This window comes from Nicotiana tomentosiformis, chromosome 4 (genome assembly GCF_000390325.3).
Source record: "Nicotiana tomentosiformis chromosome 4, ASM39032v3, whole genome shotgun sequence".
NCBI classification, from domain to species: domain Eukaryota; kingdom Viridiplantae; phylum Streptophyta; class Magnoliopsida; order Solanales; family Solanaceae; genus Nicotiana; species Nicotiana tomentosiformis.
Window position 1 is genome coordinate 15,954,833 of NC_090815.1, and position 72,089 is coordinate 16,026,921.

At 38.4% G+C, this 72,089-nt stretch overlaps 2 protein-coding genes across 2 annotated transcripts; both read right to left on the reverse strand.

Annotated features, from left to right (window-relative positions):
• Positions 1–452: 452 nt before the first annotated feature.
• On the reverse strand, positions 453–7,892 carry LOC104109393 (eukaryotic initiation factor 4A-3). Its single transcript, XM_009618679.4, has 8 exons — positions 7,483–7,892; positions 5,081–5,321; positions 4,881–4,961; positions 4,113–4,220; positions 3,851–3,970; positions 2,853–3,020; positions 1,935–2,021; positions 453–915 (listed from the first exon to the last, which is right to left on the reverse strand). The coding sequence occupies exons 1-8, from the start codon at positions 7,791–7,793 to the stop codon at positions 802–804; spliced, it is 1,230 nt and encodes a 409-aa protein (XP_009616974.1). The 5' UTR covers positions 7,794–7,892; the 3' UTR covers positions 453–801.
• A 1,691-nt stretch (positions 7,893–9,583) lies between these two features.
• Positions 9,584–30,754, reverse strand: LOC104109402 (MAP3K epsilon protein kinase 1-like). Its single transcript, XM_009618692.4, has 24 exons — positions 30,335–30,754; positions 29,127–29,261; positions 26,982–27,002; positions 26,754–26,827; positions 26,577–26,667; positions 26,412–26,495; positions 25,761–25,862; positions 24,400–24,531; positions 24,150–24,221; positions 23,512–23,615; positions 23,079–23,169; positions 22,615–23,004; positions 21,501–21,827; positions 21,352–21,396; positions 18,854–19,033; positions 18,658–18,741; positions 18,064–18,155; positions 17,899–17,982; positions 13,805–14,601; positions 13,237–13,625; positions 12,979–13,113; positions 11,435–11,841; positions 10,512–10,626; positions 9,584–10,041 (listed from the first exon to the last, which is right to left on the reverse strand). The coding sequence occupies exons 1-24, from the start codon at positions 30,392–30,394 to the stop codon at positions 9,865–9,867; spliced, it is 4,188 nt and encodes a 1,395-aa protein (XP_009616987.1). The 5' UTR covers positions 30,395–30,754; the 3' UTR covers positions 9,584–9,864.
• Between the last annotated feature and the right edge of the window lie 41,335 nt (positions 30,755–72,089).

Below are 72,089 nucleotides of genomic sequence, written 5' to 3' on the forward strand. Positions count from 1 at the left end.
ATAGTACACAAAAACTTGAAAATCGTGTTAAATTCTTTTTTTATGGCCCTAAAACGCCAAAAAAACAACCAACAATCATGACAAAGCAATAGACTATTGTTGTAGGTGAGGGGTGCTGACCATCTGAGCAACTTCTCTTATCAATCCTCATCACATCAGTAGAGGGAAATGTCTCTTCGAAAAGAAGTCACTGTAGTGACATTAATCTCGACAGATCATCCATAAATTGCGAGATGTTGATAAACAGGCAAAAGTTAACGCTTTAAAATTGCCAATAACATAGCTCGAACAAACAGATGAAAAGTTTTCAGCAGTATTGTTTTCGGAAAAAAAATGCTGCAGACTCCAGCTGCCCCTGCCCCACGAGTGCTAATTTTACCAAGTGCCTGATTGCTCCACTAATACAAGGGCAGCCTGAAACTTTGATATTAAGTTACCTGGATCGACAAAAATCTAGCAACTTTTCAACCCATAGTTTGAAATAGAACGGAAAAATATACACATCATGAGTTTCAGACAATTGTACATCTTAACAGACGAAACTAACACAAAACATGCAATTCAGAACGTCGGAACAAAATTATCAAGCCTATGTTAAAAGAGATCATCCAGTCATCCAGAACTACACTATGCAACAAAATATGACGCACAAGAAAGCCAAAGTGTCGCACAATACCAATAAATAGAACATCCACCAATTTCTCGCCATCAAAAACATGAATCCTTGGTACAAACCACTCATAAGGCAAACGAATGCAGCCACACCAGAACCATATTCAGAAGATTGGAAGCTCCAGTGTTTCATATCAAATCAGCCACGTTCATGGGCATTTCATCAATCTGGGTACTATAGTATTGCTCTATGTCTCTCAGAATTTTAATGTCATCACTCTTCACAAAATTTATGGCAACACCCTGCACCCCATGAAGGAAAAATTCATAAGTCATATCACATGAATGAGTATAAAAGTAGTTCTTTTCAGAGAAATTTGTGAAAAAGGAGGGAAATGTCTAAAAGGTTCCCAAGCAAATAAATGATTTCGTAGTTCTCTAACGTTTGGGACAATGGGAACGCTGCAATGAAGCAACATTCTCGACGGTATATTAAAATTTAAAGCAAGTATGATAAGTTTGGACAAGAGTGGGTTGCTCTAGTGGTGAGCACCCTCCACTTCCAACCAAGAGGTTGTGAGTCCAAGTCACCCCAAGAGCAAGGTGGGGAGTTCTTAGAGGAAGGAGCCGAGGGTCTATCGGAAACGGCCTCTCTACCCAAGGGTAGGGGTAAGATCTGCGTACACACTACCCTCCCCAGACCCCACTAGTGGGATTATACTGGTTTGTTGTTTGTAAGTATGATAAGTTAGCTATTGTAAAATAAGTATCTGTTTCTGCACTACTGAGTCGTGATCAATAGCTGAGCAAATGAAGCAGTTGTCAAGAGTGCTATGGAATTTCTTTAGATTAAACTTCCTTCAGCAAAGGGCACTGCAAGAGATAGCTTGGAATATGAGGCCTTTGTTACACCACTTTTCAGTAAGTGGTCTTGGTCCGTAAAACAAAAACATCCAAGGAGATGTCCTCTTTTAGCTCTGTGGAACCAGTTGTCAGAGCGCTCTGTTGAAGTTCTAAAGGGCACTGCAAGGGATTGTTTGGAGTATGAGGCATTTGGCATACCACTCCCGTAAGTAGGTCTTTGGCTGTAAAACAAATATATCTATGGAGACGTCCTTGTTTAGTTGTAATCTTGTATTGAATAGTTATATTCATCTGCTAAATGCTACACATTGTACTAGAAATTTCTACAAGCTTTTTGTAATCGTATGATGAGCTTAAGTTGCAGCACATGGGCACAATTATCAGGCATAGCGAGCAAGAACAACAGAAGACAACGAATAAAAAAAAAGATTAATTTACGAGGAAGACAAGAAATGTACCTTTCGACCAAAACGACCAGAGCGACCAATGCGATGAATGTACAGCTCTCTATTGTTTGGAAGGTCATAATTAATCACCAGAGACACCTGAAATAGAAATAGTAAGCAAAGCAAGAAGAATAATACAGCAACATCTAAGAAGAATAATACAGCAACATCTTTATAAACAAAGATGGTATAGCAGAAAGATTCTCCTAGATGTGGCAGTCTAAAGAGGTGAACAGACAAGGATGCTCAGACAAGAATGTGTTTGCCACTGTAGGTCCGAATATCAAGTATGAACTAAGTCAACATTCTAGCTATTGTTGCATTTGTAAATCATTTGTCACTCCATTCTTATCCTAGATAGGGATACCATCAGGTATGTCGAAATGCATTTTCTGTAGGAAAACAACTTCTTGATTGTACACAAGCCTACCAAAAATCACAAAATGTATTTGCACACAAGTAACAAATGACGTTTTCTCATCTATATTAATTGACTTTTGCCGCAAGGTAAGAAATGAAATTATACATTCCAAATGAACCAAGTAATATTAACTGAAATGTTTACAAAGGAAAAACCTAGAAAACTTCAAAAAATGCAAGCACCAGATCAGTCCCTGTAATAGTCTATCGTTGTATCCTTAAGGTAGCAAACAATTTCCATCACTAAAAAGTCAGTATCTAGAGCTTTTGTACTTGATCAAAATGGACATGTTCCAACTTCCAGAACAAACTCTACCGGCAAAAACCACCTCATCTATACATAGATCTCAAGGACAAGTACAGTCTTGGGATTGCTTAGGTACACTTGGATTATCAAGACTGTCAAAACTAGTAATAGTAGCTTACAACCAATTAAAAATTTGATATCACAAATTAAAGAACTGAACTAGGGCATGGAGGCTGTGTAACAGAAAAGGACATAGAGCTTGCCTGTTGAACATCCAATCCCCTTGCCCAAACATCTGTGGTGATTAGAACACGAGTCGTGCCACCTCGGAACTCTGCCATAATAGCATCTCTCTCCTTCTGTGGCATATCTCCATGCATAGATGAGACTGTAAAATTATTTTCACGCATCTTGCTAGTCAGCCAATCAACCTGTCACATTAATCGCACTTCATTTAGAAAGGCATATTACAAAAACAAATGCATCTATTTGCGGAAAAAGAAAGGAGATTCTTGACATTCCCTCAAGCATGTTGGATTTTAAATAGTGTTTGCAAGTAAATAAAAAATGGGGAAAATGGCGATTCCCGTTCTTAATAACACAATTACAGGTAAACCTTAGCCATATTCACAATTTCCTAACATTGACATTCTTAAAACTCCCTCTCAAGTTGGAGTATACATGCTGTATGCTCCTAATTTGCCGCAAATATACTCGATTTGGAGCCACGGGTTGACTTTAAAAGTATCTGCTAGCTAATCATTCGAGTTGACAAAACCTGTCAAATGCACCCCGATTCAATCTTTTGTCGGATGAAATGGCACTCTAGTACTCTACTTCTATATGCTTTGTTTTTTCATGGAACATTAGATCTGAAGCAATGTGCATTACAGACTCATTGTCAAAGACTTATTGCATTAGTCCACCTCCAACATACATTAAAGTACAATAATTTCTTTTGGTTTCTCCACTGATTACTACAGAGAACACCATTCACCGAAATGGACGCTCAACATATATCGGAATGATTTCAAACGCTATCAAATTACTCACATACAAAACATAAATCTATCCTGAATGAGAACACCCACACCCACACCCCACCCCACCCCACAAAAAAAAACCAATCAAACCCCTAAAAGCTCACAATAATCCAGCATCTCTTAGTTAAGGCAATAGTCCACTATAATTCACTTGACTTGTCAAAAAGGAAATCTAATGTGATTCACTTGAGAGCAAAATAAACAGGTGACAATGTTACCTTTCGTTTTGTGTTGCAGAAAATAACAGCCTGGGTGATGGTGAGTGTATCATAAAGATCACAAAGTGTATCAAATTTCCACTCTTCTTTCTCAACCGCGACAAAGAACTGTTTGATGCCCTGCAACAACACAAAACAAAAACCAACATGAGGAAAACATATTCAAGTTGAAAGTTAGTACGTCAGTATCATTGTGACAGTGCATCTGCATTTCCTGTGTGGGCATGTGTGTGAACATAGAAAAATTCAAATCATCACTTGCCTCTAGAGTCAACTCATCACGTTTTACAAGAATCCGAACAGGATCTGTCATAAATTTGCTTGTTATCTCCAGAATTTCATTTGGAAGAGTGGCAGAAATCAGTACAACCTGCAAAGTTAATATACATATGTCAAGTGTTAATATACTTATCCCCCAGTCCAAAAAGAAAAAAAAAGAGACGGATACACACACATGTAAGTACATAAAAGCACAGTTGGAGAATCTAATGAAAATTTTCAGTTCCATTTTTTAGTTGGTGAGAAGGGCACAGACCGTCTCTTCCTCTATACAACAAAGTATCATACATAACAAACAATAAAGAGGACTCTGCCAAGAAAGTGGAACACCCAGACAATTTTCATTCCCATTTCTTTCCCTCAAAGCAAGGAAAACATGCAAAGCAAACTGGATTCTTGATTTTCTAAACTACAGAATCACACAGTTGAAAACAGAAATAGCAAATCAAAATGTAAAGAATATAAAGTAAACCTCTAGACATCACGTAGACACCAACAGCATGCACGAGAATTGCATTCAAGAAACACTATCGACAGATAATGATCAATGACGGATCAATAAGGAGCTGCACAATCAATAGGATTCAGTGGTGGGCAGCCACATGCCTAAATTAACAGCGTACATACAGTTCTAGATGAAGATTTGTAATATGACTTGATCAACTTGAACAATAAACTTTTGTAAAAACAATCAAACCCAATAAGCAAGAACGAAAGTCTTTGTATGCGTTTAGAGAAACAGACAACTCACCTGAAGCTCCGGTGGAAGATATCTGTAAACATCATATATCTGATCCTTAAAACCACGGCTCAACATCTCATCAGATTCGTCCTATCAAACATCAGAAGCAGAGTAAGACCTAAATGATTTTAATGGAGTAAGTAATCAGACAAAAAAGAATTCAGCAAGCAAATTAAAATATGAAGGTAAGAAGAAAGCCATAAACTTACAAGAATCAATAATTTTATACCCCTAGTTCGTAAAGTTCTCCTTTTAATCATGTCACAGACTCTTCCAGGAGTTCCAGAGACTACTTGTACTCCATGCTCTAGTTTTCTGATATCTTCACCTACGCTTTTGCCTCCAATACATGCATGTGCCTGAACGTTAATGTAATCTCCAATAGCCAAAATCACCTTTTCTGTTTGAGCTGCAAGCTCCCGCGTAGGCGACAAAATTAATGCTTGTACCCTAAGGAAATACATGGCAGTTCACCCAAAATTCTTAGACTTCATTAAAGAGCAAACTGCATATAAATTCATAACTTTATAAGTGGCCAAAAGGAAATAACTACTTTTAATTCAATAGCCCCATTTCCTTATTATTTTTCCTTCACTTGATCAAATAATCTAGAAATCCAGGAGCAAAGGCAATCATGTTTAATCTAATTCTGAATTATACCAGAAAGCAAAATCACCTTACTGGTCATAAGTTGTTATAACTAAACATGTCAATCATATCTGCATTTCGATAAACTTAAAAGTCATAGGAATGAAAATATAAACATCTCACCATCACAAATCATAATTTCATTTATACAAATAGCATGTGGCTTCAGGATTTTAAGGAGGTGGGAAAGTACTCTTTTTGAAGCAACAAGTGTAAACCTAGATAATGAGTCTAATTTCAAAATTTTCAAATACACATACATATCATCTATATATGTAGACCTAAATCACGTGAGAGAGGTATCAAAAATATCTACAACTTCTCAAAATTCATGTGAACTACACAATGCAAGCGAAATATTCATATAAGCAACAATATCTAGTTGAGATAAGGATTTAACCATTAATTCTAGACTTACATTCTAAGTTGCTCCAGCAGTTTAGGTACCACACCCGTGTCGACACAACACTAGTATGGGTAAAATTTGAAGAAAATAACATACCTTATCTAGGAAATCAATCTTTTACTTATCTACAACTTGAGAATAAAAAATAAATTCACACTTTCCAAGCTATAAATAAGTATTCCACAAAATGCCTCAAAATTTTGAGATATTCTAGATTTTTATTTTTTCGAATTATTTTTAGCCGGATCCCCGCATCCGTATCCATATCAAGATCAGTATCCCCCAATCTTAGAATTTACTACTCGGAGGATCCGACCTCTAGATCCGCACCCATGTCCGAGCAACTTAGCTTACATTATGTCCGGGCTTGCTAGGAATTTTTTTGATTTAGTACCTAACTTGTTTGGGACAGAGGTGTAGATGCTTTGTGCACCGGGTTGCCCTTTAATCGTCGAACCCAACTTGTTTGGGACTGCGGCATAGTTGTTGTTTAGACACAGAATCTATAATTTTAAAGAAGCCCCAAAATGTCTTATAAGACAAATCATTTAAGTAATGGAGCAAAACAATCCCAAAATACAACGGTGTGATTAGTGAGGATTCATATAGCAAACTACAACTACTTTTGTATTGACTCATAGTTGTTGCATTGGAGCAAAACAATCCCAAAATAGAACTACATGATTCGTGAGGATTCATATAGCAAACTACAACAACTTTTAGATTGACACATAGTTGTTGTATTGGAGCAAAACAAGCCCAAACTTCATATTGCCAACTCCACATCTCCACCTAGTTCTAGAATGAGGCAATTGTAATTGTTGTAGATGGTTTAGTAATAATCTAAAATGTTTTTTTAATAACCGAGGGCCAACGGCGCACGGTTTGAAACTCAATGGGTAGCGGGCCAATCCCTCTACCATTAATCCATTATGCACATAAATATCAAGCTTTGTATGGGGAGTTTGAATCCTTGACGCGCGCCTAATCCACAAATCGAGTTGTGTTCTAACCACTAGACCAAAACCCTCGAGACCAATAGTCCACAATGCTCTTTGATATTAATCCTACAAAATAGGATAATTTCCCCTTTATTCGGGCACTGAGATAGGTAATCCAAAATATGTAGTTAGAATTTGAGTTTGATAGGGAGCCTAATGTTGCAGTCAAAATGGACTCATTATGAAGAAATTCCTTGCATATTTATGTGCAAACATTATCTTACCTTATAAAAAAAAGAACTATATTTATGTGCACAAAACTTTTTTTTTGGTTTCCCACCCAATGTCAATACCCTCATATTCCCATAGTCCCGCTTTTTGGAGGAACATGGTACCTACCAAAGGCAACTCCATTCTCACCACAACTCCGTTAAGGATGGACGGGTACTGACCACTCACCACAACTATCATCAACTACTACTAACCCTAAATCCCAAACTAGCTGAGGTATATCCATCTTACTACATGCTTCATTCAAATTGAACCATCCATTAAAAAAAATATTTTTCTAAACTATACCTTAGTGAGGAAAATGTAAGGGAATGAGAACACATACTCTGAAGATTTGGTATCCACAATTTGGCAAACGGTGAGTGCAATCATGGAGGTTTTTCCGGTACCGGATTGGGCCTGAGCGATGACGTCACGGCCCGATATAATAGGCAGCACGGCCCGTTGTTGGATGGCGGACGGCTTTTCAAACCCGTATTGATAAACCCCTCTAAGAAGGTCATCTTTAATTCCCATCTCAGCGAAACTAGCGATGGGTTCCACGCCCTTAGATGTCTCGAAGACTAATCTGTCTTCCTCCATCGGCGGCCGCCTCCTGTTCGCCGGAATAACAGAGCCAGTCGCCGCCGCATCCATGGTGTTTGATGAAATGCTTTAGAGAAAACAGAACGTGTATCGCTGTGTTGAAAAGTTTGTAGCTTTAAGGGGGAGAAATAGAGAGAGGGAGACGGAGAAGCCCTAATAAACGTATTTCGTGTGAATTTTATGTAAACGGGCTGAGAGAAGTAACTTGATTGTACTGTATGAAGAGATGTTTGTACAAGCCCGACCCGATTGAGAGCTTCTCTTTAATAATTTACACTAAGTATAATTAATTGACAACTAAGTCATAGCTTGGAGACTAAAGGATAAAGTGATTAGTAATCATTTGGTTTAAGTCGGTAACAGATTGTGCTATGCTTTTTTTGAATCATCTGATAATGAATAATATTATTATTATGTGAATAATAATGTAAGAAATTCTATAATAAATAAAATACACGTTTTATGTTTTAAAATCAAACTCTTACATATCTAATTTCTTATACTAAGAAAGTCCTACATAAATATTAGCTTGAATAATATGTTTATTTTACTAAGGTGTTAAATGTTTAATTTTAAAAAAAGAAATTATATATGTAAGTATACAATATAGATCTTATCTTTATCCTTGAGAAGATAGAGAATTTGTCCGCAGTAGACTCTCGACTCAAAGAAGTTATATTTGTAAGTATTTATATTAAAAATATAATTACTAAAAACAAATTAAAATTACAAGTAAAACATTGCTATGTATTTACTTTAACAAAATTTAAGAGTATAAATATGTTTGAACCAATTCTGGCAAACTTCATTTTACCCGTTGTTGCTACTCCTGCTTCATATATTTTCGATTCGGCGAAGGTCCAAATATACCCCTAGATTTTTTAAAATGGTCTAAGAATATCCCTTGTTATACTATTGGGTTATCTATACCCCTGCAGTCATATTTTGGGTTCAAATACACCCCTCATATAAACAGAAGGACACGTGTCATCGTTCTGTTGTTCAATTCTAAATATCTCCTAATTAATTAAAAAGACTCATTACCCATATCCAAAAAATAATTTTCTAAAGCAATTATTTTTTGTAAAAACTAGAAAAAAATGAATTTTTTACTAAAAACTGGAAAAAAAAAACGAAAATATTTTTTTTTCCAGTTTTTACAAAAACAAACTGCAAAAACTGAAAAATATTTTCTAAAACAATATTTTTGTAAAAACTGGAAAAAAAAACTGAAAAGCAATTTTCTAAAGCAATTAAAAACTGAAAAAAACTGGATTTTTTAAAACTAAAAACTGGAAAAAAAGAAAGAAAATATTTGTTTTTATAGTTTTTACAAAAATATTGCTTTAGAAAATTACTTTTCAGCTTTTGTTTTTTTAGTTTTTACAAAAAATATTGCTTTAAAATTATTTTTCAATTTTTTTAAAGCAATATTTTTCAAAAAACTGGAAAAAATATTTTCGATTTTTTCAGTTTTTTTCAAAAACATTGCTTTAGAAAATTGTTTTTCAGCTTTTTTTCAATTTTTACAAAAACATTATTTTAAAAAATATTTTTCAGTTTTTTTAAAGAAATTTTTTGTTAAAACTGGGAAAAAAAATATTTTCGTTTTTTTCAGTTTTTACAAAAAAATATTGTTTTAGAAAATTGCTTTCCGAGTATGGGTAATAGATCTTTTTAATTAATTAGGAGATATTTAGAATTGGCTGACAGGACGATAACACGTGTCCCTCCGTTTAAATAAGGGGTATATTTGAACCCTAAGTATGACTGCAAGGGTATAGATAACCCAATAGTATAACGAAGGGTATTCTTAAACCATTTTCAAAAGTACAGGAGTATATTTGGCACTTTGCCGTTAATAGTTATTAGAATAGAAAATAAAACTACTTGCACAAGTCAATAGCTCAGAAAAGAATCAGACTTGCTTACAAACTCGATATAGCCATCTCACTTTTTAGACACTCAGGATATAATTACATTGGAAAGAGAACTGAGGGCTTAAAAAACACCCGAAGCACACCGAATAATGCAAACTAAGAAAAAGGACTAATTACAGACATGAAACCAAGAAAATATACAGCTTGCAAGACAATTAGCAGAGAGGTAGCCATCTGGTAATTTACAAAACTGTATTTATGTGGAGTGCTTTAAGCAGAGAAGTCGCCATCTGTTTCACCAAAACTTGGCCACCGGAACTCTGTCCATCTCTGCGCTCTTCAATCAAATTCTGAAGTTTTTGAGGAAGATCATTCTCAACAATAAGTTGTTTTGGTCGGGGATGGTGCTCATACACAGCCTGGCACCAAAACAGTTTTGAGCAATTCATTAGCAAGTGCTTTACCTAACACTAAGTACCATTCAGGCAGTGACAGTAAACAGAAAGAGTATCAAATTAGCCCAGTGGTGATGCGACTTTTAAGTTACATAGAATAAACAGTAAACATGTGTGAGGTAAAATGGCTACGCAGGATTCAACACAGAATTTCTTGAAAATTGAATCTTGAGAGGACAATAGCATGTCATGTGAAGGAGGTTGCCCAGTCGCAGAGTGACTAGGTAGAAGGATGTTCATCAAGTATATCATATGTCACTTGTTGCTATTGCAACATAGAGCACCCTCTATAAAATAGAACTGGTCGCGAGAGGCAGAATCAGTGACCAGAAAGTTTCCAACCAGGAAACCAGCGGAGACCATTCAATCCACTGAGACACTCTAGAAAGTCGCAAATACCATAATAGAACCACTCAAAAGCAATAATTTCACACCTTTATCAACTTGAGCAAATTCAGTCGAGCTATAGCATCTCGGTGGTCAAGCCTAGAGACAAGCAATGGTGTTAATCCATTGACAGCGAGAGTTGTATTTATTCGAGACGATTTCCTGCATCAAAATTAACCAGAGATCAACATAAGAATAAACTCATAATTAAATTCCATGAAAAACTATTATTAAAAAAAAAAAAAAAAAAGGCCAACAACGCAAATTCAGCATGCAGGACTAGAGTGGACAACCTCTGTTATACTGTATGGGCTTATTAATTACTCATATCATATGAAAAAACACAATTAGGAATTCAAACTAGTGTTACAATGTTGAGAAAGGGCAAAAAGAGGCATTAAGAGTATTGCTCATCTAGTAGGATAGAATCCATTTAGAGACTAACTAATCAAAAACAGCCTCACAGCCAAATAAGCTATGAAATGATATTAGATGTATTAGCTCTATTACATAAGAGTTCATCTACCAGGATCTGGATAAATGTATCTAGGCAGCAGCACTATTTTCCTTCTCTTTTGATAGGTGCATCTTGCCAGCTAAACTACTGCCAAGCCAAAATGGTCAAACTTACCACTATTTTTGCCTTTGTTCCAAGCAACCATGTTTCCAGAAGTCATTCAATTGTAGGCAGATTCATTAACGCAAGTTTAAAAAAGACAAACACGCAACATATGCAGTGGCGGAGCCACTCATTGGCAAGGGGAGTCAATTGACACCCCTTCGTCGGGAAATTATACCGCGTAGATAGGTTAAATATTATATTTTTATGCATATATACTATGTGTTGACTCCCCTTCATTTTTTCATATGCTTATTTATATTTTGACTCCCCTTAGGGAAAATTCTGGCGGAGCCACTGAACATATGCAAGCAGCAAACAGGCAAAGTGAAAACTCGAAAAATGACATACGTGATAATTTTCAAGAAAGGTTCCAGTATGTGCAGAAAATGCTGTTCTGGACAGCATTCGAAGAACTTGACCATTTTCTGTATAGCATCCTTTTTGAGCAAAGCTTGTTCCACTTTCCTGCTTTCGTTGTCATGTGCCAAACAAACAGCAATGGAATCTAATGCTGTGACAGACCAGAGTTCATCTTCAAGTAAGCTCAGGTATACATCAAGTCCACCATGAGCACGAAGTTGCTCTCTTGAATTACGTGACGCATGAGCCATATCACATAGAAGAGGTAATGCATATTGTTTCAACGGAGAACTGGTCATGATAAAATGCATCAAGTGTGGAATAATTCCATTTTCCGCAGCTTGCTCCTGTCTTCTCTTATTGATCTTGCAGAGGTTGAACAATGCATGGAGAACCTGCAGCAAGGAAAAAAGCAAGAAAAAGTCCATGAGCATAGACTTAGATATCACAACTAGGAATATACGCTGAGCAGTTACCTTACAGTGAATGTGTAAGCTTTAATTAGTTATTAAAAAAGAAAAAAATACTAAGAATATACCTATATTATTGTCACTTGACCGCGGTGGGTTTGAGAGGGGTGGGGGTCAAGGCAAATAAAGAATCAAGGCACCGTCATATTCGATATTATACAAGAACCACCATTGGGGTAATTTACTTCTTGTTGTTACACTAACATTAGGTTCCCGTATGAATAAGTGGGAGATTTAGAGAAAATCTAGTTTTAGAGACATAATTTGCATTAAAAGACAGGTTACTTGCTAGCATTGAAATGTAAGGGGACCAAATAGAGTGGACTATACAGAGGTTTAATGTTGCTGACCCCAATTAGTTTGGGATTGGAGTCTTATTTTGTTGATAGATAGTTTATTATATTCCAAGGACTAAGGCAAGACACAATATCAAAACTAAAAAGTTGTAAAGAAAAGCAACTGCTAGTGCAAACTGCAGAAACTCTCAAAATCCTGCACTTCCACTAAATGATTTTGTTCTGTTATAAGAGATCAGAGCATTCGAAGTTCCATCAGAACAGCCATTTACAACTGACGAACAAGCGGACAATCTCCAACCAAATGATAACAAGAAGTGACAAGGCCAGGCGTATAACATGGTCCCTCTTCAAGAAAAAACCAAATAATAAAGTTCACACCCTCAATTGCAAACATAGACTAAACAGAGTGAAATTTATACAAATAAGCTTCTCAAATTGAATTATTCGCACTTCGTAACAAACCTTAATTACAGCAATAGGCATTTTATGGATCAAAGAGAATTTTCACAAAGATTATAGGAAAAAATATTGAGATAATACGGAGTTCTAGTTTTGTTGTTTATATTTCACTGAGTGAGCACAATATTTTGCTAAGGATCACAGAAGTAAAGAGCAGTGAACTGCGAAACAATAAACTTAGCACTCCAAATCCTAATTTATCATGTACATGAATGATGCATCCAATTCGTAATTTGGTTTCGTTGTAAAAACATATGCATCACCATGCTCTCTGGTTAACCGATGAATTAAATGCTTAAATTACCTCATGATGTATTTGGGACACAAGAGGTCCCTCTTTGAGATCAAGATTGGGTATCAAATACTTGATTGCATCTGCTCTCTGGAGATGTTCTAAGCAGTGTGGGTCTGTTGAAAGGTGATTAATGCATTTCAATAGCTGCAAAAAAAAAAAAAAAAAGATTTGGGGGGGGGGGGGGGAGGAACCGTCATGAGCATAGTTATGTCATAATAATTTTTAAAAAAAAGCATTGCTGGGCAGAAATTTTTACTAGAAAAGTACCTTAAGAAGAATAGGGGGCTCTATCTTATTAAACATCTGAAAAAGACGGCTGAGCAAACTTTGGCTGCACATGAAGGATTTTACAGTTGTGTCTGCTGCAGAAAACTCAAGCAGAAGGTCTGCTACCTTTTCCAAGTATTCCCTAGCAGCATCAGCATTCCAGGGCGACACCATGTGTGAAAGTATTCCAGATGATGCTGCACTTCCTGGTCTAGCATTTAACACTCCAGAGCCGGACAATACACCTGACGCAGTCTGTGATGCAAGTCCAGAAGTTGAAGCAATTCCATCAGTAGAAGCTGCCCCTCCAACTTTCTTAGTGGCAGCTTTATGTGGACTTCTAGGCAATGACTCCAGGTTAGTATTTTCCCTTCCACGTCCAGAAACCTCTGTTCAGCCATTTAGAGAAGATGAAAATAAGAGTGCTGGATGGTAATCAAAAGACAATGCCTTGTAAAAAAAGGAGTATTACAAACACTTCAATTCTTACCAAATTCCAATAGGAGGCAGGAAAGTTTGCAATTTAAAAAGCAAAGGCAACAAATGAAACAAGCAGCTGAATCATTACCTGCAAATTCAGCCATCAAAAAGTCCAAACCATTTGTTTTCTTTTCATTAGATGCATGCAGAAGAGGGAGTATGCTCTCATGCTTCTCCAGTCCAGGAAGATTGTGAACATATTCAAGCTGACCCGAAAAATGGCGAGATGGGGGTTCCTTCTCCAACAAACTAAGAAGGGGCCGTACATTCTCTTGCGGAGTAGCTGTTGAAGCAGGAAATCCATATGATGCCCTGTCAGTCGATATTCTACTTGTATTGCCACCTCTTTGCTGCCTAAGGTCAATCTCAGCTCGAGAGAGATCATTTTTGTATCTGTCTAGGCTTTCTCGATCTCTAGAAACAGATGTTCCATCTGGAAATCTTGATGGACCTGAAGCTTCCACTGTAGCATTACTTGACCGAGGCCTCTCAAAATCCTGTCGAAAAAATGGAGAATCTGGTGAATGTGAAGCTGAAGTACGTGAAGGTTCCTGCATTCCAGCTGGCAAAACACGCTCTCCATTCTTAATCTTAAGCATATCTGGCTGATCAGTTCCATAAGGGGGCATTTCAGTCTGCATAAATGAAGAATTGCCAGGGTCAAGTGGCCCGGACCGTGGTCGGGGTGCCAATCCATCAGGAGGGAACCCACCTCCACCAGATGCAGAAGCTAAACGAGCTGCTTCATTCAAGCTGTAGAGAGTGTTGATGAGCCTGAGAAGAATTCCATTTTTAGCAGCTATGCGGCAAAAATCATTTCTAGGAGTAGATCGCTGAAGCTTAAACACCTGCCACATGCCATCTATAGCCATGTGAACCATTTCCCTGCATGCATTTTGGGAGGGGAGACTTTAGCAAATATTATTTGCATAACAGTTAAATGAAGCTAGTTGATTTTAAGATGCTAATTAATCACGCCTAGTAATTTAGGTTTTCCTGTTTTCTATCTAAACTAAAGAAAAGCTAAAGAGAAAGAAAAAAGGCAAAGTGGAAAAGGAGAAGATAGGATGGGGTTCATAGAGATTATCCATTATTTATAGCATTCCCATCCTATCAGCATCTGGATGGCCAAATTCATAAAAGTTCTAGTGTCTTTGTAAGATATAAGATGTGAGGTTTAGGTAAAGCATAACTTGGGAATTTCTTTGAATGCAAGTTAGTTACTTCCCATTTGTGTATCAACATGCATAGTTACTCAAAATGGGAAGTAACTAGCTTTCAAAAAAAAATTCAAGTTTTGTTTTACATAAACCCCACATCTTTTATTTTAAACAAAGACACTAGAAATAGAGAGAATTCGGCAATCCAAATGTTTAAGCACAGCCATTTATTTTAAAGAAAAACAGTTACACCTAGCCCCAATATTATCTCTGGTAGAACCAAAATTCATTTAGGAAGCACTCAATGACCGAAAGAACCATAAAATGCAATGCAGGTTAAAGATGGCCTGATACTACAACTACTACAACTATGCCTCAATCCCAAGAAGTTGGAGTCAGCTATGAATCTGCACTGTGCATTCCACTCCATGTAAGCTCATAGCAGACCAATATTTATCAAAGCCAGCTTGATATGGAAACAAAAAAAATTGTAATGGCCCCTCTTAATCAATTCACTGAAAAAACAAGCCACTGTCAGATTTTACAAACACTCACGACTGAGAAAGACCCAAGTTAATCCCAGAAACTGAAACTTGGCACTAAACAAACCCTTTATAATATCCAAAAAAGTGTAGGAATGCTCCTGATTCCAAATATATCTTATATATTCTCCACCCGTCAGTTTGTGAATGTCAGCTGATTTTATGACTCGCATAATATAACCAAAGGTGCAAGCTAGGCCAGTTCCATACGGTCCCAGGTTAAAAATGCACGTAAAATGAATAAAGATTTTTCTTTTACCCCATAAGAGCTCTACTTGAAGATTGTTAGCATTCCTCTTTCAGAGCTTCTATCAGTCAAAAGCATGAACACACTTTGTCCAATTCTGAATAATATGTATCTGTTGACGAAAAGGAACAACAGGGGGAGGGGGTGAAACAGGAAAGGCAAAAGTCTCATTTAGTTGATTGATATTCTTCATGCTTTTGGACTGACTGACTCGGTTTCTTTTGCAGCCCTATCATCTGAGAGCATTGAGAACCTACGAGATGCTCCATCAAAGGAAATCGAAGGGCAACATCAGCAAGATATCCTTGATTTCTGGTGTCCAACATGAACCTGCAAACAATCTGATATTCTTTTGATTCTGAGGATAGTAGGATACGAAACCAGTGGTGAAGTTTCTTACTCTGGAGCATACCTTTTTCTTTTTTGTCTTTTTTTATAAGTAATTGGTAATACCAGTTACGTAATATGATGCTCTGAGTCAATGCTATAAAACTACGCGAACTGAAGTTACATTTTCAACTTTGCCAAAAAGTTTCATAAAGCTTCCTAAATCATTTCTTTCTAATTGATTGCAAAAGTTTTCTAAAACATTTGGCTTTCTGCTTGTGCATGGTCGACTTTCTCTCCTTTGAAACACCTCCAATTTCTTTCCTTCCAAATGTCCCAAAAATACATAAAATCATTCTATCTTACACTCCATACTGGTAGGAGCTCAAAGACAGAATGTTGTATCACCAATTCAACCCCGACTAGTAGCAGGAACATACTACAAGCATCTGTATTCCTTTTACAATGCACGATGAAATGGTCTACAGAATCAACTTCTTCCTCAGATAAGGTAACAGATGCTGCATAGTACTTTCCATATCTTCTGCAAACGGTCCATCGGGCAAACAGCCTCATGTGCTGCTGTCAAGCTAAGGACAGCAACTTTGAGAGGAGCTTTGCTTTCCACATATATCCACATAGATTGCAGATGCCTTCTTCTACTTTCATTACCAACGGGAATAGAAAGGTCTCGGTGTGAACTTTCCGTTATTTTCTCCCAGCCATAGTAAAGCATCGCATTATTGTCTTAGGTTTTCAAGACCTTGAGAAGGTAGTAGCTGCATTATTCATGAAACCTCCCATGCATGTCTAAATACTTTTCCACTTACACCAGAAAGGGTACATTAACAAAAAATAGGTAAAGATGTTACTAACCACAGTATTAACCACATGAAGTCAAACTGTTTGTCACTCGTTTGACAAACCTCCAAAAGACATTACTAACAGTACTTAAGCTATATTTTTAGTGGCGATTATTAGAAAAATGGGTTGTGCTGATAAAACCTCCAAAAGACAGATGTCTGTTCATGATGCCAATTGTTTCTCTATGTGTTTGAGCCACATCTCAAACTGACTTTTGTCTATATTTGCTTCAAATTGTAAAAAGTCCAGGGAGTGGTTGGTAGAAACCCAATCTCACACTCCAGTATGCTTGCCATACTAACTATTTTCTTGGTCCAACTCCCCCCCTCCCCCCCCCCCCCAAAATATAAATTTTACCCAAGTCTGTCTGGAGCCTAATATTGCCCCAAAAGTAGCAAGGTCACTCTCAGAGATAACACTGGTTATCGATATCTCATCAAACAATTGTATGATCTGCTCATACTTCAAGAACATTGCAAACGCTCTTACCCTGTTGAATCACATCCACCCATAGAAAAAATTGAAATAGGACTATTTATTGGAGTCACTATATTAAATGCCAACCACACTTAAATCAGGGTGACGCTGCTATCTGAACTCAGGTCTTTTTCAACTACCTACTATCTCGGTCCCTGATTGAAAATATCCAGGTCATGACACTTCTTAAAGAATTTCTTTCTTTTAAAAATAAATAGTTTTGTGTAGCCTCAAAAGCAATTTTGCAATTCTTGAAGGTGAATTACTAAAATCTCCAACACAATTATATCTGCAGTTAAATGCTTTAACACTTCGATTAACTCCAAACTCATTTGTAATTAACAAAATTCTCTTCCAACAATGAACAAAATCGAAATGTAGATTTCCACACTCCACAATAGGCAAAGTTCCAATATATGCATTAGATGGCACTCTTGCAGACCAAAATAATTGTACAAGAGAAACTACATTCATTTAAAGTCAAATATTTGAAGTGAAGAAAACATGAGCTACGACATCTCGTCCGTAAATGAAATGCTCTAATCAAAAGATATAGAAGACAAACCTATATTTGGCATAATCAGCTTCTAAAAAGCCCACAAGAACAGGTATTCCACGGTTAGCAATAAACATTTGCAACGTCAAGGAGCTGTAAACAAAGCAATCATCAGTTAAGGTGTGCAATTTTTCATGTCATCAACACAAAAACCCAGAGCCATAATCTCTATACCTCGACTGACAAAGCTGCTGAAAGAAGCAAGCTGCTTCCATACGAATTTCTCGAGGACGATCGGGGGCAGCAAAACTCATTACGACAGGGATCTACGAGACAATTAAACAATACAAGTTGAGAAAAGTTATGCCCCAGTATCAAGAAAACTATTGTTTGCAGCATTTACTTTCAGAATTACTAAACATTTATTTTATCAATATTTAAAGTAGAACCAGAAGTTTAACTGTAAGTAACACTTACAAGGCCAACAAGACGAGCATTTTATTGGGAATATGTGTTATCTTTAACATAAATACAAGTTGAGAAAAATGGTTTAGCCCCAGTATCAATAAAACCATTGTTTGCAGTCTTTACTTTTCAAAATTATTAAAATTTACTTACAAATTTCTTTTGTTTCTAGTTTCTTTTTGGTGTACCCATGAGTTTCCTATTAGTTTAGAAGATTGGGTTTATGTTGTAGAGAACCAAGTTTTGGTGTAGGTTCTCTATTTTTTGGTATATGGCTTGTATACACCCCCATTTCTTAACAAAAGACATTTATTTACAAATATTCAAAGTACAATCAGAAGAATAAATGCTAGTAACACTTACAAGGCCAACGAGACAAGCATTTTCTTGGGAATCCGTGTTATCTTGAATAATCAGGTTTAGTACTTGCAGCACTGAACAGATGACCTGAAAAATGAAAGCACATTAGTCCACGGATTAACCGGAAATAAATCTGCTACAGCTTGTTGAATGTGCATAGAGATTGAAGTACTAATGCGATCACACCATAAAGACATACACGAGTTTTGGGAACCTCAAGTAACTCCATTAGAGGAAGCAAACCGTGCTGGGTGACAAAGACAAGCTTCTGGTCTGGCCGTTGATGAAAGAATGCTATTAACTTCTGACAAGCTGATACAATAACATCTTCTGATTCATCTGTTCTTAAAGATGATACCAACTTGCTGAATTCTACAGCCTGCCAATATGATACGTTCCAAAATATCCGTGAGTCAGGTTTTTCATTTATCTTGTCTAGAAATTCATGTCACTTAACGGAGATAGAACTTACGTAACGGTCAGTGCAAATAAAGCATATAGAAAAGGTATATAAACTAGAGATTACAGGATTATACACAGGAAAATTATCTTATACTTCTCTGGCACAAGCTAAAAATCCCTATTACAGGCTATTGGCTGCACTCTCTTTTGAGTGTAAGCTCCCCATACCCCCTCCCTTCTCTTCCCCTGTTATCGTAGCTTTGGTTGCAAATAGTTAGTTACTAAGATCTGATTATGAGTTATTAAATGGTAAGATGAATAAAACTTCCAGATAAAACCTTCCAGCAACGTAAATATTCTTTTTTCAATTGGAAAGAAAGACAATCTCACAAGATGATTCATTCATTGCAAAAGAAGGAAATGAGACGAACTCTATACATTAGCAAATCAGAAAACATAATTTTCAAGAATGTGGAAGAAAAGTGTTATATGTATGCTCTAATGTAGATTGTGCCTGGTACTGGTTTGTCAAACCTAAAACTTTAGCAACCAAAGAAAACTTTATTTGCAATCATTGTGCATCTAACAAAGAGACCCCGGTGAGATGGAAAATAAAACAATTGGCACAGTGCTGCTAAAGAAAGGATATTTTGCTGTGTTGAAAATATACTTATAAACCTCCATTTTTAATAAAGAAAGAGATATTTTTTAAATTTTTTTTATAAACCTCCATAATCTTAACAGTTGATTTTCTTCGTCAAAGAAAAACATAGAAAAACGGTAGCAACCAAGGAATTTATCAAGCAGATGGGTTCTCAATTTTGCTTTCAGAAGAGATAAAAGGGAAGAGATTGTATAATTATTGCTTCAGAATCAGCTCATAAATAACATGCAGATTTTTATGGTATCAGTACTCCAGGATAAGATTTTATCAACTGTTTTACAATACAATGCTGTCAAAGAGTTTGAGGACAAAATATTACTTGAATGATGTAGAGACATAAAAACCATTTTTTAAATAGTGTTTTTGATTCTCTTCCTACATATGTGATGTCTCTTTGTTCTGTTTGCCTGTCAAGATTGAGAAAAGAATTGATAAGCTTGGGAGGAATTTCCTGTGGCAACGCAACAAGGAGAGGAGAACCTTCAACTTGGTGAAATGGAAGACTGTAACTAAAGACAAGAAAGAAGATGGTTTGGGCATTAAAGATCTCAGACAACAAAAAAGATGCTTGTAAATGAAGTAACTTTGGAGGTTTAATGAAGAGATGGACTCACTGTGGGTGAATGTAATTAAAAACAAGTATGGTGTTGACGGATAATGGCGGTCCAGTATGTTAGAACACCCTTTGAAGTTTCTGTTTGGATGGCCATCGGATCACTTTGGCCTTGCTTTACGGCCAAAATTGGATTTAAAGTTGGCAATGGTAGAAGCATTGCCATTTGGATAGATGATTGGGCTGGTAATGGCCCTTTGATGAACTTATTCTCTGATTTGTTTCCCTTAGCAGTAAACAAAACTTCATCACTACCTGATTACAGAATCAATGGGGTTTGGAGCATAAACTTCAGAAGGAATTTTAATGATTGGGAGGTAACGAGGACTGCTCAATTTATTAATCTGTTGAGCATGGTTCTGCAGCTATTAGAAACAAAAGATAGCATTACATGGAGGCCCAGTTGCAAAGGAGTGTTCTCTGTACAAGGATCCGATAAAGGTGGACTATTTAGCGAAGCCTTGGCTATGGAAAAAAATTTGGAGGTCCAAAGCTCCAATCAAGGTTTGCTTGCTTCACATGGATAGTGAGCAATGAAGCTCGTCTCACACATGCGAATCTGCAAAAGAGGGGGAGTCCTAACTAGGAAATGTGTTCTCTGTGGAAGTCAAGCAGAGAGTACCTGTCATTTGCTTTTGCATTGTCATGTTACTGCACAATTATGGCATTTGTATATGAATATGATTGGGCTGCAGTGGGCTATGCCAAGGACAACAGATGACCTTTTGAGGAGATGGACAGAAAGGGAGCTAGGAAGAGGAAGCTTCTTTGGTGGGATACTATACCTGCTTGCATATGGTGGACTATATGGAACTAGAGAAATAGAAGATGCTTTAAAGATAGTGTCAACTCCATTCACAAGATAACGGCAAACTGTACATTTTCTTTTTGCTTTTGCTGTAGACTGGAATATGTAAATGAGGCTGAAATAGTGCTACAGGTTTACCTTAACTTTTCAAAAAGACAAAGGTCAAGGCGTCCACACACAAATAAGTCAAGAAAACATGTCTACGAGTACCTGAAGGTGAAAAAGATTTTCTGTCGGCAATTTATCATCAAAGCCCTGAAAAAGCATCCAAAAAATAAAGAATTAAGATAATGAGAGGAGAAAGACAGTCAGGTATAAAGAATATGCATAAACCAAGCAAAAAGAATAAGCACACATACTAAACCATCCATGTCTATTACATCCTCCTTCAACACACCCATCATGATGCTGAGTAAATCACCACCATTTGCTGGTCCTGATTCACTCTCCATTTGTTTCTTAGCAATTGTGGCCCTCAACTTTGTTGCCAAATCATTCTTTCCAGTTTCGGAAACTGCATTGCTTTGAGCGATTTGTGAAGATGATGAAGAAAGAGAAACTTCAGCAGCGCGATTCTCCAGGTTTTTCTCCAATGGATGAAACAGATCATCCAAAGAAGCATCACCAGGGGGGTCACTAAATCTGCTCAGTTCATTTCCTCGCGGAACTACTGATGTCTTCACAGCCTTCACGAATTTTCAGATAAGAATAGATACGAATATGATTCAGCATAAAATAACAAGCAGTTAAATAGACGACACAAGAACATTGAGTAACGTTTGATGCAGCGCAAAAGACATAAAGGAGCAAAGAAACACAAGCAGGGTTGAGCTTCAAAATAGATCAGAGATGATCTTGGGAAAAAAAATCAATCCACTAATAGTAACAAGCGTGAGATGAACGTACATAACATGGATGAAATTATAGAAACAAAAACAAGTGAATACCCCGACACCAGAGATAAATATTCTTTTCTAAATTAGAACTCTGAGCTCAGGCAGGACATGTACTTACCGACCTCTTCCTATAAACTACTATTCATAAAAGTTAGTCACACCAACACAGTTCCACCAATTAGACTTGATAACTGACATCAAAATCATCCCATTTGCATAGATAACATACAACAAAAGAAAAGGTCATAATTGGATTAAACCTACAACACAAGAGGCTGTGTAAAAGTTATCATCTCCAGCTTATGACAGCTAAATACTAAAGACTTGTTTACTAATTTTCTAACATTGAAAAAGAAGGATCTTGTTCAGCAAGCAGCAAAAAGAAAATAGGAATTATAAGCATATCCTCTACATTTTTTCTCAAAGAAGTGAATTTATTGATATGCATTCAATAGATGCAAAAAAGAACACCTCATCAAAAGTACATTTCAAGCAAAAAACATTAGGAATCCTGTAGTGATTTCTTTGGCAATGACATTGAGAAATCAAAAATAAGAATTATAAGCATAAACTTTACCTTTCTAGGACTATGATCTGGGTTCTTTTGTCCAGAACTGGATGATGCAGAATAAGCATTAATGCCACGTCCTTTTTCTTCAACCTTCTTACCTACATTATTTCCACCCTTGGATTGACTAGATTCAAGCTCACCGTTTGCAAGAACTTTCTCAGGCTCAACCAAGTCTGTTGAACTTTGAAGCATTGATTCATTATTCACAGCCAATCCATCAGCACAGCTTTGAATAGGAAACTTCTCATGGATTGCTAAAGTTGGAACTTGATCTGACGTAAATTGATCTTCAATATTATCAGTTCTTCCTTCTAAGTGATTACTAGTTGAGCCATCAACCTCTTCTGACTTGCTAATCTCCGAGACTTCAGGTGATGCCAACACTGAACAAGATTCCTGGATTCGGAGAGTATCACTATATTGCTTAATTGATATTTTCATCATATTAAAGAAACTCCAAAGAAAAATACTTTTGCTTTGTCCGAAGAAGAGCTTCCAGCAGCACCCTTATCATCTTCATTCGATGCATCTGTATCAGCCGATCCATCTTCTTCTATATTTCTAAAAGATAATAAATGCAAGAAAAATATGGTGTGGATCAAAAAACTATACCGTCAAGAACGGATATTTAGGGGGAAACCCAGAGGAAAAGTACTAGACTAATGATGACTAGGAGTGTTTTACAATCCCCGGGGCTCGGTCTAGTGGCCCGATCGCAGCCCCCGATGTGTGGATTGAACGCAAGTCATGGGTTCTAACCCTAACACAGATAAGAACCTGGTGTTTAAGTGTAAAGAGTAGAGGGGCGGGCCCATTATCCACTGTGTCTCGAACTGTGTGCCACTGACCCTCGGAGATTTCTCAGTTATCAAAGAAAAACTAAGAGTACATTACAAAATCTACCTTATCGTCCCACTATGACGGAGTGAGGACTGCAAAGCACGCCTTGAGTTTTGTATCCATGGATGTGAAAGTAGTGTCTTAGCATCAGGCCTTTGTCTAGCATCCTGAAACACGCTAATCTATAGTTACCAAAATCTATTGGAGTAGTCAAGGGCTAAACTAGCGAGAAGACAAAATCATAAAAATTATCAATCTCCAAGGTATCTAAAGCTTCAAATTTCCATTTAACAAAATGTTTGGATGGATTTCTGCAACTACATTAATGTCAGAAAATGTAGTTGAAGATTCTCCTCATTACTTTACAACATCAACCATGCCTGCCAAAAAAGCCTCATATTGTTCATCCTGCCCGCCTCCAAATTTTGACAATATTATAGAACTCCATTACTTTAAAAATGCCAATTATATAGAGGCCGGTGAACTTGTAGTTCTATTAGATCCACGTCCAATATCAGACTATTTTCATCCTTTGAGCATTATAAATGTGAGAGTAAACAACTTAGGTCATGTCACCTGTAACTTCTCATATCTTCCCAATCCAAACGCACAGCAGTCTCCCTTTTGCCTCATTAAACCAATAAACTAGAAAATATCAAGTACCAAGACTTAATTGATGCAGGATTAATATATTCTATTACCTTCTTAAAACACTGGCGAAGAAAATCAGTGATAGCAGGAGAAAGGCTGTCTGGAATTGGGGGATTATCATCCTGGAAATAGATAAGGATCCATTAAATCGATGAAGATCGTAAAAGCAGCCCTTAACCACTCAGTAGCATTTTATTCGAGCTAGTGGAATAAGGAATATCACCACTACCTTAATTCAAAATATTATCCTCATCTTCCTCATACGTAAAGACAAAAAGACATAGCATAACTAAAACTCACCTGTACAATCCGAAAGAGAGCAGGCATGGGCTGAAGATCATAGTACGGAGGTACACAAGTAAGAAGTTCTATAACTGTACAGCCAACACTCCAGATGTCAGATGCAGCACATACTCCCGACATTTCAATCACCTGAAACACCAGAAAGCATTAAGGATAGATCTTCTAGGTGCAAGTTTCTGCTATCACTAATATAACCAGCAGAATATTTCAACAAATCCCATTCTCTTCCTTTTTCTAACCAGAAAACTGTCCATTCAAACTATTTGCTTTTTGGGTGGTTTAGCATTCTTTTCCAGAAGAAGAAAGTCTACTTTCAGATTTTTTAATTATTTTGGAACTCACTGGGAGTTAAATGGCCCATGTCAAACAACAATGCTGATTTATTGAAAAGCTGGATCAGGGCAGGTTCAGAGAGAAGAAAGATAACATGGTGGAACACTATACCAGCTTGAATCTGGTGGACTGTTTGGAAAGAGAGGAACTTGAGATGCTTTGAAGATGAGCACAATCACATCCGGAGGATAGAGGTCAGCGGCACTTTTTGTTTTACTGTTGGTGTAGAATGGAACTGGCAAATGAAGCTGAATCTATTCTACAGCTCCTAGAATCCCTATACATTTAGACAGGGCTATACTTTTGTCTTCTTACTTTTGGCACAACGTACATAATTCCAGCAGAGTCTTTTTTTTTAATAAGTGATCGAAGATTTATAAATACTTGCAGTAAGCCAGTGCTAAAAGACATAATTACAAAATGTGCAGTTCCACTATTGTATCTAGAAATCCAACTTCATCAAGTACAATAAGCAGGTTGAACCAAAAAGCTTGCAAACATATACATCTTTGTTTAAGGCTATGTATGTTTCTCCTGTTGCCTTCAAAAATTCTTCTATTTCTTTCAAGCCAAACAGTCCACCAAATGGCTTGAGGAATGGTATTCCAAGTCTTCTGCGATTTCTTGTGCAATCCCTCTTAGTACTGTTTATGAGTAAAAACTTACCATTTCAATTCCAGCACATTCTCAGTGATGCCTAAGAGTAAAACCTTACCATTTCAAAAGAAAAGTCTACTTTCAACACATCACATTGACATGCTGAATTATGCCTTTTAAAAGGTGGCTTCTTACAACGGTAAAATAAGTCAAGCTAAGATACTCAAAGCTTTTAGTTGTACTTGATTTCCTTCTAAGGAACAACATGTGCATGATAATATACAAGATAGAAATCTCAGCTAAGCAACAGCTAGTCGATAACTAATTCAAAGAAAGTTCTCTTCCCTTTCAGAGGTGAATAACAGGCAAGAAAGAAAAACAAAATGTCAATCCAAATATAGACACCACGCAAAATAAGTTTTCAACACCTCAGGTGCCATCCAATATGGTGTTCCAACAACTGAGTGTGTATTAACATCTGCCTCTGTCAATTTTGTTGCAACGCCAAAATCAGCAAGTTTCACTAAACCCTGCAAACAAAAATTATCAAGAAAAAAAATATTAGGAAAGGCAAACACACACATCAGCAAAAGTTTACTTGAGCTGAATTTATAATCTAAATGAGAATGGATGGTAACAATGAGATTGGAAATGCAAGTAATTAGCCATGCAGTTATAGAACTCATGAAACTTCTTTCTCCTAAACAAGGGACAAAAGAAATCAGATAATAGCACAATGAGAAAATAACTAGTTACTCCAGTCATCTCATTTTATGTGGTGGGGTTCGGAATACGAAGGTCAAACTACTTAATTTTCAGTCTGAATTCGGATATAGATTCTTTGAGTTTTTTAAGTAAAAAATTTCGAATTGTGGAACTACGTAAAAAGAACTACTAGTCCCTATAGTTAATAAATCGAAATATTTATTTAAAAAAATTAGAAAATTGTGGTCAAAGAAACAACAAAACCTTTCTCTGACGACCCAAATAGTAATAAAGCCACAAAAAATGGAACAAAGAGAGTAGGAATTTCCCTGCATGAATGTAGCAAAATCAGAAAAGGGGGTGCGATTAAAAACCTCTTTAGTTGTCAATATATTTGCACCCTTGATATCCCTATGAATTACACCTTGCTCATGTAGGTAAACCAACCCTTCCAATACCTACGACAGAACAGAGCCATCAAAAACTGAAACTTCGACATCTAATCTGAGAGACACCTAATTTGGCACTCAATATGAAACCTGAGAGATGTAAACAGCAACCAAAGATTCTGGAAAAGGCCCAAATTTGTTTGGCTTGACAATGTTGGCAAGTGAACCATTCTCTACATACCTTTAAAGAAGTATCAGAATTTCAATTAGTTAGTCTCTTTCAGAAATAAAGCAAAAAAATATGAAAATATGTTTCAGCTCACTCACTCAAGAATTATGAAAAGATGAGTCTTTGTCTTTAAGGATCCAAGATACTTCACAATGTTTTTGTGGTTCAAATTCTGGAGAACAAAAGAAAATATGATCACACAGGTTTAATTGTCCTTACTGAAAAGTATACCTTCAGGTGCATTCTATTTTCCTTTTGTTTCTTTCTCCCCCTTGGGAGGGTTAGGGAATGCTATGATCAGGACAAAAGAGGTAAGAGATCTTTACCTTAAGCAAATCAATCTCTTGCTGTGACATTAATGCATCCGACCAAGTATAGCATCCAAAGAAAAGAACAACTCGTAAGTCACATCAAGTCAAGAACATAATACAATTCATCAAATGACACAATGCACATATCAGTAATTATCATACATTAATTTAACACAACCAAATGTTACGGATGATTTGTCGGAAAAACATACTGGAGACAATAAGGAAGACCAACACTAATTGGGAGATCCTATTTTTGGCAAGTATTTTCATTATAGTAACTTCGTTTCTGGTAAGAAATTCTATTTTGGCAAGCATTTTCAGTATAGTAAGAGTCATTAACTTGTAATTTTGTTTCCAATAAGAGATTCCATTCTTCTAAGAGTCATTAACTAGCAATTTTGTTTCTAATAAGAGATTCTATTTTTCTAAGTATTTTCACTATGAAAGAAGATTTTAATTTTAATCCTTAACTGTAGCTTTCCTATTTTTCCCATGTGATATCTACTTAAGAGAATGTTCGGAGGAAATAAAAGTCAAGCATTATTTCTATCAAACAATACAAAGGTTTAATAGCCAGTTTGGCCAAACTACTGAAAATTTTAAAGTACTTATTTTTTCAAAAAAAAAAAAAGAATCTTTTTGGGTGGTTAAAGGTATTAATCATCTTAGAAAAATAATAAGCAATTCTACGTATTAGCACAGGCAGTTCTTCTAGTACAGGAAGAAGTAGAACTTTGTAATTTCTCCTTAAAAGTAAAAGGAAAAGTAGAAAAAGTAATTTTTTCAAGACAAAAATATATTTAGGAAACTTCATATTTACCAAATTACCTCTTATCAATTTAACCATTTGTTTCTCAAACTATATGTACCAAAAATTAAGAAGTTATATAAGATGTGGACTATTATTACTTCTGATGAAGAAATAAATGCTTTAACATAGGGCTCAACCGGGTTCGAACATGTCCACTACTATTACTTTGGTTTAACAATATTTATATTGATTAAAAATCCTGATGTACTTTGTGATTTTGTCTTCTACATTTAATTAAATAAAATTGAAAACTTAATTAGGATGATTCATAATAAATATTAAAATAATTTATCTATTTAAATAATATTATTGTAAAGTAAATGTGAGTTCCATTGCCATTCCTCAGTCTCTTCAAGAGGCAGAAGCCAGGAAGAATAAGGTTGGAGAACAGGAGAAGAAAATATCCCTGTGATTCGACCCCTAACCGGGAGACCTGACAACTTGGTCCCACAACCAATCACTATCGGCAATTCCAACACAAAGAGGAGTTTAGGGATCTGTTTCAGGAAGTGCCGGCATTAACAAAGCAAGAGTGGCATAATTTACATCCAGGAGGGAGAAGTGAATCACGCCAACTGAATCTGAATTAGGAAATCAGCAGCTGCAATTGTCACCACAACTGCAGGAAATCTTCTACGGGACCAATAGGAACCATAGCAAGGAATCAGATGTGGGAATTGGTAGCAATAACAACTACAAAAAATCATCAGAACCGAGTTGCCAATTGATTAGAACGGCCAACAGGTCTGGGGGCTGGGAGTGGTGCCAGAGCAAGGAAAAGGAAGCTCAACACTAACCAAGTCCATCTGCACTTGCAAGCAATCATTGTTCAGAAAAGAAAAGGTAGTCATCCTAACATCAATCCATCAATGACGGAAATACACAAGTACAATAGTTAAAGTACTGTCCAAGAGGATTAAATCTATTTCAAGGTTCGATTTTTTGCTTTAGATCAGCAACCACATAGCCATTGTTGTGTTTGTCTTAGTATAAACAACACATAATCTTCTTCCTAGCCAGCTGGATTTAGGAACAAATTTCCCAGATTGTGGGTGCGCGCTTGCAGTAACACGAAGAAAGACAGGAGCCCCAACAAAATAATTATAGTACTAACTACTAACAGTAACCCTGATTGTAAATATTTATGCAACTGGCTGTAATTCCAACTTTATATCAAAGGATATCAGTAGCAAAAGCTGGGTTATCAAGAAAACTGAGCAAATTGATTCCCATAGATGCATATTTGCAGACACAATGTACATGTGTTAACACACGAAGTTGAAAAAAATCAGGACTTCTATTTTTTTCCTCTTTAGTAAACAATTAGCTAAGAAGTGACGATGTACCATAATGATGTTGAGATCCTCCTGAGCAATATTCTCTAAAGAGACTTGCTTAATTGCAACAAAGTCTCCATTTTCCAAATCCAGACCTTTATAGACTCGACCATAAGCTCCCTTCCCAATCTCATCTCCAAGCATCTTCAATCCACAAAGACAATTATCAATCAGTCAATCGAACAGCTATGCCTCAATTCCGAAAAGAGCAACAAAATTTGCTTTGAACTCAAATATAGACAAACATAGAACACATATATTAAACTAAGATATATACTACTTTGTTTAGACCTTCACAATTTTTGAGCATTAATAGCTCAGCAGAAAAATTCCAAAACCCTGACATGCCCGAGACAAAAAGCAACAAAATTTTCCCCTAATAATCCATACCACCAAATATTTCAACCCATAATCTCATTTTTTGTTGTTTGATGACAGAGGCGTCCAACCAACTTGCACACACTTCGACTATTTCACCGAGTATCTGCTACTCCCACCAGCACAAGTATCGGGTAAACTCTCCCACTTTGGCTTAGACAGATGAGAAGAAATCACCGAGTGTTCTTTGCCTCCGCTGGTTGGGTGGCATAATCTCACTTAATTAGAAAATGCAAGGAAGCTTAAAAAGATTGAAACTTTAATTCTAGTTTGCATTTCTTCAGAGCATACTAGTACTCGAAATGAAGAGGAGCCTTGGAGCAACGGTAAAGTTATCTCTGTGTTAACTATAGGTTACGGTTTCGAGCCGTAGAAGTAGGCACTAATGCTTGCATTAGGGTAGGATGTCTACATCACACCTCTTGGGGTGCGGCCCTTTCCCGGACCCTGCATAAGTGCGGGATGCTTTGTGCACCGGGCTGCCCTTTATACAAGTACTCGAAATATAGCAACTAAATGAATAACAACAGCAACAACAACAATTATGATTTGGTCACAAACAAGTTGAGGCCGACTATATGGATCTTCACTGACCATGTCATTCTATTTAAACTCATCTCATGCCAACATACGCAATCTCATGCCAATATTATGCAAATACAAATGATAAACAGTATTAGATAAACAGTATTAGAAGTTCTCTGTATAAGAAAAACCTGAAAAATAGAGACAGAGGTAAACATATACATATGAACAAAAATTAAAATGTTTATGTATATAACAACTAACACTAAATTCTCAATATGTATGTCAAATACATAAGGTGAATAAATCATTACATATTTGTTATCGAGGGTTTTGGATTTGTGGAACGCAGCATTTGCCATTTGCCTAGACATTTCTGTTCGAATTTATCTCTTCTCCTTTCTTCCCCCACCCACCCCCCTCAAATGCGTTTTTTCAATGAATGAGGGAATGGGTTCTCGAAGTTCTATAATTGCTTCATGAAATCGAAGGAAACAGAAAGATAAGATCTCCGGCGGCGGTGAATCGATCGGAAGTTTGAGAATTGAAGAGCTCCGACGGGCCCTGCGTAAAGAAAGAGAGAAAGGGAAAAAGGTTTTGAGCCGGGCTGTGGAAGGCCCGAATGGGCCGAAAATGAATTGGTACGTTTGTTCAAATGACCGGCGATGACTGATAAAAAGTACAACTCGATAGACTATAAATATTAGTATTTGGATTTTGGAGGACAGTTATGTCTCGGTTGGAACTTTTGAATATTTCCCTTTATGGAATTTTCTTTTTTATCGGGGAAAATGATGTTTTGTCTTCGAGTTATGGCTTTATTCCAATTTTAGGTCCTCCGAGCCTTACGAGAAGCTCCAACTCCAAATAGCTATTTGATCAGTAATTTTTCACTTAGCATATTCAAGATCTATCATGTATTATTTTTTGTTAGCCTAAGTGATCTCTAGTTGATCGCTTATGAGTTATTTCTAGGATCGTTCTTTTATAAAGTTAGATATTCTAGCAAAATCATGGATCGCTTATATTTTACCTAGAATTTGTTCATATACTATTTATGATCGCCTAAGTGATATCCGGTTAATCGCTTAACAGCTTAACAGTTATTACCATGATCGTCTTTTACAAAGTGGGAGATCTCGGCAAAATCATATATCGCATATGTCACTGTTTACCCTAAAAACGGACAACAATTAAATTTATAAGTGGTTTTAAGGATACGTGGATTTATTCAATACAAACGGCAAAGATTGCTAGAATGAATAGATAAGAGATGTAATAAATTATCAAACCGCTTGAAAATAAAGGGGGGATGATTCTGGACTCGAGGGCAGCCTCAATAAGGTATCCATATTCGATCCTGGGCTTATAATAATGAAACATTGATCAACAAACGTAAGAGCTCTGAATAACAGAAAGATAATAGTACATTGCCTTGGTATGCGTGTTACAATGTCCTCAATGAATAATCAGACCCCTCCCCCCTTTATATAGTAGGGGAGTCCTACTTTAGGTACAATTTTATAAAAGGTAAAAAATCTTTTGTTTAACTAATCACCGGATTTCCGCCGGTACGGGTCGAGATCCACGCCGCGATATCCGGCTGGTCACGGATATCACGGCATCCTGTTAATCATGTTCGGTCGCTCGATAATGCTCTCTGAAGTCTTCTAAGATTTGGACCAATACCGGGGGCACGTCCCTGATATTCTCGAGGGTGGGCGTCGTGCCTCCGGAACCTGTATCGATGAGTCCCTTACCTCGACTCCGTCTCCTTGTCATCACGTCCCTTACTCAATTTATTTTATCGGAAACTGGATCGTCTCATGGGTCTAGTTTCACCTGTATACAGATAGTTCCCTCGTTTCTCGAAGAGTAAGTTTTACACACACGACGAGGAACGACATGAGTTCTTCGATCTCTTCTCCAACACGATGTGACATAAAATGACAAAGAAACTAAAACGTTCAGTCAGTCATGTCATAATGATCCCCAACGCGTGTCAGTCGTCGGCATGCCGCTTCTGGATGCGAAACGGCGTGAAGCCCCTATAAATACCCCTTATTTCGTTCATTTTCTACTTTTGACCAAGTTTCTACCTTCGATCCTTCAAGATATCACTACTTTCATTCATCCTTCAATATTCTTACCTTCGTTCTTCACATTGCAACCTTTCTTTTACCCATTACTTAAGCCAATGTGCTTGATTTTATTAGCCAGTTCTCACTCTTTATCTCCTCATTCTCCTTCATACTTTCAAACCTTCTTATCCAGATAAAATGGCAAAGACTTCCAAGGCCATTCCCCAGAAAGATGCTCCTTCTTCTTCGCAGCCGACCACTAAAGTCGAGGAGACCCCACCTGATGTGGTCGCTCTCGAGAGGTCCGCTCCGGGCGCGGCCACTAATGAACCTGCAGCCGAGCCCCCCTTGAAAATGTTCGTCCCTGGGAGGTGTTCGATTAACGATGACTTTAAGGTCGAAAAGCCCTATTTGGTTCAAGGTCAATGCGAGGCGATGTCACGGTATATCTGCTCCATTACTGAGGCCATTCTTCCTACAGTTCAAAAGGACTAAGGCTGGGCGGATAAGGATGTAGTGATTCCCGGGCCCGACGACTACATCACTGCCCATGTTGAGGGATATTTGAGTGTTTACACTTATCCCTTTACATTGAGCCCAGTGGACCTGGTCATCTTGAACTTTTGCAGGAGGTACGACGTATGCCTCGACCAAATCGACCCATCGATGTGGAGGATCGTGATCCTCTACCGATTCTTTGTGAACAAAATTGACTCACGTACACTCACCATCAATCATCTACTATGCTTGTACAATCTCCGAATTTTTTGGGGGAGGGTGGGCTAATAAAGCTTGTTCGTCGGGCCAGCAAAGCCCCATTTTCAAGTACCGACGAGAATCGAGATCGGGGTTGGCAAGGACGCTTTGTCCGAGTGAGGACCGCTGACCTGATACCTGCCGAGTGGAGGTCGTTCCCTGAGAAGTGGAACGTATTGCGTAAGTATAACTAATTTAAAATAATGATTTTATGTTTATCTTCTCTTTTCTCATCGGTGCTTGTTATGGTGCAGCCCTCGCTCGAGTCCCAAACGCCATTCCTCGGCTCAAGGAGTAGATAGGATGCATTTGTTCGTAGATTCCTTATGTCGAACACTCGTGGAGTGACCTCTCGAAGGGCCGATGGGAGGCCCGTTCTCACGGTAAAATTCCTCTCTCCGAGAATGTATCACTAGACTTTCTTTTTCAACACTATGTCCTCATTGCTTCTCTTCTTTTTTGCAGGTCGGTCTAAGACCATAGAGCTTTAGGCCCTTGGTAGGGGGCGAAGATCTGCCTGCTGGTCCTTCTGCTTTGGGGCATCCCGGAGCCGCAACAAGAGAGAAGTAAAGGAAGAGGGACGAGCCCGAGGAGAAGGTTTGCTCGTAAGCCAAATAAAAGCTACAGCTCCCGAGTGCTTGACTCGGAATTACTCTATCGGCTCAGGGATGAGCCGGAGGAGGAAGAACTTTTTGTGGCCTATTAGTCGTCTGTCCCCGAGGAACGAATGACAGCCGACTCAACCTCCCTGGAAAACTTCTCAGGGTTGGGTGACCTATAGGTGACGAAGAAGAGGTTGGTGGGCCAAGCTCGAGTCCGAGGTTGGTCAACCGGTTCCCCGCTCCGAGCATGGATCCTGGCTAGAAGCGATAAGTTGTTATCACCGTCTTGGAGGATGCACGGGTTCTTTCCTCTCCTATCGGGGTAGCTAGCTACCTCCGATGCCTGGTAACCAAAGAAGACCAGGCGAAAATGAACGAGGTGGATGTACCATGCTTGTTCAATGAAGCACAACAGGCGCTGAACTGGGTAAAGTGCTATTACACTCTTGTATCTTCGAATTTAGTTTTTCATGACTTCAATGCCTTTTCTTTTTCATCTTTTGCATGCCTCGGTGCTCCACCATGAAACCTTTATCCGATACCGGGATGAGCTTAGCCAACTCGAGGTCGAGGTCAAAGAACTTGTTGAGAAGAGGGACATGTATAAGTGTCTCAGCGAGCAACGCGAAGGAGAAGTCAAATATTGGACGCAGCTCAGAAAGAACATGCTGACCTGGTGGAACAAGTAAAAATCTTCGAAGGTAGTGATGATGAGTTATGCTTGGCGACTAACGGTCAAAACCCGCAGGTCCAACAGAATCTTGATCGGATCGACCAACTACGAGTCAAGATGGACGAGGTCAAGGCCATAGCCGAAGAGTAGAAGGGCAAAATAGACCGATTGGCTTCGGAAAAGGAGACTGCTCGGGCATTTAGCCTCGCTGGAGGTCCAACTTCGAGTGGCGAGGGAGAAAGTTAAGGCTCGATCCCAAAAAATCGAAGACCTCTAGTCTCAATTGGGCTCGGCCATTGCTGAACGGGATACCCTTAGCAAGGATCTTAAAATGGCTAAGTCAGCGACGGGAATAACCAGGGTCAATGCTGAAGAGATGGTGGCCCAGTACAGAGCCGACGCTGAGGGAGCCCAGGACCGCCTGAAAGACACTGTCGAATACGTGAAGTGGCAGTCTCGAAGAGAGGCTCTCGAGGAAGTTCATGCCCGGGGTTTTGACCTTTCGGCCGAGATCGAAAATGATAAGAGGCTCGAGTCTGAGGCTAAGAAGTTTGCAGATCCCGAGGACGAGGAAGGCTCCGAGGGTTCTGGTGAATCCGAGGTCAGAGAAGACCCTGATGGTCCCCGTGAAGAGGCGGGCTCCGACGAAGCCGTTTGGCCTTTGTAAAGATCTTTATATATATACAAGGCTTTTCGTTTTTCCTTTTGGCAATTTTCAAGTTTGTTTCTATTGGCTTTTTCTTTACAATTGCAAAGATTTCAAATGCCTTAACACGTAGTAATAGGGTCTTGTTCGGAGGTTCGAACAAGGCTTGTTCTCCATGTAATTTTGCTTAAAACTCGTGGGGGCTTTGTATGACCGGAAGCTTTCCCCAAAGTGCTTACTTAGAAATTTTCATATTATGATTTTGCCGAGGGTAGCCTTTGAACTGGTTTGGAATTTTTGAAGGCTTTATGTTTTGGTTACGGGTTTCGGACGTCTCCGAGCCGTTTCTAGGATGGACATAGCTTTATAAGTTCGGGTATTGACCAATAGGCTTATTACCCCGGGCTTCGATACCCGAGCTATCCGGTCTTGCCCAGGACGACAATCCCCGAGTGGGGGTGGCTATAGCCTTTAAAATTCGGACACTACCTAATAGGTTCTTGTGCCCCCGGGCTTTGACAGTCCGAGCCATCCGAGTTTACCATGGACGACAGTCCTCGAGTGGGGGTGTTCTCTTGGATCTGGATAGAGATGGCCCTTGGGCTCGATGTCTTTAAGGAACAAAATATAGTAGTTTTTAAGAGGGATCGGATTCGAGTCCAAGGGTGATGGCCCCCAGTATTCGAGTCCGATCGTAGAGAGGGATCGGATGCTGTTAATGTGACCCTCGACTTCGGTTCATTGCCGGTCTTAATTCTAAGTTAGCACAATTTACTGTTGGCTCGTTAAAAACCTTGCCGAAAAACCTATTTGGGACAAAACCGGTTCAAGGAAAAAAAGTGCAACGCGTGCTTTCAAGCCTAATGACTGCATCATTCTTTGGCCGTTGCCTGCAAGTGTTAGTTCAATTCGTAATATATGTAGAGAAAATAATGAATTGGGCCGTACCTTACTAGTAGTACCATCTTAAGTTGGTCACGTTCCAGTTGTTCAGTAATCGCTCATTGTTTCCTGCTTTGAGTTTGTATGATCATTTGCCGGGGATCGCGATAATTCGATACAGACCTTCCCAATTCGGTCCCAGCTTACCTTCGTTCGGGTTTCGGGTGTTTAGTGTCATTTTTATTAACATCAACTCCCCGATATTAAAGTATCGAAGGTTGGCTCTTCGGTTGTAATACCTTTCGATCCGTTGTTTTTGGGCGGCCAACCGGACGAGGGCGGCCTCGTGCCTCTCGTCCAACAATTCAAGGCTCGTGCTCATGGACTCACCGTTTGACTCTTTGGTCGCATATTAGAACCCGGTACTCAGTTATCCTACTTCGACCGGTATTACCGCTTCGACACCATAGACCAACGAGAATAGGGTGGCCCATGTACTAGATTTTGAGGTTGTACGATATGCCCACGGTACTTCGGGCAAAATTTCTTTCCATTTTCCTTTGGCGTTGGTCAATCTCTTCTTGAGATTTTGGAGAATGGTTTTGTTCGTAGATTTCGCCTGCCCTTTCCCCCTAGGGTGATAGGGTGTCTATAGGAACCTTTTGATCTTATGGTCCTCAAAAATATTACTCACTTTACTGCTGATGAACTGCTTCCCATTATCGCACACGATCTCGGCCGGCATTTTGAACCGGCATATTATGTGGTCCCAAATGAAATCAATAACTTCTTTCTGCCTGACTTTGTCAAATGCCTGGGATTCCACCCATTTAGAAAAATAGTCAGTCATAAATAATATAAATTGAGCCTTACAGGTGCCCGTGGCAGGGGACCAATGATGTCCATTCCCTATTTCATGAATGTCCAGGGTGACAGGACCGAATGTAGTAGCTCCCCGGGCTAATGAATCATCGGTGCATGCCTCTGACATCCGTTGCATTTTCGCACGAACTCTTTTGTGTCTTTCTCAATGTCGATCCAGTAGTAGCCAACTCTGATTATCTTACGTACCAATGTTTCGGCCCCCGAATGGTTCCTCAAAACATATTTGGTATCTTTCGGTCCCAAACATATAGCGAGCGGGCCATCGAACGTTCTCCTGAATAAGGTGTTGTCCTCAGACAAGCTGAACTTGGCCGCCTTTGTGCGTAGAGCTCTCGATTCTTTAGGATCTGAAGGCAGTTTTCATGTCTTCAGGTAATCTATATACTTGTTTCTCTAGTCCCATGTTAAGCTTGTTGAGTTAATCTCGACATGGCCTTCTTCCACTGCCGTTTTCATTAGTTGTACGACCGTTTCCGAGTTGAATTCATTGTCATCAACCGACGATCCTAAGTTAGCAAGAGCATCGGCTTTGCTGTTTTAATCCTGAGGTATATCTTGCAAAGTCCATTCTTTGAACCAATGTAACATCATATGTAGTTTATCCAGGTACCTTCGCATTCGTTCTTCTTTGACTTCGAACGTTCCATTGACTTAGTTCACCACAATGAGGGAATCACACTTAGCTTCAATTACCTCGCCCCCTGGCTTTTAGCCAGTTCAAGACCTACAATCATGGCCTCGTACTCGGCCTCGTTGTTAATCAATTTTACAGTTCTAATAGATTGCCTAACTATATTACCCGTCGGTGGCTTCAACACAATGCCAAGTCCGGACCCCTTTGCGTTCGAGGCACCATCCGTAAAGAGGGTCCAAATTACGTAGGAGGTCCCTGAGTTTAACAACAATTCCTTCTCAACCTCGGGTATTAGGGCCGGCGTGAAGTCGGCCACAAAGTACGCCAAAATTTGAGATTTGATGGCGGTTCAGGGTCGATATTTGATATCGTACCCGTTGATTTCCACAGCACATTTGGCCAATTGTCTCGAGGGCTCAGGCTTATGCATTATGTTCCTCAATGGGTAAGTAGTCATGACACATATGGGATGGCATTAAAAATACAGTTTTAACTTCCTAGAGGCGCTTAGCAAGGCGAGTGCCAATTTTTCCAGGTGAGGGTACCTTGTTTCGGCCTCGCCTAGAGTCCTGCTAACATAGTAGATAGGAAATTGTGTACCTCCCTTTTCCCGGATTAGGACTCCACTTACTGCTATCTCGGATACCGCTAAGTATAGTACAATTGTTCATTTTCCTTCGAAGTATGAAGAAAATATGGGCTCGAAAGGAACCGCTTGAGTCCTTCCAAGGCTTGTTGACACTTCGGGGTCCATGAGAAATTATTCTTCTTCTTCAATAACGAGAAGAACCGATGGCTCTTGTCGGGGGACCTTGAAATGAATCGGTCCAAAGCGACTATGCACTCGGTTAACCTTTGGACGGCCTTGACATTTTCCACCATGGTAATGTCCTTTATGGCCTTGATTTTATCGGGATTGATCTCGATTCCCCGACTAGACATCATGAATCCGAAAAATCTCCCGGACCCGACTCTGAATGCGCATTTCTTCGGGTTCAGTTTCATATTGTATTTCTTTAATATGCCGAAGGTTTCCTGCAAATGTTTCAAATGGTCCTCTGCTCACAAGAACTTAACTAACATACTGTCAATGTAAACCTCCATTGATTTTCCTATTTGCTCTTCTAACATCTGATTTTCTAGGCGTTAGTAAGTGGCACCGATATTTTTTTTAGTCAGAATGACATTACGTTATAACAATAGGTGTCGTACTTAGTGATGGAGGATGTTTATTCCTGGTCGCACGGGTTCATCCGAATTTGGTTGTGCCTGGAATAGGCATCGAGAAAACTGAGGATCTTGTGGCCGACTGTGGCATCGATCATGTGATCGATGTTGGGCAGAGGGAAAGAGTCCTTGGGACATGCCTTATTCAAGTCTTTGTATTCTACACACATTTTTAATTTATTCCCCTTTTTAGGGACCACCACTACGTTTGCTAACCAATCCGGGTATTTAATCTCCCGAATGGATCCTATTTTAAGGAGTTTCGATACCTCGTCTTTGATGAATGCATGCTTGACTTTGGATTGAGGCCTCCTTTTCTGTTTGACAGGGTGGAACTTCGGATCCAAGCTCAACTTGTGAGTAGTTATTTCCGGCGGGATCCCTGTCATATCAAGGTGGGACCAAGCGAAATAATCTATGTTAGCTATAAGGAACCTAATGAGTTTTTTCCTGAGCTTGGGACTTAACCTCGTGCCCAGGTATACCTTGCAATCGGGCAGGTGCTCGATCAATATGACTTTATCCAGTTCCTCGACCGTTGATTTGGTGGCGTCAAAATCGTCGGGGGCTATGAAATACATGGGAACTACGTAGTCGTCATCCTCACATGTCCCCTGTCTTTTTGGTTCGGTCGGGACCGACGTCGGTGATTGCTATTTGGTCTCTTCCTTGGTGACCGAATTCAGATCCTTTAGTGTTGAAAGTGCGGATATCAGGATCACCTCATCGACCGCGAACATTCGCGTCCGGTTGTTCTCCGTAAATTGTTTTAATTCCTCTTGGAATTGGTAATTTCAACACCTGGTGCAGTGTCGAGGGCACTTCCCTCATGTTGTGAATTCACGGCCTCCCAAACAGAGCATTATATCTCATATCTCTTTCGATCACATAGAAATTTACTTCCTGAATGGTTCTTGCGATATTCACCGGCAGTGTTATCTCTCCTTTAGTAGTCTCACATGCCATGTTGAATCCGTTTAGGACTCGAACTGCATACATAATTTGGTCTTGTAGACCCAACTGCTCTACGACTTTCGATTTGATAAAATTGGCCGAGCTACCTGAATTAATAAACACACGTTTAACTCGACATGTATTTATGAGTACAGATATTACCAGTGCATCGTTGTGTAGCTATACGATGCCTTCAACATCCTCATCTTTGAAAGATAAGGTTCCCTTCTAGCACATAATCTCGAGTCCATATTTCCCATGTTATGGAAACTTTGGTGCGCTTTAATATCGAACCCTAGGGGAAGTCGACTCCACCGATGATCATGTTAATGACGTGCTGAGGTTCTCCCTGCTCGATCTGCTTAGTAGAGTCCCTATTTTTGAAATGGTTTTTGGCTCGATCACTCAGGAATTCTTGGAGATGTCCGTTGTTGAATAGTCGAGCTATTTCCTCTCTCAATTGTCGGCAATCTTCAATTATATGGTCGCGTATGCCATGATATATACACATTATATTGGGTTCCCTTTGGGCTGGATCGGACTGTAAAGGCCGATGCCACTTGGTGTCTTTGATGCGTCCGATGGCAGATACGATGGCATCAGCATTGGCGTTGAAGTTGTACTCTGATAAATTCGGTTCTTCCTTAGGCCCGATGGGCCTATCAAAACCGTTTTTGCTCATGAGTCCCCGATTATTTTGACCTCGATCGCTTCCCCTTTCACTTCTCACAGGTTTTCACCCCGACCCATTACCTATTTGGTCTCTATTGTATGGTTGATATCGGTCCCTATTTGATCTTGGTTCATGATCAAAGTCTCTTTTGGATCTGTCAATAGATCTGACGGGATAAATGGACCCGCAAGGGGCTCCAAGCTAATCATCTTTGACCCTAATTTTTGATTGATATCGGTTATGTACGTCGGCCCAAGTTACAACCGGATATTCTATTAGATTTTGCTTCAACTGCTGTGAAGCGAACGAGCTTCGAGTATTAAGTCCTTGGGTGAAGGCCTGAACAGCCCAATCGCCCGCCATCGGAGGCAAGTCCATTCTTTCCATTTGGAAACTGGACACGAATTCCCTAAGCATCTCATTATCTCTCTATTTCACTTTGAAAAGGTTTGACTTCCTGGTTTCAACCTTGATGGCCCCGGCGTGTGCTTTCACGAAGGAGTCTACAAGCATAGCATATCATAGCTCCCTTTGACAAAGTTTCCCCAAACATTTTTAGCAGGACAGACTCGATCTCATCATCCTCCAAGTCGTTCCTTTTGATAGCGCACATGTAGGAGGTCACGTGCTCATTAGGTCAGTTGTTCCGTTGTACTTAGGAATCTCGGGCATGTGTAACTTCTTTGGGATTGGCTTTGGAGCTGCGCTCGGAGGAAAAGGTTTTTGAACAAACTTCTTGGAATCCAGGCCCTTCAATATCGGTGGTGCTCCTGGGATTTAGCCGACCCTGGAATTATAGGTTCCAGTTTTTTGTCATTGGCTTCGATTTTCTTTTCTCCCGATTCTACCCATTTTGTCAGTTCCTCGAGCATTTTATAATCTCGGAGTTAATCCCGGGTTCAGCTTCACTTGCCCTCTCCGTGACCAATTCAATTATGCGAGTGATTTTTCGGGACGGCTCGGGCTCAACTCTGTTGGGGGCGCGACTTTGGTTCTGCGGCTGGGCTATCACTGCATGTTGAGCCTATAACATATCGAAGATCACTCGCAAGTTAATACCATCTCCTTCACCATCGTGTGTATTTTGGGTTAGCGATCGGACTCCCCCGCAAATGTTGTTCTCAGGATCGGCAGGCAAAATTTGCATTGATGGCCACATGTGAGTTGGTGTCGATTAGGTCCGCGGTCGGAACTCCATTGGGATCGAAAGGGGGCACCTCGTTACTGGGTACCATATTGTTGTTCTCGCCATGGTGACCGGACTCAGCATCTACATTTAGAGGGGCATATTGGGAGTTTGACATTTTAAACTTTGACCTGAAATTAAAAACACTTCAAGAACAAGTGTAAAATAGGGTATGTTATGGAAATTTGTATCAAATTGCCACTATTATCCTTAGCCCCACTGTGGGCACCAAACTGTTTACCCTAAAAAATGGGTAACAATTAAATTTGTAAGTGGTTTTAAGGATACGTAGATTTATTCAATACAAACGGTAAAGATTGCTAGAATGAATAGATAAGAGATGTAATAAATTATCAAACCGCTTGAAAATAAATGGGGGGTGATTCTGGACTCGAGGGCAGCCTCGATGAGGTATATGTCTTTGATCCCGGGCTTATAATAATGAAACACTTATCAACAAACGTAAGAGCTCTGAATAACAGAAAGATAATAGTATATTGCCTTTGTATGCATGTTACAATGTACTCAATGAATAATGAGACCCCCATTTATATAGTAGGGGAGTCCTACTCTAGGTACAATTCTATAAAAGGTAAAAAATCTTCCGTTTAACTAATCACCGGATTCCGCTGGTACGTGTCGAGATCCACGCCGCGATATCTGGCCAGTCACGGATATCACGGCCTCTTGTTAATCATGTTCGGTTGCCCGATAATGCTCTTTGAAGTCTTCTAAGATTTGGACCGATACAGGGGTCACTCCCCTGATATTCTCGAGGGTGAGCGTCGTGCCCCCGGAACCTGTATCGATGAGTCCCTTACCTCGACTCTGGCTCCATGTCATCACGTCCCTTACTCAATTTATTTTATCGGAAACCGAGTCGTCTCATGGATCCGGTTTCACTCGTATATAGTCACGACCCCAATTAAGAATATGTCAACAATAAATGGGATAACAAAACTTCAATTAAGGCTAAGCAATTACGGAAGGAATAATAATAACTTCAATTAAGGTTAAGTGAAATAATAATAATAAATTCAATTAAGGTTAAGAAATTACAGAATAAATAATAATAACTTCAATTAAGGTTAAGCAATTACGGGAAAGAAAACAAGGCAATAAAGAAGCAACAACATCAATTAAGGTACATAAGAGTTTAATTGGCAACAAGGGTAGAACATGAATCAATTAATTCCAAATAAGACACGTAAGGGTGAATTTAGTAAATGAAGGATTTAACATGCTAAAACAACTTCACATCTAATGAACATAAGAACCTAAGAGCCCTAACTGGTCAAATTTTCGCAAATAAGCCCGAGAACGTACTCGTCACCTCACGTACACGACCTTCCATGGCACAATTAGCACAAATGACTCAAATCCTAAGGGGTAGTTTCCCCACACAAAGTTAGGCAAGATACTTACCTAAAAAAAGCTAGACCGTTACTCTAAAATTACCTTCTCGAGTGAAAAAACCTTCGGACTACTCAAATCTAGCCAAAATAACTTTGAATCATAAATAAAACTCATAGGAAACAATTTCGGATAATAAAGCTTCAATCTTTAAAAAACTAAAAAGTCAACCCCGGGCCCGTACCTCGAAATCCGAAAAAATTCACAAAATCCGGACACCAATTACGATACGAGTTCAACCATTCCAAAATTATCAATTTCCGACATCGAATCGCCATTCAAATCCTCATTTTACATTTTGAAAGATTTTTACAAAATTACCCATTTTCTTCTATTCAATTCACTAATTTAATGATATAAATAAGTATAAAATCATAATGTAATCAATTTTGGATATAGAACACTTACCCAAAGCGAACACGTGAAGAACCCCTGAAAAATCGCTCAAATCCGAGGTCTACAAATCAAAATAAGATAAAAATGGCAAACCCTTGAATATAACCTTTCTGCCCAGCATACTTCACATTTGCGGACAAAATGCCGCACCTGCGGCCTCGAATTTGCTATCCAAATGTCACATCTGTGACTATCACTCAAAGGACCGAAGACCGCATCTGCGGAGCATCTTCCGCATATGCGACTCCGCAGAAGCGCTTGCCCCCACCGCAGAAACGGACGCACAGTTCGCTCTCAGACTCGCAGAAGCGATCGAGTCCCCGCACGAGCGCTTGCACATCTGTGCACCTCCCTCCGCAGAAGCGGAACTTGCCACAACACCTCCTCTTTGTAGAAGCGAAGCATCCATCGCATAAGCGCATCCGCACCCGTGGCCAAATTTGTGCAGGTGCGAAGAACTAGCACTAGAACTGCCAACATGACCAAAAATGATCTGAACCACGTCCGAAACTCACCCGAGCCCCTCGGGACTCCTTCCAAATATACCAACATGTCCTATAATATAACACGTACCTACTCGAGGCCTCAAATCACATCAAACAATATCGAATCTATGAATCATACCTTGAATCAAACTTAAAGAACTTATGAATTTTCAAATCCTATAACTCGCGTCGAAACATATCAAATCAATCCGGAATAATCTCAAATTTTGCATGCAAATCCCAAATGACCTAACGGAGCTAATCCAACTCTGGGAATCGAAATCCAATCCTGATACCAACCAAGTCAACTCTCGGTCAAACCTCTCAACCTCCCAAACTTTAACTTTCTAGTTTTTGCCAAAATGCTTCAAATTATCCTATGGACCGCCAAATTCGGATGCACGCCTAAGTCCAAAATCACCATACAAAACTATTGGAATCATCAACACGCCATTTTCGGAGTAGTCTACCTAAAAGTTAAACTCCGGTCAACTCTTACCGCTTAAGCTTCTAAAACGAGAATCCTTCTTCCAAATTGATCCCAAATCATCCGAAATCCGAACTCGACCACACACGCAAGTCATAACACATAATACGAAGCTGCTCAAGACCTTAAACCACCGAACGTGACGTTAATTCTCAAAACGATCGGTCGGGTCATTACATTCTCCCCTTCTTAAACAAATGTTCATCCTCGAACGTGCCAAGAACCATTCCAAAGTCATCAAATCACTGAGTGAACTTACCATGCATACAACCACGGTTGATCCCACGTCACCCCAATCAAAATAAGCCCGACAACACCATATCCATTGAAGATTATTCCTACCATCCACACTGATAAACCTTAGAACCTAATTTCTCACCATCCGATCATTTCCAAAAGTCCCGATCCCCACATCAACACAAGGTATCAGCCTCAAACCGTTATAGAACTCATGCCTATACCCACCAGGTACAACCACTCAACGTAACACATCACACATATGCCCATAACAACATCTCTAGTCACAAGAGCTGCCCCTAATTAAATCTAGCATTGGCAATTAACCCCATATTGGCTAGAGCCCTGTTCCAAACCTCCACGACACTGACAACGATGCAAGAAACATGAAGATACCATGACTACTCACTCAAATTAACAAGTCACACCCGATGTCGCCTGGGCACACACCTCGCAAGCTAAACCCAATAAGCACAACGCGAAAATGACTGAGTATGCAAAGTGAAACACATGAGAGAACTATCGAACAAGCCCGACATGCATAACTCCCTATCAGTACCATACTACGAATCAATTCCACAAGGGAGGATTAAGGATTATGAATTAATCACAAGAATCCCATCCTAATTTGACTCCATCGCAGCCCGCAACCTGGTTCAAACATATCAAACTGCATGTAAATGCGAGGACCCCATCCTCAGCTCTAAATCACAAGTAGTATACACATCATACGAACTGAATCTTCCACTAATTCAATTCCGCTATCGAACTCACAACACATACTAAACCCCCACACCGGTAGAGCATCTAAATCACAAATCGTAACCAACTATCCAGAAATCACATCAAAACCTACCGTAATGGGTAACAAGAAGTCACTTATAGTCTCAAAGCTCTTAATAATGAATTAAAACAACACGATAGACACGGGCTACCACTATAGAATCTTCCAACATGGACAAACACATAAGCAGAGTACCAAATCACTAAACTCACACATATATGAAGCAAGGTAAGAGGAATCACCTTGATAAGCAGAACCAAGTCAAAATAAAAATAATGCTCCTCTATAACAGTCGAAACCATACCTGTAATGACACCATCTAGTGCAACTGCCTCAACCTACCGTGGAAAGCACATCAACGAGTCGGGTCTCCCCTTCTTGGGCCCCCTCTACTCGCCTGACATGCACCCCAAGCTGGCAGTGCAGGGATATTAACAACTGGAGCAGAACTCATAGCTTAAATACCCCGCTATGACACATCTGTCCGGAGTCTAGGATAATCTCTCACCACGTGGCTGGTATCTCCACACTCAAAGTAACCTCTCCACTATCGTGGTTGTGGAAGCTGTCGGACATGGGCACTTTGAGACCCATGTATATCTGAAGCATCGCGCGAAGCCTGAAGTGCAAACTGAACTGGCTAACCCATAAAACCTCTACCATGGCGTACCTTGCCTCCAAAATAGGGACTAGTATATCCTCCCGGTCCACGAGTCTCCTTGGCCTCCCTGTCCTCTCTCTTCTGGCCCCGCATTTCCACTCTTTCCTGGTCCCGCATGCCCTCTAATTGGCGAGCCATCTCTACCACCTGCTGAAATGGAACATTCGCCTCCAGCTCCCGAGCCATGCTGAACCGGATATCATGACTGACCCCCTCGATAAACCTACAGACTCGCTCTCTAACTATAGAAACCAAAGCAGGTGCATCTCTGGACAAATCACGGAATCTAACGGCATACTCTGACACTGACATAGTGCCCTGACGCAACTGCTCAAACTCTGCGCGCCATGCATACCCAAGAGTCTGGGGAACAAACTCTCTCAAGAACATCGCTGAGAATTGAGTCCATGAAAGTGAAGCTGCGTTGGCCGGGCTACCCAACTCGTACGCTCGCCACCACTGATATGCCGCTCCGTTAAGCTGGAACGTAGTAAAAGCAACCCCACTCATCTCCACAATACCCATAGTACAGATAATATGGTGATACTCCTCTAGGAACCCATGTGCATCCTCTGAAGCCAAACCACTGAAGGTAGGAGGGTATTATTTCTTGAACTTCATAAGTATAAGCTATTCTTCCTCATATGTTGCTGCCCTAACCATGGGTTGAACTGGAACAATAGGCTGTGTCGGCATGACACCTGGAACCTGACCAACATGGACTCACTGCTCTGGAGTACGGGCAGCGGGAATTTGAGATCATCTCCCGGTCTGTGAAGTAGCTAGCGCAACCAGAATCAATCCCTCCTGAGTCAATATGTCAAACATGCTCGGGAACTATTCTAAAGTCTCCTGAAGTCCCGGGATAGCAACAGGCGCCTCCGGTACCTGTCCCCTAATCAGAGCTACTGGCGGCTTCTCAACTGCTGCTTTGACAGGTGCTCTAGCTATCGCACGTGCTCCTCCTCTGCCTCTACCTCTATCCGTCCCCTAGCAATATCGGCTCTGGAGGCAGCGTCTTCTGTAACTGCAGCTCGTGTCCTCACCATCTGTGAGGGAATAGAATGACAAAGGCTCAAACTCCGAGATCAATAAACTCACACAATAGGAATGAAAGAAGTGAAACTATCCTAATAGTTCTGTAGCCTATCGAAGATAAGTACAGACGTTTCCGCAAGACTCTACTAAACTCGCTTATGACCCGTAGCACCTATGAACCTAGAGCTCTGATACCAATTTGTCATGACCCCAATTAAGAATATGTCAACGGGATAACAAAACTTCAATTAAGGCTAAGCAATTGTGAAAGGAATAATAATAACTTCAATTAAGGTTAGGTAATTACGAAAGAAATAATAATAACTTCAATTAATTTTAAGCAATTACGAAAGATATAATATTAACTTCAATTAAGGTTAAACAATTACGGAAAAGACAACAAGGCAATAAAGAAGCAACAACTTCAATTAAGGCACATAATATTTTAATTGGCAACAAGGCTAGAACATGAATCAATCAATTCCAAATAATACACAAAAGGGTGGATTTAGTAAATGGAGAATTTAACATGCTAAAACAACTTCACATCTAATGAACATAAGAACCTAAAAGCCCTAAACGGTCAAATTTCTATAAATAATCCCGAGTACGTACTCGTCGCCTTATGTACACGGCCTTCCCTTGACACAATTAGCACAAATGACTCAAATCCTAAGGGGTAGTTCCCCTTCCCCCTACAAAGTTAGGCAAGATACTTATCTCAAAGAAGCTAGATCGTTACTCTAAAATGACCTTCTCGAGTGAAACAGCCTCCGTACGGCTCAAATCTAGCCAAAATAACTTCAAATCATAAATAAAACTCATAGGAAACAATCATGGATAGTAAATCTTCAATCTTTAACAAAAATAAAAAGTCAACCCAAAAGTCAACCCCGAGCCCGCACCTCGGAACCTAATAAAACTCATAAAATCCGTACACCTATTCCGATACGAGTTCAACCATACCAAATTTATCAATTTCCGACATCGAATCGCCCTTCAAATCCTCATTTTACATTTTGAAAGATTTTTACAAAATTTCCCATTTTCTTTCATTCAATTCACTAATTTAATGATATAAATAAGTATTAAATCATGAAATGTATTCAATTTTGGATATAGAACACTTCCCCCAATCGAACATGTGAAGAACCTCTCAAAAATCACTCGAATCCGATGTCTACAACTCAAAATATGGTAAAAATGGCAAACCCTCGATTATAACCTTTCTGCCCAGCATTCTTCGCATTTATGGACAAAATGGCGCACTTGCGGCCTCGCCTTTGCGAGCCCAAAAGTCGCATTTGCAACTATCACACAAAGGACCAATGACCGCACCTACAGAGCATTTGTCGCACTTGCGACTCTGCAGAAGCGCCTGCCCCACTGTAGAAACGGATGCGCATTTCGCACTCAGACTCGCAGAAGCGATCGAGTCCCCGCAAGAGCGCTTGCGCATCTCTCTCCGCAAAAGTGGAACTAGCCACAACACCTCCCCTTCGTATAAGCGAAGTATCTATCGTATAAGCGCGTCAGCATCTGCGGCCTAATTTGCACAAGTGCGAAGAACCAACACCAGAACAGCCAACATAACCAAAAATTATCTGAACCACATCCGAAACTCACCCGAGCTCCTCAGGACCCCTTTCGAATATACCATGTAATGACCCAACCAGTCATTTTAACTTTTAGAACCCCGTTCCCTAAAATAAAACTTTCCGTATGTATTTGTAATGATTTATGACTTGCAGGGATGGTTGGTTTGGGATTTGGAAGTGTTTGGGGTGAAACCAGAACACTTGGTTCCTTAAGTTGGCCTTAAAGTGCTAAGTTTGACTTCGGTCAATATTTTGAGAAAACGACCCCAAAATAGAATTTTGATGATTCCAACAGCTCCATATGGTAATTTTGGACTTAGGAGCGTGTTCGAAATTTTATTTGGAAGTCCGTAGTTAAATTAGGCTTGAAATGGCTAAAAATAAGAATTTAAGTTTGCAAGTTTGACCGATGAGTTGACTTTTTGATACCGGAGTTAGAATCCAGTTTTGAAAATTTTTATAGCTCTCTTATGTCATTTATGACTTATGTGTAAAATGTGAGGTCAATCGGAGTTGATTTGATAGGTTCCGACATCGAATGTAGAAGTTGAAAACTCTTAGTTTCATTAAGCTTGAATTGGGGTATGATTCATGGTTTTAGCGTTGTTTGATGTGATTTAGAGGTTCTACTAAGTTCGTATAATGTTTTAGGACTTGTTGGTACATTTGGTTGAGGTCCCGAGGGCCTCGGGTGAGTTTCAGATGGTTAACGGGACAACAATTAGACTTAAACAATTGCTGCAATTTTTCTCTTTTGCTGGAAATTCTGGACTGAGATCGAACTCCCAAGATCGAGCTCCCTGAGATCGAGCTCCCGAGATCGAGCTCCCCTGATCGAGCTCCCGAGATCGAGCTCCCATGATCGAGCTCCCAAGATCGAGGTCCCTGAGATCGAGCTCCCAAGATCAAGCTCCCATGATCGAGCTCCCAAGATCGAGCTCCCAAAAATCGAGCTCCCAAGATCGAGCTCTCTGAGATCGAGCTCCCTGAGATCGAGCTCCCGAGATCGAGCTCCCCTGATCGAGCTCCTTGATCGAACTGGACAGATCTATAAGTTATAAAAACAGTGGGCATTCGTCCCATTCGCCATTTTTAACAAATTGGAGCTTGAGCAGAGGCGATTTTGATAGATTTTCAAGGAAAAGACATTGGGGTAAATGATTCTAACTTGTATTTGGTCTAGAAACATAAATATATCATTGTTCTCATCATTTAATTAGTGTTTTGAGATTGAAATTTGGGAAATTTTAGAAATCTCATAGAAACGAATTTTTGAGATTTCGGTATCGATTCGTAGTCAGATTTGAGTGAAACTGGTATGGTTGGACTCATAATTTAATGGGTTGTCGGATTTTATAACTTTCGCCGGATTCCGAGATGTGGGCCCCATGGATGAATTTTTAATTAATTTCGGAAGTTTTATTTAAAATATAGTATTTTCTTATAGAATTGATCCTATAATTTTTAGTGATTGTATCGAATTATTTTGGCTAGATTCGAGCCATACAGAGTTGGATAATCGTGAAAAAGGCCTTATAGTGGATTAAATTGGAGCAAGACGAGGTAAGTCTCTTGTCTAATCTTGTGAGGGGGAAATTACCTCAAAAGTGATTAAAATTTAATAATTGTCGCTAATTGTGGGGGCTACGTACGCACGAGGTGACGAGAGTCCGTGTGTAGCTACTATTAATGCTAAAGTTCGGGTAGTTTAGAACTCAAAGCATGAATTACTTGTGTAAATTATATTCTTTATTTAATTAATATTATTTGATATATACATATATTGTGAATTGTTAGATAAAAATATTAAAGGATGAAAATCTCATATACTTGATTTTCTGTTTAAATTAATTAATTGTTAAAAGAAATTTTTCTTCCTCCCGAATTTATCTTATAATAAATATACTCTCCTTCTGGAGGTACATAAGAAAAATATCCTCCTTTCTTGTGGAGCGGGCCGAATGCCTCGGTCAAAACCCGAGGTTCGTACCAAAATCCATTTACCCATTCACCCCCGAGCCCGAATATATAATTGGTTTTAGAATCCGACCTCAAATTGAGGTCTAAATCTCCAAATTTTCGAAATTCTTAGTTTCTACCCTAACCCCTAATTCTACCATGAAAAATCTAGATTTTTTGTTGATAATTCAATAAATGTAATGGGTAATTGAAAGAAAATGGTTTAAATCAGTTACCAACACCTAGGGGAAGAAAACGACTCTTGAAAATCGCATCTACCCGTTTGGTTCTTGAAAAATGTTAAAGAAATGGCTTAAACTCGTGTTTGATTCCGTTTTATGCACTGGGCGACAGTGTGCATTGCGTTCGCGAGGCCACTATCGCGTTCGCGAAGGGTACTAGCTGCCAAGCCTTCGCGTTCGCGAAGGGTACTGGCTGCCAAGCCTTGGCGTTTGCGAGACCCTGCTCGCGTTCACGATGGTTACTCCCCCCATGGCCTTCGCGTTCGCGAGACATTGCGCGCGTTCGCGATGAAGGAACGACCAACCCTCCCCAGGTTTGCCTAACACTATGCGTTTGCGAGGATCTGGTCGCGGTCGCGAAGGGTAACGTTATCATCGCTTCGTGTACGCGACTAAGCCTTCGTGTTCGCGAAGAAGAAAACTTCAGCTGCCCAGTTTACTCTTCGCGTTCGCGAGAGTACCTTCGCGAACGCGAAGAAGGACATGCCAGGACACCTGCTGCAGCAAAATACCAGATTTTCAAAATCCAAAACATCCTGTGGCCTACTTGAAACTCACCCGAGCCCTCGGGACTCCAAACCAAACATGCACACAAGTCTAAAAATACCATACGAACTTGCTCGCACGATCAAATAGCCAAAATAACACCTAGAACTACGAATTTAGCACGGAATCAAATTAAATTCTCAAGAACACTTTTAAAATTCCTATCTTCTCAACTGGACGTCCGAATCACGTCAAATCATCTTCGTTTCACACTAAATTTCACAGACAAGTCTTAAATATCATAATGAACCTGTACCGGGCTCCGGAATTAAAATACGGACCTGGTACTAACAATACCAAATATCAATCAATTCAAAAAAACATATAATTTTTAGACTTTCTTTTTTCATCAAAAATTCATAACTCAAGCTACGCTGGCAGTATACGTATTTAACATGAGCAGCTAAGTACATATACTATCTAGGGCATGGCAAAATTACTTTCAAGTATTGTATTTTAAAACTTAATCTATGCTTATATCTATCATACTGTTCTTTAAACTCATGTTCTTAAAATGCTTCTAAGTTATGTATGAGGTTAATATTTTCTCTATAAGTATGAGGTAACCGATTAATATCCGGTTCAGACGTTGGCTAGCCTTAAAATGATAGGTCGTTGTTGCCGAGGTAGGTGTTTAGACCTTGTTAGGTGATCCCGTCGCTAAGATAACTTTAGAGAAAACAGATATAAACCCAAGAAGACTCTACTAAGAAGCCATTAGATCTATGATGTTAAGGTACAGTATCTGTTAGCAATCTGCATATTTACAGTTTTACTATTACATATTGTAATGACCCGACTTATTATTTTGAACATTTACGCTCCTTCCAACTATTTGAAGTCTTGAATAGCTTCATATGATGTATTATGACGTGTATGAATCGTCGATTTTGATTTTCAAGTGTTTCGGGATTAGTTCGAAAGAATAAATTCCATGTAGAAAGCTTAAGTTGAAAAGAGTTGACCGGAGTTTGAATTTTGAGCAGAACGACTCCGTAATGGGATTTTTATTATGTCAATAGCTTCGTATGGAGATTTTAGACTTAGGCGTATGTCCAGATTTGGATTTGGAAGTCCGTAGGAGAATTCGACGCATTTTGGCGAAAGTTGGAAAATGGAAGATTTTAAGAAAAATGTCGACTGAGAGTTGACCTTGATGTATCGGGCTTGGACTTCAATTCCGGAAATTTGAATAGCTTCGTTATGTCATTTACGACTTGTGTGCAAAATTTGAGGTCATTCCGGATCGATTTATTATTTTTCGGCACAAGACCTAACTTAGAACGAGATTATCTACATATATATAAGGTTTTATGTGATGCACAACCTATCAAATAAAAGATCTTCGAGTCTAATTTCTAACGCTTCAAACCGTTCGTCATTTGGACATTTCTACAAGAAGTTATGACCAAATTACCAAAGGCTGGCAGAGGAGACTGCGGATGCGAAGCATCCAGAGCCGCATCCGAAAAAGGGGCTGGCAGTGAAGTGCTGCCATAGCATCCGGGGCAGCATCCGAAACCCAAAAAACTGGGCCTATAGATACAATTTCGGGGTTCATTTTTCCCACTTCATTTGGACGAATTTTGGAGCTCTTCTCCACTCTCTCAAGACCACCAACTCCTCTCTTCTTCAAGGTAAGCAATCCCCATTATCTTGATGTGAAATTCCATTATTTCTACACTAGTATTGATGAAATCTACACATAAAATACTTAGATCTTCAAGAAATTTCTTCAAGAACTCAAAGGAGGGTTTTGCAAGATTTCTTCCAAAAAGGTAATCCTACACCCTTAGACTTACATGTATGGATATATTATGGGAATATGAGTATCAATTAAGTATTAGAACTTATGGTATGGCGATTGGAAGCCATATGTTACCAATTTAAATACATAACCATTGTAGAGATTGAAAGGTGATTATTTGATGGAATTTTGTTGGTTGGGTGTGGATGGATGGTCATGTATGTGATGTTGGAAGTTATGAATTGTTTAAGAATGATGGTGGGATAAATTGTTGGTAAATGGTAGTAGTTGGATGAACTAATTCTATGGTTAAGATATGTAGAGATTCATGCCTATTAGGTGTTTGATAAAATGCCTAAATGACCAAAAATCTGGAAACTTGTTTACTAATATTGGTGCAATTGTTTTGCATTGTTGTAAATTGAAATTTGTTTAGTGTGGTGGACCATCGTAGTATTATTAAGGGGTGAATTTCAGATTTGAGCCGTCCGAAGGTGGCTTCACTCACGAAGATCATTTAAAACATTGGCTTAGTTTCGTCGAGGTAAGTGTCTTGCTTAACCTCGAGTGGGGGAATTACCCCTTAGGCATTGAGTATTATGTGCAATTTGTGTAATTGAAATCCATGTACGCGAGGTGACGAGTACGTACTTGGTTTATATGTGCAAATTTCATTGATTAAAATTATTATACGCCGTTATGTATCAAATTGGAAATTATTGGGAATTATTAAATCCTCTATTTGTCATGCCTAGATCCTTGTTTGTTGAAATTGTTTTTACATGATGATTTGGTATGATTGCCACCTTGATTTTTATGTGAAATATTATTTTGTCGAGTTGTTCGCTTCCGGATATTTTTTTTAAGATTTTGTGCACATTATGGTCGAGCCGTGGGCTCCTTATTGTAGAAAATAATATATTGTTGATTTCTGTGGCAAGTTGTAATATTTGGGCACTCTATGTGCAATTTGTGATATGTTGTAAGATTTGAGCACCTGATGTGCAATATGTGATATGTTGTAAGATTTGAGCACTCGATGTGCAATTTGTGATATGTTGTAAGATTTGAGCACCTGATGTGCAATTGTGATATGTTGTAAGATTTGAGCACCTGATGTGCAATCTGTGATATGTTGTAAGATTTGAACACTTGATGTGCAATTTGTGAAATGCTGTAATATTTGGGCACTTGAAGTGCAAGTTATATTATGCTGTGATATTTGGGCACTTGAGGTGCGATTTGTGAAATATTGTGATATTGATACGCATGCGGTGAGATAAGGGTGGCTTGAAACGCGTGACTAGTAGGGGAACTACTAGAAGTCATTGCGGTGATATAAGGTCAGGGTGATGAAACGCATGCGGTGAGATAAGGGTGGCTTGAAACGCGTGGCTAGTAGGGGAACTACTAGAAGTCATGCGGTAAGATAAGGGTGGCTTGAAACGCGTGGCTAGTAGGGGAACTACTAGAAGTCATGCGGTGTGATAAGGGTGGCTAAAACGCGGGATGCTATTTCGGGAAAATAATTTCTTTAAAAATTTAATATGAAGGCTCCCGCGGTGATATAAGTAAATGAGATATTGTGAATTTATTTATGATTTGGGACTACGATGCGGTACCTCGGGAGTGCCCTGTTGATATTTCTTTATTCATGTTCTTGCCTTGGGTGATTTGGTTTTATTTAATATGTAAATTCTTATCTTCTTCCGTGGTGTACTAGTTGACTTTATTATTATGTGTTTTGTGCTCCTAGTTGTATTGTGTAGACTTTGGCTTTTTAGCACGAGACTCTGAAGAAGTATATTTCTGGTTTTCTTACTGATTTTCGATGATTGGGTTGATTTAAATAAAAGGAATTATTATTATGTTTTTAAATTAAATAGTTTTACAACCAAATCAGTAGTTTATCTGATGCTTTGATATAAGTGCAAAGTTATTTTCTTCACCCAAATGATTTATAAAAATAAATTCAATTCTTTGTTGATTTCTTAATTGATTTAAAAACTTTTAAACTCACTTTAGTGGAAATAAATTGATCATGTGGATCTTATATACATTGAGAATATTGGCATGTGAATTGTGGTTGTGATATGAAATGTGGGCACGAGGTGTTGTGATTGAATGATAATGATATTTGGCACGTGAGTTGTCCGTGCAGGTGAGATATGAAATGAGGGCACGATGTGCCGGGGAAATATAATGATTTAATTATGGGCATGAAATGCCGTGGAGATATGAAAAATGGGCTGAGACCCGTATTTATGAAAAATATGAAAATGGGCTAAGACCCGTATTTTTTTATGATTATGAAATGAGGTGTCACATGGTGACTTTTTAAATTGAAGAATTATATTCAAAATATTTATTTGGAAGGATTTTTATTTAGAAAGTATTATATGAAAGCATTGTATTTGAAAGATAATTATTTGAGGAAAATTATATTTGAAAGAGAGTTAATTGGTAGAATTATATGTGAAGGATATTTAATTGAAGAACTTGATTTAACTGAGTGTAATTGTATTTAGTAATTATTGAGTGATATTAAATGGTGATCTTATTGTCTTACTGTGCATATCATTGGTTGTTTTATGTTACCTTGTTGTGATATCACTGGTTGAGTTGTTGTTATCATTGTTAGTTATTTTCCAGTACTATTGTATACTGCTATATTGCACAGGGTATTAAACTAGTGAGTGTCTTGACTGTACCTCGTCTCTACTCCATTGAGGTTAGTCTTGATACTTACTGGGCACCGCTGTGGTGTGCTCACTCTACACTTCTACACATTTTTGTGCAGAGCCAGGTATTGAAGATAACAGACTTGAGAAGAGTTAAAGCGGGGTCTTAAGGATTCAAGGTAGAGCCTCTTGGTCATCGCAGATCCTTGGAGTCCTTTCATTTCATTGTACTGTTAACTTGTAATCAAACAATATTGTATATTCGATTCTCGTGATCATTCTATGTATTCAGTTAGAGTTCGTGACTAAGTACTACCAGTCTTGGGAAGTTGTATATTGTAATTATTTTCGCTGTTAGTTTTGGTTACTTATTTAATTCCAAAAAAAAAATGGCTTCAAAAATGTAATGAAAATCGGCTTACCTAGTCTTAGAGACTAGGTGCCATCATGACGCCTGTGGTGGGATTTTGGGTCGTGACAAGTTGGTATCAGAGCTCTAGGTTCATAGGTTCTACGAGTCACGAACGAGTCTAGTAGAGTCTTGCGGATCGGTACGGAGACGTCTGTACTTATCTTCGAGAGGCTACAGAATTATTAGGAAATTTCCATTTCTTTCATTCCTATCGTGCGAAATTTGTTGAATTCGGAATTCGTGCCCTTGTATCTCTATTCTCTCATAGATGGTGAGGATACGTGCTATCGGGTTAGCTGAACAGGCATTTGTATATACTGCTAGGGCTGCAAGAGGCTGGGGCTGAGTTAGAGGCCGAGGTAGAGGTCGAGGAAGGGCACGTGCTGCTACTGGAGCACCTATCAGAGCAACAATTGAGGAGCCATTAGTAGCTCCAGTTGGGGGACAGGTACCAAAAGCACCTATTGTTACCCCCGGACTTCAGGAGACTTTAGCACAGTTCCTGAGTATGTTTGGTACATTAACTCGGGCGAGATTAATTTCTGTTGCACCGAATATTTCGTAGATTGGGGGAGTAGCTCAGACTCCTACCACAACTCCAGAGCAACAAGTTCACATTGGTCAGATTTCGGGTATAATACCGGTACAACCTGTTATTCCGGTTCGGCCTGAGGTCAGGCCCGAGGCATCAACTTAAAAGTTTTAAGAAATACAATCCACCAACCTTTAGTGGTACAGATACACAGGATGCCCAAGAATTTCTAGAAAATTGTCACCGTATTCTCCGCACCATGGGTATTCTGGAGGTGAGCGGAGTTGCCTTTACTACATTTCAACTGTTAGGCGCAGCGTATAGGTGGAGGCAAATCTACGAAGAAGGTAGACCAGCCGATGCCACACCACGAATTTGGGCTCAATTTTTGGAAATGTTCTTGAAAGAATTTGTTCTCCCGACTCTCCGAGATGTGTGGCACACAGAGTTTGAACGGTTATGTCAGGGCACTATGACAGTGTCAGAATATGCTATCAGGTTCAGTGAGTTAGCCCGTCATGCACCTATCTTAGTTCCTACAATCAGAGAGCGGGTCCGCAGATTCATTGAGGGGCTCAAATATGATATTAAAATATGCATGGCTCGAGAATTGCAAACTGATACTCCATTTCAACAAGTAGTGGAGATTGCGAGAAAGATTGAGAGTGTTTTAGGCGAGGAAAGGGAGTCTAAGGAGGCCAAAAGGTCTCGAAGATCTGGAGGATTCATTGGATTTTACTCTCCAGCTAGGACCCATTATAGCGGAGTCTCGAGCAGTCGGCCAGCTCAGTCCGCACATCATATTAATCGGAATAAGTCAGTAAGATCTTACGATGCACCACCGACACGAGATTTTTACAGTGGTTATTCTAGTTATCCGGCACAGACTCAGTATGAGCAGCCGCGACCTTAGAGGGGTTGTTATGAGTATGGTGATACTAGGCACATCATGAGAGATTATCCATACTTAGGAGGGGTGGATTTAATCAGAGCACTCAAGCTACGAGCTTTATTCCAGTTAATACTCCACGTGCACAGTCAGTTAGAGGTGGAGACAGGCGGGTAGTGGGCGCCTAAGAGGTGGAGGCCCTACTCGTTGATATAATCGACATGATTTGGCTGAGGTCGATACAACAGATGGTGTTGTTACAGTTATGATCCTGATTCAGTTAAAAAGGATATTTTCCTTTAATTTGATTCGGTTCTGAATATTGAGGTGAGACCTCCTATTATGCTCCGCTTATGGGTGAGCTTAGTAATTTTGTGACCCACTTCTATGTTTATCCCTGTTGGGAGATTTGAAGATGTGAGCCCGTGTCTGTCATTAATTTTGTACGCCATTGAGGGCTATAAGTCCAAAAGTAATTTTTATTATTCATTACAGTGGGTTTAATGTGTTTTGGAATAATTGATTCTAATTTTTATGAATTATACGCCCTACCGGTATGAGGGTTCATTATGTGTTATGAAAACTGTTTATGAAATATATTGAAAAGAAGAAAGAAAGGAAATTGAAATTTCAGTTGGCACAATGTGAAAAATACTTGTGATTCAGAGTTGAGGACGAGATCCTCGCATTTTATATATGATGTGAAATATTTAAATCGGGCTACAAGCCGTGGAGGAAGTTATATAAGGACGAGGTCCTTGTGGTGAAATATTTATGAGTTTAAAATTCTCCTTATGGGAAATTTAATTTGTACCATAATATTAATAGGGAGTCATGCCTGTTAGGCTTATCTGATAGTTCTTGTATATTTTTTGTACATATTCAGCCATTTTTGTGCTGTAAATATTGAGTTTTAACTTATGAGATCAGTGGCCAGGTGGCGTTAAATGTGACTCATTAATCCGAGTAAGTAATCATGAGGTCTTCATACCTCACATTATGTTGTCAGTGTTGTGAAAATTCGAAATGAGGTGATGGTTAATATGAGATTAATTGATGATGCTGGAATTAATTATGAACAGCTTTTAAGACCAGAGATGTGGTGATAAGCACACATATGATGTGTTTCATGTCCTGATATCATTATGATAATGTAGTGCTTATGATGCTGAGATTGGTGTTATTGATATATACCTTGTGGTATTTTGTTGGGTTGTGGATGTGTTGTTAGGAGTTGTTTTGGTGTTACTCTGGCAGGTGGATAGGCCCAATTACAGGGGAGACTCTGCCAAAATTTCTGAAAAATTTGGGAGTTGGTAAAATTTAGAGGATTAGGATTTGCAAAGGAAGAGGTAAGTTATGTTATGTGTTTGAGGGCGAATGATCCTAAGCGGGGAAGAATGTAACACCACCGAAAAAGTTTTGAAGTACTTCAACACTATCAAGAAAATTAAAGTGTGCGTAGGCACGAGTTGCTATAGCCAGTTGAGACTAATACCGTGCGTTGTTGTAAAAAAAAATTTTTTAGACCTTTTGTAATGTTGGAGTGTAAGAAATTGATCTTACAGTTTACAAATATGGATAAAAAGAATAATCTCAATTGAGATGGTGTTGTCGGGCTTATCTCGAATGCGGTAACGTGGGATCAACCGCGAATATATGTGTAAAAGTAAAATCATCAAATTGGTAACCTTCGAATAAGTCTTAGCACATTCGAGTACGAACGTTTGTTTAAGAGGTGGAGAATGTAATGACCCGACTTATTATTTTGAACATTTACGCTCCTTCCAACTATTTGATGTCTTGAATAGCTTCATATGATGTATTATGGCATGTGTGAATCGTCGGTTTTGATTTTCAAGTGTTTCGGGATTAGTTCGAAAGAATAAATTCCATGTAGAAGCCTTAAGTTGAAAAGAGTTGACCGGAGTTTGACTTTTGAGCAGAACGACTCTAGAATGGGATTTTTATAGTGTCAATAGCTTCGTATGGAGATTTCAGACTTAGGCGTATGTCCGGATTTGGATTTGGAAGTCCGTAGGAGAATTCGACGCATTTTGGCGAAAGTTGGAAAATGGAAGATTTTAAGAAAAATGTCGACTGAGAGTTGACCTTGATGTATCGGGCTTGGACTTCAATTCCGAAAATTTGAATAGCTTCGTTATGTCATTTACGACTTGTGTGCAAAATTTGAGGTCATTCCGGATCGATTTGTTATGTTTTGGCATAAGACCTAACTTCGAACGAGATTATCTACATATATATAAGGTGTTATGTGATGCACAACCTATCAAATAAACGATCTTCGAGTCTAGTTTCTAACGCTTCAAACCGTTCGTCATTTGGACATTTCTACAAGAAGTTATGACCAAATTACCAAAGGCTGGCAGAGGAGACTGCGGATGCGAAGCATCCGGAGCCGCATCCGAAAAAGGGGCTGGCAGTGAAGTGCTGCCATAGCATCCGGGGCAGCATCCGAAACCCAAAAATCTGGGCCTATAGATACAATTTCGAGGTTCATTTTTCCCACTTCATTTGGACGAATTTTGGAGCTCTTCTCCACTCTCTCAAGACCACCAACTCCTCTCTTCTTCAAGGTAAGCAATCCCCATTATCTTGATGTGAAATTCCATTATTTCTACATTAGTATTGATGAAATCTACACATAAAATACTTAGATCTTCAAGAAATTTTTTCAAGAACTCAAAGGAGGGTTTTGCAAGATTTCTTCCAAAAAGGTAATCCTACACCCTTAGACTTACATGTATGGATATATTATGGGAATATGAGTATCAATTAAGTATTAGAACTTATGGTATGGCGATAGGAAGCCGTATGTTACCAATTTAAATACATAACCATTGTAGAGATTGAAAGGTGATTATTTGATGGAATTTTGTTGGTTGGGTGTGGATGGATGGTCATGTATGTGATGTTGGAAGTTATGAATTATTTAAGAATGATGGGGGGATAAATTGTTGGTAAATGGTAGTAGTTGGATGAACTAATTCTATGGTTAAGATATGTAGAGATTCATGCCTATTAGGTGTTTGATAAAATGCCTAAATGACCAAAAATCTGGAAATCTGTTTACTAATATTGGTGCAATTGTTTTGCATTATTGTAGATTGAAATTTGTTTAGTGTGGTGGACCATCGTAGTATTATTAAGGGGTGAATTTCAGATTTAAGCCGTCCGAAGGTGGCTTCACTCACGAAGATCATTTAAAACATTGACTTAGTTTCGTCAAGGTAAGTGTCTTGCTTAACCTCGAATGGGGGAATTACCCCTCAGGCATTGAGTATTATGTGCAATTTGTGAAATTGAAATCCATGTACGCGAGGTGACGAGTACGTACTTGGTTTATATGTGCAAATTTCATTGATTAAAATTATTATACGCCCTTATGTATCAAATTGGAAATTATTGGCAATTATTAAATCCTCTATTTGTCATGCCTAGATCCTTGTTTGTTGAAATTGTTTTTACATGATGATTTGGTATGATTGCCACCTTGATTTTTATGTGAAATATTATTTTGTCGAGTTGTTCGCTTTCGGATATTTTTTTTAAGATTTTTGTGCACATTATGGTCGAGCCGTGGGCTCCTTATTGTAGAAAATAATGTATTGTTGATTTCTGTGGCAAGTTGTAATATTTGGGCACTCGATGTGCAATTTGTGATATGTTGTAAGATTTGAGCACCTGATGTGCAATCTGTGATATGTTGTAAGATTTGAGCACTCGATGTGCAATTTATGATATGTTGTAAGATTTGAGCACCTGATGTGCAATTGTGATATGTCGTAAGATTTGAGCACCTGATGTGCAATCTGTGATATGTTGTAAGATTTGAGCACTTGATGTGCAATTTGTGAAATGCTGTAATATTTGGGTCCTTGAGGTGCAAGTTATATTATGCTGTGATATTTGGGCACTTGAGGTGCGATTTGTAAAATATTGTGATATTGATACGCATGCGGTGAGATAAGGGTGGCTTGAAACGCGTGGCTAGTAGGGGAACTACTAGAAGTCATTGCGGTGATATAAGGTCAGGGTGATGAAACGCATGCGGTGAGATAAGGGTGGCTTGAAATGCGTGGCTAGTAGGGGAACTACTAGAAGTCATACAGTGAGATAAGGGTGGCTTGAAACGCGTGGCTAGTAGGGGAACTACTAGAAGTCATGCGGTGTGATAAGAGTGGCTAAAACGCGGGATGCTATTTCGGAAAAATAATTTCTTTAAAAATTTAATGTGAAGGCTCCCGCGGTGATATAAGTAAATGAGATATTGTGAATTTATTTATGATTTGGGACTACGAGACGGCACCTCGGGAGTGCCCTGTTGATATTTCTTTATTCATGTTCTTGCCTTGGGTGATTTGGTTTTATTTAATATGTAAATTCTTGTCTTCTTCCGTGGTGTACTAGTTGACTTTATTATTATGTGTTTTGTGCTCCTAGTTGTATTGTGTAGACTTTGGCTTTTTAGCACGAGACTCTGAAGAAGTATATTTCTGGTTTTCTTACTGATTTTCGATGATTGAGTTGATTTAAATAAAAGGAATTATTATTATGTTTTTAAATTAAATAGTTTTACAACCAAATCAATAGTTTATCTGATGCTTTGATATAAGTGCAAAGTTATTTTCTTCACCCAAATGATTTATAAAAATAAATTCAATTCTTTGTTGATTTCTTAATTGATTTAAAAACTTTTAAACTCACTTTAGTGGAAATAAATTGATCATGTGGATCTTATATACATTGAGAATATTGGCATGTGAATTGTGGTTGTGATATGAAATGTGGGTACGAGGTGCTGTGATTAAATGATAATGATATTTGGCACGTGAGTTGTCCGTGCAGGTGAGATATGAAATGAGGGCACGATGTGCCGGGAAAATATAATGATTTAATTATGGGCATTATTTTCCGTGGAGATATGAAAAATGGGCTGAGACCCGTATTTATGAAAAATATGAAAATGGGCTAAGACCCGTATTTTTTTATAATTATGAAATGAGGTATCACATGGTGACTTTTTGAATTGAAGAATTATATTCAAAATATTTATTTGGAAGGATTTTTATTTAGAAAGTATTATATGAAAGAATTGTATTTGAAAGATAATTATTTGAGAAAAATTATATTTGAAAGAGAGTTAATTGGTAGAATTATATGTGAAGGATATTTAATTGAAGAACTTGATTTAACTGAGTGTAATTGTATTTATTAATTATTGAGTGATATTAAATGGTGATCTTATTGTCTTACTGTGCATATCATTGGTTGTTTTATGTTGCCTTGTTGTGATATCACTGGTTGAGTTGTTGTTATCATTGTTAGTTATTTTCCAGTACTATTGTATACTGCTATATTGCACAGGGTATTAGACTAATGAGTGTCTTGACTGTACCTCGTCTCTACTCTATTGAGGTTAGTCTTGATACTTACTGGGCACCGCTGTGGTGTGCTCACTCTATACTTCTACACATTTTTGTGCAGAGCCAGGTATTGAAGATAACAGACTTGAGAAGAGTTAAAGCGGGGTCTTAAGGATTCAAGGCAGAGCCTCTTGGTCATCGCAGATCCTTGGAGCCCTTTCATTTCATTGTACTGTTAACTTGTAATCAAACAATATTGTATATTCGGTTCTCGTGATCATTCTATGTATTCAGTTAGAGTTCGTGACTAAGTACTACCAGTCTTGGGAAGTTGTATATTGTAATTATTTCCGCTGTTAGTTTTGGTTACTTATTTAATTCCAAAAAAAAATGGCTTCAAAAATTTAATGGAAATCGGCTTACCTAGTCTTAGAGACTAGGTGCCATCATGACGCCTGTGGTGGGATTTTGGGTCGTGACACATATATTGAATAGTTATTTTAGCCAAATAAACCCCTAGACTGTATTTTCTCAAATATGAATTCAAACCAGCATGTTTTGAATAATGTTAATTTATGTTCTCAAGCAACTAAGATTGCTAAACTTGAAACTGATTTACAAAATTGGAAATTTTCCAATGAGCCTTTTAAAAAGATTTATGAATTAGGAAGTTTCAGCTTCATTAAGAAACATAACATTAAGACCTGTGAGTCCACTATTGCTATTAATAATTTGTTAGAAATTATTAAATTACTTTCTGAACAAGACTTGAATAGATATAAGCATCAATTCAATTACTTGCATATAGGTCTTGTTCAAATTACTGTCAGACCTCTTTTTAGAAAAGATTTAGACGTACTCATCTGCGTCCTTCTAAGAGACGCTCGTCTTTTGAATTTCGACGACTCTCTCTTAGGAGTCCTTCAAAGTAACCTCGCTAATGGCCCGGTATACTTTAATTGCTATCCCAATTTCTCGGTAGATATCAACGACCCTAACGTCATGGATACTTTGACTTTAAATGTCAAAACCAAGAACATGAATAGCAAAGCTAACACTCGAGAGATAGTCATCATTCATCGAGTCTACTACAGACTTATGGACACCACTCTTGCACCTAAAGCTCGAGTTGAAAGTGTCAAAGGAGTCACCATGCTTATGGAATCAAATACTGAGCATAGTATAGTATTTGTACCTAGACTTCTTAATTAGAATGATATACTCTCAAGTGATGAATGGCACTTTGAAGCCATAACTCAACCTTCCACTTCAAATCTTGAAAGATCCCAGATTGAACAAGTTATTCAATTTCCTGATGAATCTATAGATCTCAAGTTCTTAGGTTCAGGTTCCAATCTATCAAGCAGAACTAGTTCCTTTAGAAGAAGGTCTACAATTCCTTCCGCACCTTCTTCTCCAAAACCCCCAGAGGAAAGCGCAACTGAAAATGCAACTTCAACTTCAGTTGCAAGTAATGACAAAAGGAAAGTTACAGGAGTAGATTTCTCCTATGCAATCCCGAAAGTCTATTACCAAAATCATCCCGCTAGTCCAACTCCTAGTGATATGAACCCTCCTCAGGAAGTACCTGAATTCCTTAAGATGATTAAGTCAGATAACTCTTTTATCCTAGATCCGGAGATCCTCAATAGTCTCTGGACTCATCCTGACAATCAAACAAAAAAAAAAATGGTATGTGGACACTTATTCTCTTAAACAAAGACAAACATTCAGAGATTGTTGGATGTCAGACATGGAAAGAATTAGATGTGAAATCGACTTCTTTAGATGGTTTGAAATATCTGGAAAAATCGAACACCAAAAGGATTCTTTGCAAGTCCTTATCAACAAGTGGTATACAGCTAACAACAAAGTTGTTGAATCTGTCACTCCTCCATTAGAAGGGATAAAAATCCCAGTATCCAATACAGTTATCTCTGTCTCTCCTTTCAAAACCAAAAGTGAGAAGCATAATAGAATGGTTGTCTGTTCAGATGTTGATCGTATTATTGAACAAAATAACTATACCAATCAACTTCTTCATGTTGTCTCTGGGCAGATAGAAGATTCCAAAGAAAAATCTTTATTTAGTGAAAATCCAACTCTTTCACAACCTAGCACTAGTCAGAATATTGAACCCAACCCTGGCTTCAAAATTACTAAGTTTTCTAGAAAAAACTACCCTAAACTCAAAGATACCTTTGAAATATCTGGTAACATCCTTGATAAAATCAATGAACAACTAGCCAATTTCAATATCTCCGATAATAATAAAATATCCACTATCCAAGAAAAGGGAACCCTTCTTCACAAACTTTCCAATGACCGCTATTATAATCACAAGAATTATCATAAGCATCCTTCATTTCCTAATATTCAGTATGAGGAAAACCATTTCCTTGCCTCTACTTCTGATGAAGGAAGAAGCATTATAGAATGGAATATAGATGCTCTTGCAGAACATCAAATATTTCATAAATTCCACGAAATGGGTATTTGCATCACTGCTTACAAGATAAGAGGCTCCTCTGATAAGGAAGCCACCTCTATGATTGTACCTAGATTTACTGGCATGTTAAAACATTGGTGGGATAATTATTTCACTGAAGATGTTAGACTAGCCATATACTCCTCTACATTCATTGAAACAGTGGTAAAAACTGAAGGTACGGCCATGGAAACTACCTCTCAAATAACTAGAGAAGACGATTGTGCTACACTTCTCTACCATATAGCAAAACACTTCATTGGAGAACCCAAGCTCTTCCAAGATAGAATCCTACAAATCTTGAACAACTTATCTTTTCCAACCCTAGATGACTTTATCTGGTATAAAAACCAATTCATCAGTAAGGTCATGATTAGACCTGACTGTCATCTAGACTTCTGGAAAGAACGTTTTATCAGCAGACTTCCCCCTTATTCGCAAGCTAGGTTAGGTCAAAAGTCCAAGATCGTTGTGAGGTTAAAATTCCTTATCATCAAATGACCTATGGAGACCTTGTTAGCATCATCAATATTGTGGGTCTTGAACTCTGCACTGATATCAAACTCAAAAATCAGCTTAAAAAAGAGCAACACTCTTCTAGAAGAGAACTAGGAAGTTTCTGTCAAGATTTCGGTTATACAAACATTGTTGCCTCCTCTAAACACTCTTCAAAAGGAGGCAAAAACCCTAAATCTTCTAGAAAGATTCACCGTAGAAAATCTCGCAGAATTTTCAAAAATTCACCGAGAAAGAAATCCAAATACCGTAGACCTTCCAAATCTTCAGTCACACCCAAAGATGTTTGTTGGAACTGTGGAAAAACCGGACACAGGGCCAATGAATGCAAGTCAGACAAGAAAAAGAAGAAGATCAATCTTCTAGAAATTGGCGATGATACTAAAAAAGAACTCTTCCCCATCCTAGAAAAAGCTAATTCAGATTCCTCTCCCAATTACTCATCAAATGAATATAGCGATGAAGAAGACATAAACATCGCCTATAATTCTGATTCAAGTCAATCTGGCAGTGAATGCCACTGCTCTAAAGCATACTGTACGCGTGGAAACACACCTGCCTCAATTAAGGTCCTATCATACAGCTCCAAAGAAGCGCTTTATGATGTGATCCAACACATCAATGACGAAGATTCTAGAAAGCGCTATCTGATAGAACTCAAAAATCTCATCCTTAATCATCAAGATGATAGACCTAAGTCTAGGTCAGTCATTGAATCATTCAGCATGAAGCAAATCATGTCTCGTTTTGATAAACCTTCTGAGCCATCGATCTCTGATCTAAGACAAGAAGTCTCAGAACTCAAAGGAGAAATCAGAGACATAAAATCTAGACTTGGAAAAGTCGAAATTGATGTTCTTACAGAACAAATCCTTAAACAAGCCAATGTCTACGAACACAAGTCCGAGCAAGAGCAGGAAGAACCTCCAAAACTTCCTGAAAAGGATTATCACTCAGAAAACAATAATTCTGCCAACTTCTATCTTACTCAAGATAAGAATTCATCATCCAACGCTCCCGTTATTACTGTTATAACTAGTATTAAACCTCAGAGCTACCATATCCATATCAAAATTGTTATTAGCAAAAAATTAGTTATTAACAAAATTGCTTTACTTGACAGTGGTACAAATCGTAATTGTATCATAAAAAGTATTATTCCTACTCAGTATTTAGAAAAAAGTACTTCCAAATTATACTCCGCTACAGGAGAATAACTTTGTATTAATTACAAGCTTTCTAAAGCTCATATATGTAATAATGGTATTTGTTTAACAAATGATTTTATTATTACTGAAGATATAAATGAAGATATCATTTTAGGAATCCCTTTTATTACTCAAATAAAACCTTTCATTACTGGTTTAGACGGTATTTCCACTCACATTTTAGGTAAATATTTACACTTTCCTTTCGTAAAAACCCTTTCACTAGATGTAAGTAATTACATAAGAAAAAACATAATTTTTCGAATTAATAAACTTTCTCAACATATCAACTTTTTAAAGGATGAAATAAAAGTTAGGAAAATCGAGCAGATTTTAAAACCTCGGAGATGGTTACTAGAATAACTAATCTTCAAAACCCTTTTAAAAAAGAAATATACTCAGATTTTCCTAACGCCTTTTGGGAAAGAAAAAATCATTTGATTGAACTTCTATACATTGAAGTATTCAATGAACATGTCATCTCAATCAAAGCAAGACCTATTCAAATGAATCAAGAAATGATGGAAACCTGTAAAACTGAGATTTCAAATCTCCTTAAGAATAACATCATTCACCCCTATAAATCCCCTTGGAGTTGTTCTGCCTTTTATGTTAATAATAGTGCAGAGAAGGAAAGAGGATCACCTCAGTTAGTTATAAACTATAAACCTTTAAATGATGTCCTTAAATGGATTAGATATCCCATTCCTAACAAAAGAGATCTATTAAAAAGGACTTACAAAGCTAATGTTTATAGCAAGTTCGATATGAAATCTGGTTTCTAGGAAATTCAAGTAGCCGAGAAAGACAGATACAAAACTGCTTTTAATGTTCCCTTCGGTCAGTATGAATGGAACGTTATGCCATTTGGGCTCAAGAATGCCCTCTCTAAATTTCAGAATATCATGTATTCTATTTTTAATGATTATAGTTACATGTCTATTATTTATATAGATGATGTCCTTATCTTCTCTGAGAATATAGATTCTTATTTCAAACATCTCAACACGTTCTTTAAAGTCGTTAAGAGAAATGGTCTAGCAGTCAGTGCTAAGAAGATCAAACTCTTTCAGACTGCCATTAGATTCTTAGGTCATGACCTATACCAAGGATCTTACAAATCAATTTGTAGAGCCATAGAGTTCTCTTCTAAATTTCCAAATGAGATCACTGATAAAACACAACTTCAGAGATTCTTAGGAAGCCTCAACTATGTTGCAGATTTTATTCCAAACATCAGACAGGTCTGTGAACCTCTTTATAAAAGACTTAGGAAGAATCCTGTTTCATGGAGCACTGAACAAGCACAAGCAGTCATCCAAAAAAGGTTTAGTGAGAAACCTCCCATGCTTAGGAATCCCTAACCCAGAAGCTTTTATAATTGTTGAAACAGATGCTTCAGACATAGGTTACGGAGAAATTCTTAAGCAAAGAATAACCATAGAATCTCTTGAACAACTTGTTCGTTTTACTTCAGGAATTTGGAATTCCGCCCAGAAAAACTATTCTACTGTCAAGAAAGAAGTCTTGTCTATAGTACTATGTATTACTAAGTTTCAAGACGATTTTATTAACAAAGAATTTTTAGTAAGAGTAGATTGCAAATCTGCCAAATAGATTCTTCAAAAAGATGTCAAAAACCTTATTTCAAAACAAATATTTCCTAGATGGCAAGCTCTACTATCTAGCTTTGATTTTAAAATAGATTTTATTAAAGGAGAAAATAACTCTTTACCTGATTTTCTAACAAAAGAATTTTTACAGGGAAAAAAATGAGGCCCTTCAAGCCTAATACTCCTACCAAAGAAAAGGAGACACAAAAACCACAGATGGCCAGACCATTTGTTCTCCCTCCCTTTACTCCTACTAAACCAACAGCCCCTCAAATGCCCCTACTTCCTTTCCTGAATAGGTATACAACGCTAGCTTACTACCCCTCATTACCAGCACCAGTACCAACCCCGTCAGCAAGACTACCTAATCTCCAATCAGCAAAACCGTTTGAAAGAGGAACCTCGTCAAGTTCTTCAATACAAACAAAAGAAAGTTACGCCATGAAAGTCCCAGAGACTTTTGCCGAAGTAGTTAATCTCGCAACCAAGAAGTCACATGATGACATACCAAAAGAAGAAAAATCTGAATTTGTTACCTTTCAGGTACTACCCCTATTAGCACTGGATAAAGAATATGAAGGTCTCAGGATAAAAGACTTTATTAAACCATGTTTTACTGATTTTACTTATGTGGATACTGAAAATCCTTACAAAACAAGAAGGTTCTATGAAGCCATTCTAATAGATACTGATTCTATAGAAGTGGAACACACTTTTTACGAGAAAAATCCAAAGTATATCAACTACTCTAGAGTTACTATAAAAAAGAATCTATCACCGTTTGAATTGTCTACAGATCATTTACATACTCCCATAGCGTTATCAATGGCGCACAGACCCCAAACTTACAACTGGCATGATTATAAAGCTGCCTGGTTCAACTTTATATATCTCAGGCCGGGACACACCTGGTTCGTTAAATATTGTCTAGAAGTCACTAAGGCAATAATACCAAGGTGGTTCTATGAATGGTGGAACATTTTTGGAGGTAACAAAGAAATATTACCTCACAAATTCCTTAGCAGGTTTGATGAATTTCAGACCAAAGAAGCGATATCATCTCTTCAGAGCACATTAAAATGTGCAAATACTTTATTCAGAAAAGAATATCATTTATCATTACCTAGAATTTTTCTAATGCAGAATTTGAACAAATCAAATATTTGTCTAACGAGATCAAGATCAAAGACTAGACACCCAAACAACAAAATCCTAAGATAGCAAAAATTAATCAACGGAGCTTTACCAAAGCTTCATCTTCCAAAGTAGAGCTCAAATAAAAACTCAAGCAAACACTACAAAACATAGACAATTATGATGATCATCAGATTATGCAATTAATCGAAGATGCTGCTTCATCCGGAGAAAGCAGCAATGGAGATATGTGTAATCCAAAAGGATTAGCTCTGGCCTACATGGACACTAATTGTGAATAAAGGAGTCATCAGGTCAAAATCATAAAGGAATCTTATCCTTTACTTTTACTTTACTTTTTCAAAAGTAACCACCCCACTTTAGCTTATCGACCACTTAACTTTATCGGACAAAGCTAAATGATACACTTGTACGCCTAAGATTAAAGGCATATTTTTCTTAGTCTATTTAAGACCCCCCCTTCCCATTGTAAGAGGCATCATATATTTTTCCCAAATATCAAAGTCCTCTCTCCCTAGTATTCTCTAAATTTTCCGCTCCTATGTTTTTAATGTTCATTCAATAAAAATCTTGTAAGTTTTTAAGGGCTTTTCTTATACTATCTTTTATTATTTTCATACTGCACTTCGTTTCGTCTTTACTGGTATCAGAGCCATGTTGGCAGTATACATATTTAGCATGAGCAGCTAAGTACATATACTGTCTAGGGCATGGCAAAATTACTTTCAAGTATTGTATTTTAAAACTTTATCTATGCTTATATCTATCATACTGTTCTTTAAACTCATGTTCTTAAAATGCTTCTAAGTTATGTATGAGGTTAATATTTTCTCTATAAGTATGAGGTAACCGATTAATATCCGATTCAGACGTTGGCTAGCCTTAAAATGATAGGTCGTTGTTGCCGAGGTAGGTGTTTAGACCTTGTTAGGTGATCCCATCGCTAAGATGACTTTAGAGAAAACAGATGTAAACCCAAGAAGACTCTACTAAGAAGCCATTAAATCTATGATGTTAAGGTACATTATCCGTTAGCTATCTGCATATTTACAGTTTTACTATTACATATATTGAATAGTTATTTTAGCCAAATAAGCCCCTAGACTGTATTTACTCAAATATGAATTCAAACCAGCATGTTTTGAATAATGTTAATTTATCTTCTCAAGCAACTAAGATTGCTAAACTTGAAACTGATTTACAAAATTAGAATTTTCCCAATGAGCCTTTTAAAAAGATTTATGAATTAGGAAGTTTCAGCTTCATTAAGAAACATAACATTAAGACCTGTGAGTCCACTATTGCTATTAATAATTTGTTAGAAATTATTAAATTACTTTCTGAACAAGACTTGAATAGATATAAGCATCAATTCAATTACTTGCATATAGGTCTTGTTCAAATTACTGTCAGACCTCTTTTTAGAAAAGGTTTAGACGTACTCATCTGCGTCCTTCTAAGAGACGCTCGTCTTTTGAATTTCGATGACTCTCTCTTAGGAGTCCTTCAAAGTAACCTCGCTAATGGCCCGGTATACTTTAATTGCTATCCCAATTTCTCGGTAGATATCAACGACCCTAACGTCATGGATACTTTGACTTTAAATGTCAAAACCAAGAACATGAATAGCAAAGCTAACACTCAAGAGATAGTCATCATTCATCGAGTCTACTACAGACTTATGGACACCACTCTTGCACCTAAAGCTCGAGTTGAAAGTGTCAAAGGAGTCACCATGCTTATGGAATCAAATACTGAGCATAGTATAGTATTTGTACCTAGACTTCTTAATTAGAATGATACTCTCAAGTGATGAATGGCACTTTGATGCCATAACTCAACCTTCCACTTCAAATCTTGAAAGATCCCAGATTGAACAAGTTATTCAATTTCCTGATGAATCTATAGATCTTAAGTTCTTAGGTTCAGGTTCCAATCTATCAAGCAGAACCAGTTCCTTTAGAAGAAGGTCTACAATTCCTTCCGCACCTTCTTCTCCAAAACCCCCAGAGGAAAGCGCAACTGAAAATGCAACTTCAACTTCAGTTGCAAGTAATGACAAAAGGAAAGTTACAGGAGTAGATTTCTCCTATGCAATCCCGAAAGTCTATTACCAAAATAATCCCGCTAGTCCAACTCCTAGTGATATGAACCCTCCTCAGGAAGTACCTGAATTCCTTAAGATGATTAAGTCAGGTAACTCTTTTATCCCAGATCCGGAGATCCTCAATAGTCTCTGGACTCATCCTGATAATCAAACAAAAAAAATGGTATGTGGACACTTATTCTCTTAAACAAAGAGAAACATTCAGAGATTGTTGGATGTCAGACATGGAAAGAATTAGATGTGAAATCGACTTCTTTAGATGGTTTGAAATATCTGGAAAAATCGAACA

Excerpts from the sequence above, each read along its gene's own strand:
- LOC104109393 (XM_009618679.4), bottom strand. The coding sequence starts at position 7,793 with ATGGATGCGGCGGCGACTGGCTCTGTTATTCCGGCGAACAGGAGGCGG. Across the intron at positions 3,971-4,112 it reads GTGATGAGTTGACTCTAGAG|GGCATCAAACAGTTCTTTGT; the intron begins GCAAGTGATGAT and ends GTGTTGTTGCAG. Across the intron at positions 2,022-2,852 it reads GGGGATTGGATGTTCAACAG|GTGTCTCTGGTGATTAATTA; the intron begins GCAAGCTCTATG and ends TTTCTATTTCAG.
- LOC104109402 (XM_009618692.4), bottom strand. The coding sequence starts at position 30,394 with ATGTCTAGGCAAATGGCAAATGCTGCGTTCCACAAATCCAAAACCCTC. Across the intron at positions 21,828-22,614 it reads CAGATCATAGTCCTAGAAAG|GCTGTGAAGACATCAGTAGT; the intron begins GTAAAGTTTATG and ends AAATTCGTGAAG. Across the intron at positions 19,034-21,351 it reads AAAATCTTTTTCACCTTCAG|GCTGTAGAATTCAGCAAGTT; the intron begins GTACTCGTAGAC and ends TCATATTGGCAG.